This window comes from Anopheles nili, chromosome 3, assembly GCF_943737925.1.
Source record: "Anopheles nili chromosome 3, idAnoNiliSN_F5_01, whole genome shotgun sequence".
Classification (NCBI taxonomy): domain Eukaryota; kingdom Metazoa; phylum Arthropoda; class Insecta; order Diptera; family Culicidae; genus Anopheles; species Anopheles nili.
The window spans coordinates 17,484,199-17,550,906 of record NC_071292.1 but is presented as its reverse complement, the minus strand read 5'-3'; the positions used below and the strand labels follow the sequence as shown (position 1 = coordinate 17,550,906).

At 45.6% G+C, this 66,708-nt stretch overlaps 13 protein-coding genes across 14 annotated transcripts; 9 read left to right on the top strand and 4 right to left on the bottom strand.

Annotated features, from left to right (window-relative positions):
• Positions 1–12,409: 12,409 nt before the first annotated feature.
• On the top strand, positions 12,410–16,286 carry LOC128726335 (dihydrolipoyllysine-residue acetyltransferase component of pyruvate dehydrogenase complex, mitochondrial). 2 transcript variants are annotated; one of them, XM_053820139.1, is made up of 7 exons: positions 12,410–12,520; positions 12,613–12,805; positions 13,350–13,537; positions 13,813–14,202; positions 14,373–15,006; positions 15,092–15,249; positions 15,333–16,286. In XM_053820139.1, exons 2-6 carry the CDS (start codon positions 12,675–12,677, stop codon positions 15,219–15,221), a joined length of 1,473 nt encoding a protein of 490 aa, XP_053676114.1. In that variant the 5' UTR covers positions 12,410–12,520; positions 12,613–12,674; the 3' UTR covers positions 15,222–15,249; positions 15,333–16,286. The 2 variants fall into 2 exon arrangements, with proteins under 2 accessions (XP_053676114.1, XP_053676113.1); XM_053820138.1 differs by having other exon boundaries at positions 14,325–15,006.
• A 591-nt stretch (positions 16,287–16,877) lies between these two features.
• Positions 16,878–17,639, bottom strand: LOC128723806 (uncharacterized). The gene is made up of 3 exons (XM_053817571.1): positions 17,568–17,639; positions 17,137–17,475; positions 16,878–17,048 (listed from the first exon to the last, which is right to left on the bottom strand). The coding sequence occupies exons 1-3, from the start codon at positions 17,637–17,639 to the stop codon at positions 16,878–16,880; spliced, it is 582 nt and encodes a 193-aa protein (XP_053673546.1).
• Positions 17,640–19,348: 1,709 nt separating this feature from the next.
• On the top strand, positions 19,349–22,266 carry LOC128723220 (FAS-associated factor 2). Its single transcript, XM_053816938.1, has 3 exons — positions 19,349–19,788; positions 19,856–21,203; positions 21,267–22,266. Exons 2-3 carry the CDS (start codon positions 20,055–20,057, stop codon positions 21,435–21,437), a joined length of 1,320 nt encoding a protein of 439 aa, XP_053672913.1. The 5' UTR covers positions 19,349–19,788; positions 19,856–20,054; the 3' UTR covers positions 21,438–22,266.
• A 412-nt stretch (positions 22,267–22,678) lies between these two features.
• LOC128726483 (protein C10) lies at positions 22,679–23,029 on the bottom strand. The gene has a single exon (XM_053820295.1). The coding sequence runs from the start codon at positions 23,027–23,029 to the stop codon at positions 22,679–22,681; it is 351 nt and encodes a 116-aa protein (XP_053676270.1).
• A 453-nt stretch (positions 23,030–23,482) lies between these two features.
• On the top strand, positions 23,483–24,751 carry LOC128722938 (MTRF1L release factor glutamine methyltransferase). Its single transcript, XM_053816632.1, has 2 exons — positions 23,483–24,031; positions 24,093–24,751. The coding sequence occupies exons 1-2, from the start codon at positions 23,483–23,485 to the stop codon at positions 24,552–24,554; spliced, it is 1,011 nt and encodes a 336-aa protein (XP_053672607.1). The 3' UTR covers positions 24,555–24,751.
• A 125-nt stretch (positions 24,752–24,876) lies between these two features.
• Positions 24,877–26,939, bottom strand: LOC128723805 (histone-lysine N-methyltransferase eggless-like). Its single transcript, XM_053817570.1, has 2 exons — positions 25,316–26,939; positions 24,877–25,230 (listed from the first exon to the last, which is right to left on the bottom strand). Exons 1-2 carry the CDS (start codon positions 26,937–26,939, stop codon positions 25,031–25,033), a joined length of 1,824 nt encoding a protein of 607 aa, XP_053673545.1. The 3' UTR covers positions 24,877–25,030.
• A 4,362-nt stretch (positions 26,940–31,301) lies between these two features.
• LOC128726069 (glucose-6-phosphatase catalytic subunit 1) lies at positions 31,302–32,736 on the top strand. Its single transcript, XM_053819850.1, has 6 exons — positions 31,302–31,363; positions 31,452–31,616; positions 31,679–31,864; positions 31,934–32,228; positions 32,314–32,429; positions 32,505–32,736. The coding sequence occupies exons 1-6, from the start codon at positions 31,302–31,304 to the stop codon at positions 32,734–32,736; spliced, it is 1,056 nt and encodes a 351-aa protein (XP_053675825.1).
• A 4,650-nt stretch (positions 32,737–37,386) lies between these two features.
• On the top strand, positions 37,387–38,407 carry LOC128723804 (uncharacterized). Its single transcript, XM_053817568.1, has 3 exons — positions 37,387–37,848; positions 37,970–38,118; positions 38,179–38,407. The coding sequence occupies exons 1-3, from the start codon at positions 37,387–37,389 to the stop codon at positions 38,405–38,407; spliced, it is 840 nt and encodes a 279-aa protein (XP_053673543.1).
• Positions 38,408–44,703: 6,296 nt separating this feature from the next.
• Positions 44,704–46,200, top strand: LOC128723445 (cuticle protein 1). Its single transcript, XM_053817188.1, has 3 exons — positions 44,704–44,840; positions 45,007–45,332; positions 45,419–46,200. Exons 1-3 carry the CDS (start codon positions 44,826–44,828, stop codon positions 45,579–45,581), a joined length of 504 nt encoding a protein of 167 aa, XP_053673163.1. The 5' UTR covers positions 44,704–44,825; the 3' UTR covers positions 45,582–46,200.
• Positions 46,201–49,029: 2,829 nt separating this feature from the next.
• On the top strand, positions 49,030–52,771 carry LOC128723803 (17-beta-hydroxysteroid dehydrogenase 13-like). Its single transcript, XM_053817567.1, has 4 exons — positions 49,030–49,623; positions 51,889–52,145; positions 52,229–52,342; positions 52,423–52,771. Exons 1-4 carry the CDS (start codon positions 49,030–49,032, stop codon positions 52,502–52,504), a joined length of 1,047 nt encoding a protein of 348 aa, XP_053673542.1. The 3' UTR covers positions 52,505–52,771.
• Positions 52,772–55,743: 2,972 nt separating this feature from the next.
• On the top strand, positions 55,744–58,380 carry LOC128726650 (angiotensin-converting enzyme-like). The gene is made up of 5 exons (XM_053820470.1): positions 55,744–55,821; positions 56,177–57,565; positions 57,649–57,932; positions 58,001–58,151; positions 58,225–58,380. The coding sequence occupies exons 1-5, from the start codon at positions 55,744–55,746 to the stop codon at positions 58,378–58,380; spliced, it is 2,058 nt and encodes a 685-aa protein (XP_053676445.1).
• Positions 58,381–59,317: 937 nt separating this feature from the next.
• On the bottom strand, positions 59,318–61,697 carry LOC128723802 (endoplasmic reticulum junction formation protein lunapark-B). Its single transcript, XM_053817566.1, has 5 exons — positions 61,591–61,697; positions 60,578–60,807; positions 59,939–60,510; positions 59,623–59,868; positions 59,318–59,541 (listed from the first exon to the last, which is right to left on the bottom strand). The coding sequence occupies exons 1-5, from the start codon at positions 61,615–61,617 to the stop codon at positions 59,318–59,320; spliced, it is 1,299 nt and encodes a 432-aa protein (XP_053673541.1). The 5' UTR covers positions 61,618–61,697.
• A 1,434-nt stretch (positions 61,698–63,131) lies between these two features.
• Positions 63,132–66,158, top strand: LOC128726304 (GATOR complex protein MIOS). The gene is made up of 5 exons (XM_053820107.1): positions 63,132–63,258; positions 63,341–63,523; positions 63,592–63,732; positions 63,795–63,914; positions 63,985–66,158. The coding sequence occupies exons 1-5, from the start codon at positions 63,132–63,134 to the stop codon at positions 65,979–65,981; spliced, it is 2,568 nt and encodes an 855-aa protein (XP_053676082.1). The 3' UTR covers positions 65,982–66,158.
• Positions 66,159–66,708: the final 550 nt, after the last annotated feature.

Here is a 66,708-nt window from a genome sequence, read left to right as displayed (position 1 = left end):
ACACACGCCCGTGCTACGGAAGGGGAAGCTGGCAGCGGTGCTGATGGTGGTGGTGGTGGTGGTGGTGCTACCAAAAACGGCCGTCACTGTTGTGCGCTGTTGTGCGTGTGTATGTGAGCGGCTTAGTGTGCGCTGGAACGGGGAGCGAGTGTGTGCGCCCGCCGCTAGTAGCAGAAGTCAAAAGACGCGCCGAGCAATAGTAGCCGGAGCTGAGCTGTGCGGCGAACTATGCACACAGCAACACCGGGGGCCATTGTGTGAGCGAGATAGAGGATCGTCCGGGCGGGACGAGTGTGATCGTACATAAGGCGTCTCGGTTGCTGGCAGGTCGAAGCAGGACGAAAACGAGCCTCGGGAAATGCTGACCAGAGTGTGTGTGAGAGAGAGAGAGCGAGAGAGAGCGAGCGAGTGCACGAGTGAGAGAGAGTGCGAGGTTGAAGGAGCGAAAGAGAGCGAGAGCGACACCGGAGATCGGCTCTTGCTGAGCAGGAGGGCTCCCTTTGTGGCCCGATTGATGTATATCGGCGGCACCGTGGGTATTTACAAGCCATCGGGTCAGGGGATGGAAGTGCGAGATCATCTGAGGGAGGTGGACGAGAGTGAGAGAACGACAGAGAGAGAGAGAGAGAGAGAGAAAGAGAGAGCAGATTTAAGATGCTAAAGAAGCAGCGCAAAGGGGCAATAAAGACCAACTGAGGCGTACGAGCGAGGCCACCGCGCACACCGGCCGCTTGTAGGACAAGGGCACAGAAGGTGACCACGGAGGGCAGGGGAACATGCACGGATGGGTGTGTGTGTGTGCGTGTCCGAGAGAGCGAGCGAGAGAGTGAAACCCTTCCCAGCAGCTGCAGGGGGTTTGTGGAAGGAAGCAAAACAAAAATCCCACCAAAAAACCCCTTGAAACTCCCCTTGTGGGGTGGAGGGGTGCGGTCGGGAAAGCGGCAGGGTGAACAAGATAAGGAGCGGAACGGACGAGGTGTGAGAAAGGGGCTACTCGAGGCTGGCGCGTAGGACGGAAGAAGATTGAATTCAAAATAAATGGCTTCGAGCGACGGTGGTCTTCGAGGAGGCTGGGGGTGTTGATTGGGTAGGGGGTGCGTGTGAGCGAGATAGCAAGCGTGCGAGGAGCATCTAGACACTAGTAGCTGTTTCATTGATGCTCTCTGCCAGGTCTGCTGCCCTCGACCGGTCGTTTAGCGCAAACGCAGGAGCCGTTCAAGGCACCTCCTGTCTCCTTCACCACCCACCCCAAAACCCCTGGGGGGTGGTTGGGGTAGGGGTGAGGGTGGAAGCAAAGGGATGCGAAGTGAGGGCGGTGGTCTTTATGTATGTTAAAACATACGCTCCCAAGCCCAAGCCCGCACAAAGGGGTTCTGACGCTAGGGGTTGATCGTTTCGAGCAGTTTCAAGTCGGCAATCGAATCGAAACTGCTCGAAAACGCGATCTCGTGCCATATTGCGAAATGGACCTTATGTGAATGTGTCTCGTGGAGATGCGATCTGATCTCGAGCACCCATTGCTGCTACCGATCGCAGTGGATCCATCCGATCACGCCCGCGGGAGCCTACAGCTACTGCTCGAATGGGCGCTGATGCGCTCGTGTTAGTGCACTAGCCCACCATTGGCCACCGCTCGATGGCACCGCCCTCTTTTTGCTCGACACAGCTCACGGGGGTGATTTGCGTCCGCATTTGCGTGCGCATTGACGCGTCGCCCTTTGCCATGCAGGGCACTTGCGCGTGTAGCCTTTTTTACGCACACCAACCTGTGTCCGTGCGCAATTAACCACCGTCAGGAGGGGTTGATCGGCTCGAGAGAGAGAGAGAGAGAGAGCACACTTGAAAAGGCTCCCAAATACACGCACACGCCCGGTTCGCCCGTCTTTATGATGTTATTAATGCTAATTCCATTCGCAGGCCGTTTCATTCAACATTCCACCGAGACCGAGCTCTCCCCAGGGGCGGTTTTTTTATATTTTATGTTTATCGCATAAACTCCACCAGTCAGCCACCGGCATTACGCGCCCCGGACGCTACTGCCGTCTCGCTCGCACTCCAAGTTGCTCAATCATCCTCCCCACCCGGGACGAAGCCACCCCATCGTGGGCCATCTCGCTCGCTCCTGGCAGGCTGCACCCGGGAAAAGCGGTTAACTGCGAGCTGCCTGTCTTTGGTTTTTTGGTCTCCCAATCGAGCGAGTGAGTCGCCCAATCCGCTTTACATGGGCACGCTTACATAGCCGCCGGTACATAGCGATGGTAGCGTGGAGTCGGATAAATAAGCCAAGGGAATTCTTTCCCAAGCCGTTCAGCGTCGTGCATGCTTTGGAGTTGAGCAGCAAGCCTTTCGGGATGCTTCGAGGATGGTCTCTTTCGTGTCCACGCGGCCACGGCCAGGAGAGCTGGGAAAACCATAACTGTCGCTACCGTGCGACGCTAAATCCCCTGATGGGTTGCTTGTGTGTGTGTGTGTGCGTTTGCTTTCGCTCCTTACGATCCTTAACCGGGATGGAACGCAGGGTGCGATAAATTCTATCAACTCTCCTCTTCGACTTGGCTGGTGAAACCCGGTAGCAGCGGAAAAAGGCCAATCGGGGGTGACTTGAAACGGGTGACCAAACGGCGTCCATCGCGAACTAGCCACCGGTGAGTGGCCTTTATCCTGTTTGTCGTAGATGTCGTCCAACCGCTAGAGCTAATGCGCGATTAGCTGGTGACGAATTAATTCACCCACTGGTTGAAATCCATGAAGCGAACTGTTTTCAAGTGAGCTCGAGTTCGAGGATTACTGGTCTGACTCGGGTCTGATCGCCAGACACTGCAAGTTTAGGTTTATTACTTAACAGAAACATTGCATTGGAGTTAATTTTAACCTACTCAATCGCATATAGCATGTTATAAAATTATTCAACACATCGGAAAGCTTGGTGGATCTCCTGGAAAATCAATCTTCTGTTCCATACGGTCCGCAAAATGTCAGTTAATCTCATCTAGTAGGCCAAGGATGAGCCGAGGAATACCCATGATCCTTTGATCAACATGGAATAAAGCTTGAAATAGTCCTTTCACTTCATAGCCTACTTGACATGATGAAATTGCGTACATCAATTGTTTAGTTGCTGTTGTTCTAAAAATCATGTAGTGCTTTGGATCTAAGGTAATTCAAATGCTTCATTTATCTCTGAATCTAGTTGAGAGATATCATGCTCTAATAACATAATTTAAAAAAAAATCAATGTACTATTGCAGTGTACCTATTCTAGGAATATTAAGTTCCTTAACTTTAATTGTACAAATATCCAGTCATGAGTGCCCACAATTGGAAGCAGTGCCATTTCTCTCAAGCCAACACCGCCCCAAAAGAAACAGGTTGACCTCGAAGCGTCCAATTCCGCAAAGCCCACGACATGTTTTGCGGCACGTCGCAATTTAATGCACGCATTCCGCGCGCAACCCAAAGGCCCATAAAAGTTCTACCGCTCCCACCCAAATGCTTATCTCCCACCCCATCTGCTGATACTGGAAGCATCCCGACGGTTGCAATTAGATAAGAAAGCCCTCTGCCGCTGCACCGAGCAATTGCTGATTGAATAAGCGCCCCTAACCACGGCACGCCTGCGTGACACTAAGTGCCGCCTGATGAAATTATTATTATCATTTCCCATGGCCGCCGCCGTGCCGGATGATGTGGCTCGGTGGAATCGATTAGGCCACCGCATTCGAGCCGCATTTAATGGAGCCCACTCTCCAGGACGGTTGGGTTGCGATCGTGCCTTCAGCTACCGAGGGCTTGTGGGAAATGGGAGTCAATCCGCTTTAACGCCACCGCGCGGTTTGTGTGAGCGAAAAAGCCGTGCAAAAACCGTGGGGCAAATGGCCACGGAATCCTTCCCCCAGGGGTATCATCATTATAAACGAATGAATATTCCGGGGTCCGTTTTTCGCCCGCTTATGATTGACATCGACGTGACTTACTGCGGGAGCACTGGGACGATCGGTCCTGCTGGAGTGATTCCGCGGCTCGCCAAGTGTCTGGGAATTGGCCGCGATGATGGCTCGCGATGATGCGGTACGGTGTAATGGGCTCGTGTAACTGCCTTCTCAGGCCGGTTGCACTCGCATCGTGGAGCTTGGAGAGAACTTAATTCGAGACTAACGCCCCATGGACGCGTCCTTACGGGCCCTTCTTAGCTTGCCTCTTTTTTTCTCTCTTCCCGGGACGTGTGATTGAGTTGCTTTAAACGCGTTCTCATCACCATCTTTTCGAGCGTTCCGAGTAGGTTGTATGAGTGGTGGAAAAAAAGCCACAGGGTGAAATGGATTCAGCGCTAAAACCTACGGGGTGTAATAAAAGTGCAGCAAAATTTGTGAACATTTTCGACCTTTGCCCGAATATCATCGATCTGCGCAACGCGCATTCATTCCCAGAAGGAAGGATGACGCTTCTTAAGTGCGCAATAATCGCGACATGTACGACACACAAACCAATCGAAAATACGTGGCGCTGTAAAAACCGCGCTTACATCGCCGTTTTGTGTGAGCCGCGTGACCGTTAACGGTTTCACCTTTGCGTCTAATGAGCGGTACAAAAAAAAAAGGTTCGAATTCTGAGCCACGAACAAAACAAAAAATTAACACGACCAACGACTGGGTCGCGTTTTTATTACCTCGCATGTTTGTACGCACCACATCCGGCCACCCCAGAGGACCCTCCTCCTCATCCGCCCCCAACAAGGGGTGGGTTTTGCACACACCGACGAGGATTTCGACCCCCCATTATCGACGAGCCAGAAGTTGTTCGCCGGTACGCTCGTAAATCCTTCCCCAATCATAAATATCAATCAACATTCGGTCGGACGGGGCCCCCCTTCTCCTTTCCCCTTTTCCCTCCCACCTCCAACCCCCCCCCCCCCCCTTCACAAGGAGTGAAGGACAGGGGGATGAAAATTTTCAACCCCAAAGTGACGCCACACGCGGCGGCCATAACGATGTTAATGTTTTACGGCCGCGCACTGACGAGGTCTCGAACCACCGAACAGCTTTACAGCCAATATGTCACCGCGCTTCTTCACTCTCTGGTGTGGCCCTCCCCTCTATCAGCCTTCCCCCCCCCCTCCCTCTTCCACCCCTCTAAGAGACCTTTTTGGCCTGGCAACTCGGACGCGAGGTTGGACCCCAAAATCGGCCATCGTGGGCATTAAACACAGCCGACATGCTTCGACCGAGGGGTCGAGAACCCATGGGTGGGTGAAGGAAAAAAAACTTTAATTATCAATTAACGGTCGCGAACGGTGGAGGATGCTCGGTTCCCCCTCATCGCTTATTGCCACAATTCACATCGGACCCACAGCGCCAAGACGTGCTTTCGAAGGGAAGCCCACGGTCGGGCGGCCAGATTCCGACAAACGGTCAGGCGGCGCATAAAAATCGATGTTATTATTAATGGGACGGTTCCGCGGGCATTAGCTTCGATTTGTCCTGGCAGGAAGTGAGTCAGCGGCCGGTCCCGATGGGTCCGTGGGTCGCAAAGCAAATGGCGCCTCGTCGGGTCGAGTTAGAGCTCCTGATACCGCCCTTCTGCGGGTCGTTTGGTTGGGAAACACAATCATTAGCGTGTCTCGTAACTCAATCGGGACCTCGGGACACCGGTGCTGAAGAGCGGTTGGCAAAAAAACATCGGAGGGGTGCTTTTGGGGGGGGGGCGAAGGAGGCTGCCACACAATTGAATCCAATTTGCGCCATTTTGATTCTTTTTTCGTTCTCGTTTTAACTAGGCCTCGTGTTCGGCATTTTAAAGAATAAGAAGAGGAAAAATCCCACTAACCACTTTGCATGCGGAATTATTAAACACACATACACAAACACACACACAACATGCGGGCGTAGGATGGGATGCGACCAATACGCCTCCCACTCGCGCCACCCTAATCGGCTTGTTTTAACCGCTGAAGCTCGTTTTTAATTGCTGCCAAAAAAACGTTTGCTCCCCATTCATTTCGAGCTTCACCCGTGGACCCGTGGTCTCCCGTGGGCTCATTTGCCGCAACCGTGGGGCATAAATTATTGCTTTATATGTTAATGCGATCATTACTATTTATAGAAGCATCAAAATATTCACCTTCGTCCGGTTAATTATGCTGCGCGCGTTTTGCGCGGGCCGGTGTGGCGATAAACCCGCGGTGCGTTTCCCGCTGAGGGCACGGCGCAGATGCCCGATGCAGCAGATAAGGCTCACGCGTTTGCTGAAGGTTGGAAAGGATGCCCCAGGGCGGGTGTCATTCGATCGGCAGCAGGAAATTCAGTCGGTTACAGGGTGGCTCGTTGGGGCGCTACCGGTCGATCGAGTTTCGAGCAGTGTCCTTTGAGTGGAGGTGTTAAAACTATGTGATTGTTTTATAATCATTTTATCGATGCATCAAATTGATTTATCTTCTTTTAAAGGTGGTGAAAGTAGAATAGAGAGGGGCCGATTGATCAGTCGTTTTACAGAAGCCGTATCCTTTGCATAAAAATACATAGAAACAAATGCAAAGCCGAAATATAGTTCTATACTCAACTAGGGAAACTAAAAACCCAAAAAGAATGTCGCTTTCATTACTTATGAAATTCAAACATGTTGTGACCAAGTGCCCGAAAAAGGCCATTCGCATATAGAAGGTTAGATCACCCTGTTCACGATCCTTCGAGGAGAGCCTCACGCGGCTTTCATGCGACAATTTTGCCAAAGGAAAGCTACGGCAAACTCTGCTCGTCCGTTTGAGGCATTCCACCGGCACCGTAGAAGTCACGCTGGCCCTGTGGGATGCAAACTTTGGCTTGTCGTTCTTTGCTGGTTTTTTTTCTCTTTTCCTTCTACCAGCACACACGCTTTTGCCCCGACCGAGCGCACCCGGTGAGAATCGTTTTCGGGTTTTGGAAAAAATTAAATATTATTTACGAGCGTTTCGTTTGATTTTAATGTATCAATTAGTTTGATATTTTTATTTTTACGACCCACCGATTCGGTTTCCGTTGGGTCCACGTCGAATGCAGCCTGCACCGAATGGTTGCATCCAATTTTGTTTATTTGCAACCAATGCCGAATGTGCCGAGTGTGTGCCGTATGCATTGGCATTGGTGCGTGTTTTTATTCGCCTCTTTTGTTTCTACCCCCAAATTCATTGAGCATATTATTTGGGTCACAGTTTTGGTTAATCTTCTGCCGCCCCGATGGGCGAACCGCATCCTGCCCGACGTTTCGGATCCTTATTAGCCGCGACCACCTAATGATCGGTGTCCATCGGTTCCGATACGCCTTCGCACCGTTGGGATGCGGCGAATTTTTCAATTATGCCGACCAGATGATCGTCAATTTATCGTCTGCCTGCGAATGCTCCGTGCCGCTGATGAGTGTTGCCATTGGAAAAAGGATGCCCCTGGTGAACTGGATGCAATTTGTGTGTTGCTTTTGGCGCTCAAGTTGATGCTTCCAAATAAAAGCCAGCTAATGGTAGATCCCGTTTAGCCAAAATCGCACAAATGGAGATGGACAATTACTTTTAGCGCTTCTTGGTACACATTTTTAAATTAAAACACCGATCCTTATACACTGCTAAATGGTTGAAGATCCGTCATTAGATGCGCTGCAGGAACGTTCCGATTTGCAAATCAGATTAGAAAAACGAATCGAGGCGAATCGTTTATCGAAATTAACCCTTCCAATAAATCGCATAATGAGACGCTAGCACCTAAAGCCAATTTTCACCTATATCACCCCAAAATGGCTACTTGAAACCGCCTTGAATGGCTATGATTAAACCCGTGCCTGGGTCCTATTGCACCGTGTAAATTGCTCCCCACGCGATGAGATGAGTGTCCCACTAAACGGCCTCCACTAAGGATCTATCATTTGACCCGTATAATTAAACGCCGAGCCCAAAACGGAACGGTTCCCACCGCCAGGAACCGCACACGGTGTGGCCAAATTGTGGGCTACATCGTTTAGCATCGTTTGGCCTTTGTTTTTCCTTCTTGCTCCCATTTGTCCACCGTGAGATTGGCACGGCCCGAGCTGTTTTGTTTGGGTCTTGAGATGGAACTAGGTCTTGAGTCAATCCAAACCACTGCCAAAGCCTCCCCCAAAATGAAGTCCTGACGAACTCGCACGGTGAATCCCGTAGGCTCATCAATCAACCGCGGGGAAACCAAACTCGATCACATAATCTCAAGAAGCTGGGCAATAAACTAAACACCACTGCGTCGTACAATTGACCCAAGAAGCTGCAGATGGATGGAAAGCAAAGGTGGATGGATGAACCGGTGGTGCTAGGCTAGGCGCAGGTTGACGATCGTTGCACCCAACTCTAGACACTAGGGCACACGAAAATCACGACCGGCACCGGAGGGCGATCGACTGGAGCTAGAAAAAGGGATGATTTATGGCGAAAGAAAATTAGTCTCCCGTTTGTTTTGCTGCCCCGTGTGTTATTTGTGTTCTGTCGTGGGGAGCTTTTTTTTTCGCCCCCTTTGCAGACCAAATAACCTCGACAGCCCTTGGTTGGGGTGCGAACGGGCGCCTTCGGGTCCTGTAATCACAAGGAAGAGTGACCCCCGAGGGGGCTGCCAAAAGGCCAGTGGTTTCATTTCGCATTAACGATACCCGCGGTCACATTCATCTTATTCCCGTTCAGTCGTCATCTGCGAGAAAGCGAACAAAAACAGCTCCGTTGCTCATCACTTTTAGGGGGGTTTCTAACGCTCCCCCGCGTGGTGGGAGTTTTGTTTGAGGATCGATGGAGGAAAAATCTCTCTAAAAATCATCCTCCGATGCCGCTTTGATGACGCTTCACGGCGGTAAGTAATCTAGCCGTCGCTAGACGTGAGGGCGGAGCTGGAAATGATTAAAAATTACTCACCTTATAATGGGCGCAATACCACACACAATTAGGGTGCTGCAAATTGGTGAGCATTACAACATAATTGACCCGTTATTAAATATCGCTTACAGGCTCGTGTGTTATTCCAATCGGTGTTTAAGGTGGTACGTGCGAGTTGGCGCACTGGAGAGTGGGAAAAATAGACGATATTGGAAAGCAATATTAATTATCATGCGTGATCCTTGCAGCTTATGATCGCGTGAGCGAAGGATTAATTTTCATGCTTAGATAGAAATTGAAATTTAAAGAAAATTGCTTGCTTAAAACAGTACAAAGCTACCCATAAATGGTCGCAGTTGGGATAAATGATTGTTGAAAATTTAGACCCGATCGTTGCAGTGCCTTCATTCGCCCTTCATCGCACCCCTCCCAAGAAAGGTTTTCAGGCATGTCACCGAACATGTTAGTGTGCGATTTTTCTCTTCCCGCTGGCGGCCTCGATCGCGATGAATCACGCTGCGGCCCGCCGAAAAAGGGCACGCTATGTAAACGTTTTGTCAGCGTTATCTCGCCGCAGCCACACGCAACCGTGAGATCGCACATTTTAATTTAACGCTCCACCGGCCATATACGGTAAGGCATTCGTTGGAATTTCGTTTCGCGATGTACACGCGCTGTACACGGCGCAACAATCGACGCCACTGCCGGGTACGAGCGAACCACGAGTGGGTACCTGAGAAAGGGTCACGGGCCCTGCCCCAGCTCCCAGCAAACGGAGTCCAACCGATTTGCGTCGGCGAGGGCTCAACTGAGCCTCCACCACATGCACAACCAGCCCCAGGACGCAGGATCCTTCCCAGGGGCGATCGCGACTTGCAGTGGCGCAGATTCGAGTCGCGTTTGATTTCCGTCCGTGGATCCGCGAAATGGCACCATCGCGAAACGCACACGGCGGTTATTTTCCACTCAGAAAATGAGAAGAAGCGAGACAGAGAGAGATAGAGAGCCCTCCCACGGCAGTAATCGACCGTTTATTTCGCGCTGGAAAGACGCAACACCGACCTGGAGGCGAAATTCTGCGACGTTCTGGTCCGCCGTTTTGCATAAGCACCGATCGACCGAACGAACGGCGAAATGTGCGGCCAAAGGAGGCCAACCCCAACCCCCTTCTGGGCACATGGGATCCTGCCGGGCGGGCTGGTCCGTGTGGTGGGTGGAACCCGCAAGGGGTGGGCGAACGTAGCAAAAAAAGGGAAACAAAAATTTATATAAAACCCGCCCGGGAACACCGTGGGAAATGCACGGTAGTGTCTCTAACGTCTCTGCGTTGGGGCTCTGGCGTGTGTGCGAGCGAGCGAGGGGATACGCCCCAAGAAAACGCTTCCCTCGAAAGGGGAGCGACCGACAGAGAGAGAGAGAGAGAGAGAGAGAGCTTTAGAGTGAACGAGAGATAAAGTTCAGTGCGGGGTGTTGGAATTCGGGAAGGCAGAGCCCTTGCCTGTGGCTGGAGATGCCAGCGGTCCGAGAGCGAGATGGCACGATTGGGAAAAAGGGGTGAAAAAAGGGCGCAATGGGGTGGAAGCCGCCGAACAAGATAAGGACGGCCAGTGAGCGCTTCCTTTCGAGGGAGCTTCTCGGGCATTTCGGAGCCTGGGAGCGGTTCAAGCGCCGAATTTGGGGTGGGCCGTTCTGTTGCGTGTACGTGTGCACGGACCCAACCCCGGGGGTTTGGCGGCTTTTGAGGATCCCGCAGCAGCTTCGAACGCTTTAACGTTCGTTTTTCCTGCTTTTCCGCATGTAAGGTAAGTCGCCAGTTTTCGAGGGTTAAATTAACCCATCGAGTACTAGTGGTTTGAGCGGGCACAAGAGCAATTTCCACGCGACTAATTCAGCGCAATAGAGACCCACTCCATTCGCCAATGACCGCAATCGGCCACGTACGAAGGGACGCACACATAAATGGCAGTAAATAACGAATTGCTGGTATTTTGATCGAACCGAAGCGCAAAACCGCCACCCGGGCACACAAAACCGATCCGCGTTCCCGGGGGAAACCGATTGATAAATCAAACATCGTGACCGTGGCTGGGTGCGGCGAGAGAAAAGCTTCGGAAAGCTGCGAACGCTATAATCAAGGAAGCAAAGAAGCTGAAAGCGCAAGAGCATTAAAGTCCCCACCCGCGAGTCCCGCGGCCTGGGTGGACGTTGTTGGGGCGGTGAGCGCGCGAAAGGATGTCTGGGATAATGGCAATAACAATAAGTTAGGGACCCTTGGGGGCCCACTAATATAGAGGCGGAGTAATTTGGTGTCCCGGCTCCACCTCACGGCGGTCGGCAACGTGTTCGATTGGCTTAAGTGCGCGGTCCGCGTGACGCAGGAATGTGCCCGAATTGGATTCGGCTAAAACCGTCCAGATTTCGTGGTTAATGTTGGCGGCCGTTTTTTGGGAGGCTCTTTTCCTGGTTCGTTGCACCTTTCTTGTGCATTTTTGAGCTGGTATAAAGGATGAGTTGTATTAACAACTTAATCAGGAAAATCGAAAAAAAGGATTTGTCCGTTACACCCTTTGTACGGATCCACGGGATTTCAAAATGGTGCTCTGTTGCGCTTGCACACGTATGGTTTCATGATTCTATAGAGGATTTCCATCATAACTGCAAACACATAATTCATAAAGCATCGAGAAATTTAATATGAAAGTGTATGTATATTGCAACATTGAACATTGAGTTGGCTAGTTCAATAACATTTGTTCACGATTTTCCAAAGCCAGCGTCAAATAAACGATCTGCCGGTTAATAAAACGAACTAATTTTGCAATTTTTTCATGTGCCAATCTTTAAACATAATTTAAGCTATTTATTTATAAAAAAATCTGAAAAGTGGAAATCTGAAAAGGAAAAGTGCTTGAAAGTATTTGCAGCATTTTCTAGTGGGACGCCATAAACTCACATATTTCTTATAACTATTTTAAGACAAATCTTGAGCATTCTTTATGCATGAAAATGTAGTAATATTCGGCATATTCCATAAAGGATATTTACTCGAATATGATTGATAGGCAAATCGCGTGTACATATAAATCCTTGCTGGATCTGATAGGAGCAAAAAATTCCTGCACATCCCCACAAAACACCAGTTTTATAGCAAAAAGGTTGCTGCCATGGCTTTTCGTCTTTTTGAATGTTTAGTGAAATCTATTGAAAAATCTAATAAGCAAACATTATTGTAAAAACTTGAATACCAATAAGCGTTCAATCATCTACAATTTACAAATTATATTTCTATTCGTTTTGATCGGCTTGAGATACTCTAACACAGGATTTTCCGTGTATTTTTCAGAATTTTATATTCCACACCACATTTCTTAGCCTTAATCGATTATGTTTGAGTCAAAGCCTTTTGTGAATAACTTAAAGCAAGGAAATATAATATAAATTAATGAATTGCTTATGAATTAAGTATGAATTAAAGCACGTTCAAAACATAAGGTTGGGCCAGCGTATTTTGCTCGCGTACTTGTTTGGCTGCATTCTGACAGATTCGATTGACATTTCTGAACGACGGACGAGTTAAGGTCGCGGTCGGTCGAAAAGTGAAAAGTTGACCGAAAATCTCGAATTGAATCCCTTCCAGCAGCATCCAGTGCCGCATCAACAATAGCCGTACGTTTCTCGTAAACCACCGGTCCGGAAAAGGGCCCAGGGTTCGCATTTCGGGCGTCCATTAACCAGCCTGTTTCGTTTGTATTCAACAGAGAGAGCCGCACTCCGTCTTGTCAGCAGTGTGCAGCAAGAAGCGATTGGGATACTGCATAAAATGTTACGAACAATCATCGTACGAAACGAGAATTTCCTGCTTCAGGGCTCGGTCCGCAAGGCACTGAAGGGCACGGCCGTGCGTGCTTTCAGCAGTGAGTGTGCCAAACGAACTGCCTCCGGCCACCGCAGGTACGTGTCCCGAATTTCGTCCAGATTACATAACCCGAAAGATATCGCCGAAATTGTTTTGCACGGCTTTAAGCGGATGCCGGCGAGGGGTTCCAGCAGGGAAATGCCCCACTCGAGTCACCCCAACCCGGTACAGAATGGAATGGAACGTAAAGACTGTTTTGGTTATGAATGGAGCGTGACCTTGGCTAGATATTCGATATGTTGTGTAATCTCAGCAGCCTTGCTATCGGCGCCAACGTGCGCCCCCAGGGGATGAAAGGGGGTGGATTTATAAGGGTTGCTAAACGTCATCGTGCAGCAGGGGGAGTGATTGTGTACGTACGATGACGAGTGAATGTTTGCCGGAAGATCGTTTCGATTAAGTGCATGCAATTGGCGTACGTAAGTGCTCGCGATGTTGTTACACGTGAAGATGATCGAGCGCATCTGATGCAACCCCGTAGAAAGTGGCAGTTGCGCATTCCCATCCCGGGTGTCCGGGCAAAACAGCGCCATGAATCGGTGGTTCTAAATGTGTGCGGTTCTCCCGTTTGCTCCACAGAAACTCGCACAATTTGTCCAACGGAAGCAACAACTTCAAGCAGACAGCATGGAGAACGAATTTCGTCCGAGGATATTGCAGCGGCTTCCCGGCACACTCGAAAGTGCTGCTGCCGGCACTATCGCCCACCATGGAGCTGGGAACCATCGTCAGCTGGGAGAAAAAGGAAGGCGACAAGCTGAATGAAGGTCTGTTGATGTTTACGTTTCCCGGCACTGGTTCCCTGCGCAAGTTCGCAGCATTACGAATGACCTAACTGACTTTCATCTCTTGACGGCATGGATGGGGCTGTGGGCCCCTCGCGAATGCCCTTATCTATCGCATGATCCGTGCGATCCACTTCATGTGCCTTTTTTTTTATTCCACTATCAGCAAACAGGAAACCTGGCTTTTGTTTGATGAGCTTATGTGTATTTTTTCCCTTTTTCTCTTTCTCTCGGTTCCAACATAATACTCGTTGTAGGCGATTTACTGGCTGAAATCGAAACCGATAAAGCGACCATGGGTTTCGAGACACCCGAAGAGGGTTATCTGGCGAAGATTTTGGTAGCCGCCGGTCAAAAGGACGTCCCGATCGGTAAACTCGTCTGCATCATCGTGGAAAACGAGGCGGACGTAGCAGCGTTCAAGGATTACAAGGACACAGGAGCGGCGCCAGCCAAACCGGCCGCTGCACCAGCTCCACCACCACCGGCTGCTGCACCGCCAGCACCAACTCCACCGCCAGTGGCTGCTCCTCCGCCGGTTGCTGCTGCTCCTCAGCCCATGACAGCAGTGGAACAGCGAGGTCCTCGCGTCTATGCCAGCCCGATGGCTAAAAAACTGGCCGAGCAGCAGCGCTTGCGCCTAGAGGGTACGTTCAGGACACGAAGAAGAAACCCCCCAAACATGCCATAATGCCACAGACAAAGCTTTGGTTTCATGACTAACGCGCGCATGCATTTCGTTCGTTCTCCATTTTCCTCTATCCAAAAGGTAAAGGATCCGGCCTGTTCGGTTCACTAACGTCTAAGGATCTTGCAGGTATGCAAGCGGCTGGTGCTCCGGCAGCTGCTGCCGTCGGTGCGGCTCCCACCATCCCTGCCGGTGCGGCTTACGTGGACATCCCGGTGTCGAACATTCGTGGTGTGATCGCGAAGCGACTGCTCGAATCGAAGACCACCATTCCGCACTACTACCTCACGGTGGACGTCAATATGGATCAGGTGGCGAAGTTGCGAGCTCGCTTCAACAAACAGCTGGAGAAGGAAGGCGTGAAGGTGTCGATTAACGATTTCGTCATCAAAGCGGCTGCCATGGCGTGCAGAAAAGTGCCGGAAGCCAACTCGGCCTGGATGGACACCGTCATCCGGCAGTTCGATGCCGTCGACGTATCGGTCGCCGTATCGACGGACCGTGGGCTGATCACGCCGATCGTGTTTTCGGCCGATCGCAAAGGCATCGCCGACATCAGCAAGGACGTGAAGAATCTGGCAGCAAAGGCGCGCGATGGCAAGCTGCAGCCGCAAGAGTTCCAGGGTGGTACTTTCAGCGTGTCAAACCTTGGCATGTTCGGTGTGACCCATTTCTGTGCCATCATCAATCCACCGCAGTCGTGTATCCTAGCCGTCGGTGGCACTCAGAAGCGTCTCGTACCTGACAAGGACTCGGAAGCGGGGTAATTTCAGCTTTTTGTTAGCGCATTAGCTGCTTGCGGAATAATGATCTGTTTCTTTTTTCGTTCTCCCTGCTCCCACCGACAGCTTCAAGGAAAGTGACTACGTCTCGGTAACACTCAGCTGTGACCATCGCACCGTAGATGGTGCAGTTGGTGCTCGCTGGTTGCAGTACTTCCGTCAATTCTTGGAAGACCCCAACTCCATGTTGCTGTAAAGCGTTTGTAAAAACTTCCTACACGATGGTAAATGCGCCAGAACAGACACACACGCGAAATACAAGCGCATCTGTCGCTCGGGAACAGCTTACGATCCTCTTTTCTTTTAGGCCCTCCACGCCTTACCGCCAAGTTACGAAACGAAATGTACATCTAAGGGGCGCTGACGGAACATGCTGAAAGATGAATGAAAGAGTAGAAACATGATGATATAGTAGCCTAAAGACCTTCGTACGGTCAGTATGGATAAAGTATTGACGCTTCAGTTGCAAAAGTACTGCACACCCCGTGCGCTCGCGTACGCCGTCTCACACATCCTTAGGATATTCAGTGCTAAATTGGTAAAGCGGGGGAGGTCGACCAGCGCTCCGGACTGATTTCCATCTCGTTTTTGAAGGATCTGGCCCCCACACCTGTACCAAATAGTGTAATAGTTCCATACCGAGATTGACGAACACAACATATAACGCAGGTCACTTTTAGCTGATATCGCTGCCGGAAGTAACCGATTACCTGTTCATAGTGTAGGCAATAGGGAAATGTTAAACAGTTGTACAATAGGAATGCGTTCCGCTCATAACGATCGCAATGGTCGATCCTGGGGGTTCGAGGGGAAACGATACACACAAGCTAGAGAGCGAGAGAAGCCGTACAATAGCATCACAAAACTACAAACTGCTCGTTGGAGCGTCCTTGCGGGAAGCCAAACAAAAAAAGAAGAATAGATTTCGGACAAACTCGTCACAACACAACTTGCTCTGCTCTACTCTTTCGTCCATTCGGCGCGCACAATCGCCCCGAGGTGCCCGAGCAGGCATTTTTCGAATTGGAAATCTTCCTATATAAGAACATTAAAAATGTCGGTCTTTGCGACGAACCGGATGATGCACGGGGGAAGAAAAAAAGACACCGAAAGCTATGGATGGAAATTTTAAACTAAACTGGTTGAATTGATCGACGATCGCTTGTTGAACAAGATCTTATTGTATAGTTTCTTTTACGCGCTATTATTATTTTAATCATCAAGGAATAAATCAAATTTATTTATTGGTTACCGTGGCTCAGCTAGGCAATTTGTCTAAATCTGCAGGTATGCTAGATGTGTTCGTCCTTACAGTTTCTACGTACGCGTGTGCGCATGTGTGTCGCCGCTGAGAAACCGTCAAAATTCGTCATTAAAAGACAATAAGCTAAATGTGGTCACACGATGTGCAACGCGCAATGCCTGATGTTTCCGTAGTAAACGCACCACCTTGTTTGTTTGTCTATCTGTCTGTCTGTCGCAAGAAGGCCATAAGTCCTCGGAATGTATTTGAATCTTCAAAAATTGAATTGTGATCCGATGCATTCGGAAACGGAACCTTAGTCACAACGAGTACCATACTCTACGAAGCAGCGTATAAAATGTACTATAAACTATCCTGAATATATAGAATCAAATACATGGTTGGAAATGGAGCTTAGCAAATCTCGCGGTGATATTCAATTCAAATATTCGGTTCGGCACGGGAAAACCCCTTTCGCGGAGTTTATTTCACATAACAGTGTTTGTTTAACCTTTACCAATAAATTATACTCGAATGTTTTATTTGCTGTGGTTACGTGTACAGTTTCAGCCACTAAGCTACGCAGTTCGATAGGACGGATACCAGAGCTCAATCGATCACGTCGAAATCCATCTCGCAACATCCTCGCACATTCAGCGTATCCATGTTGGTGCCGGGAATGTGGAAAAGCATCCGAATTCGATAGGTTCCCTTGCCCTGCGCTATGTACTGCTCCAAGTACTTCATCTTCAACACGGCAGCGTCCAGGTTGAAGCGACCCTGTTAAGAAACCATGAGCGTGTGTGTGTTTGTAGAAGGATGATCATGCTTGGGATGTGAAAGTATGTTTTTTGTCCTGGCCACTTACAGTGCGTCTTCCACAGCGATCCCCATTAGTCATTGAGTTTGAAATGAAATGCCACGGTCCGGTTTCATCGGAATGGAACCGATCGCAGTGCATTTGCTCGATGTACTCCTTGGGATTATCCAGACAAACGATCGCGTTTTGCAGCTCACACTGGTAGGTCGTAAGGATGAGCTCCCACTCGACGGTGTCGGATGTTTCGCGGACATCGTACTCAGCGTGAAGCGTATCGCACACTCCTTCACTGTCGCGATCGTACTTCACCGTTCCCAGCGATATCGGCATCTCATCGTACGGGAGTTTCACATCTTGGCAGTTGGAAAACATCGTAAAGTTGACTCGCTAAGGAAAGGTGAGATTCCGCGCAAAAAATTGCTCTTCGTAAGTGACGAATTCACAAGAACAAACTGGCCTCTTTTGCTGGCGATCCTTACCAAGCCTTCCGAGAGTTTTAATAAGGCACATGTTGCAAGTAAAAATAACACGCTGCGCTTGCAGGCAATCATGTTTCCTTCCACAAATAAATACTTCTTGCCGCCCGAAATTGAAGCTGGAAATGAATCTTGAAAATGAGGAAGCGCGCTGTTTTATACAAACTTGATGGTTTCCTTGCAAGGCGTATGCTCGATCGGTTTTGCTAGGTTTGCTCAAAACGAATACAGTCATTTAATGACTATGCATGAGCTCCCCAGAGCGTATGTCTGGCATCGGCGTTTGGGTTAACGATGACGCTACCATAGATAAGGGACTGTAATTTGCGTATGATTCGTTCTATCTAATTTGCTCACACGTGGTACGACTGGGGAAATGATGTTTAGGGGCTCGATCAAGATCAATGAAGTTATTAATGCAAGTGTGCCTTCTTTGGGACGTGATTATGTTCCAAAAGACTATCCGTGTGCATACTGAGTCAAAACAAGCATACTGTAATCATGTTTTAAAGCTATACTTTATTGTTTTCATTACCCATTGTGTCTCGTTCTGTTTTGAATGTTATTTTAAGCTGTTCAAGAGCTTTAAGTATCATTGCGTTACTTATTTTACGAACTGTTTAATGTAACAAATGAGAGCCATCAATAAAGCATAGTTACAACTTATGCCTTGAAGGATCCAATGTATTTCAGTAAAACACGTTTCAAAAGTAGTTTCAGCACGTGCTTCACGAACACGTGTCACGAAAAAGTTGTCAACAATTCATTAAATAATTGCGAATTATTCAATCAATAGCTGTACTCGAGATTTAGGCGAATTCAACATGATCAAAATGTTCAACGAAATGCGCAGTGAAAGAAATAAATTAAACAAGAAATTAATCTGAGTGAACTTTTTCCGGCAAAACAGCCAACTTTTACACAATAGTAATAGGAGCGCAGGTCGACGAGGTGATAATGTCAGGCTTAGACTGTACTACAGAAAATACACTCCGTATAACAGATATTGAGTGCCTCTGTACAAAGTTTTCAAAACTAGCCCATAAATGACGCTGTAAAAAACGCTTGAAACACTTAGCGAAAATTGGAACGCTTGAATTTAATGTTTCATGAGTTTGAAATGTTTCATTACTCGAAGCGTTTGAGCAGCGCCATTTATTGACTGGTTTATACAACAGTGTACAGCGGCACTCAGTTTGCGTTATACGTCCATTTTTTTTTAAAACAGTTCGCGCTTGTTGTTATCTCTTCGCTGACGTGCTCTCTTGTTACTTTTGTGTAAAATTTTGATATATTTTGCCCGTAAAGTGCTCGTCCAAGTTCTTATTTTTTTATTCAGTTTGCACGACGTTGTGGTTATCAACCGCGCATTGATGTTTCGAACACATGTGCTCAACGAATCGTGTGTACATCTATTGCTTGAAGAAGTTTATACCGAATGTATAGTATATTTTCTTATACTATTCGCTGTACATTGTAACATAATTTGTTAAATTATGTAAACAGAATTGTAAATAATTTGTATACTGATTGCTTGTTTGATGCTTTTATGATTCCTCAAGCAGATTCGAAAAATAGCTACCACCTAAATTCTATTGCACTTAAATGACCATATGCTCGCAATCATGTGCACGTATTGCGATAAAACGAAATGCTTTGCATACGAATGAAGACAAAAGAAATAAAGCATATTTTAAATTTCTTTAGCTCATTTCAGCTCAATCACCAAATAGTGCGAATGGTCCAACCCTGTTCAAAGTAGGCATTAGGTTGACAGCAATCATGGGAGAAGGGGAGGCACGCAATTTCTAAATCGCTTCTGTAATTTTCCAAAAAAGAAAGAAAGAAAAGTGGTTTAGCTCGCGCCGTACGTTGTTGCATTACGCTTGTTTTGTTTATCGCGAAAAATTTGAAACCCTCTTCGAACGCGGCAATAAATAGCGATCACGGTATTTGCATTCTGCCTGTGTACGTACACCTGTCAGTCGGGAGTTGCACTTTTGGAAGGTAAACGTACGAGCTAATCGGGCCCGAGAATAGGAATCGCCTAAAACGAAGGAACATTGCAACACTTTGCGAGCTCTCGGATGCTCGGTGGCTTCATTGTCCTCGAGTTGCGAACAAGCGACAACGGAGTCCTTGCGTGGGCATTACGTAAGGGGAAACTGATCTGGCGTCGAGTCTCGGGGCAACGGTGAAGCAGCGGATCCGTAGTTGATAACACGTAGGTGGTCGTATCGTGAACTCGTTTTTAGCAATCGTTTCATCAGCTTATTCGTTTCATCGTACAGCAAACCAACCGCACAAAACGGCGCTGGACGGCGAGTGAAACGACAAGCGGGGGCTCCGGTGTTAAGGCGGCTTTGTTAGCACAGGTGATATCTCCAGGCAACGGGCAGGACGATTGCTCTGGAACAGGTGGAACAGCAGTGGCAAGACCACGCGAAGCCCAGAGAATACTAGCCAGTTGCACCTGCGGGCGGCACCGTCATGGATAACGATGGTTTATCGAACGAGCAGACGGAAAAGGTGCTACAGTTTCAGGATATCACGGGGCTGGACGATATGAACGTTTGCCGCGACATACTGATACGGCACCAGTGGGACCTGGAGGTGGCGTTTCAGGAGCATTTAAACATTAGAGAAGGCCGCCCGTCGGCGTACGCGACGGAATCCCGCGCACCTGCCGTCATAAACGATCGCTTTTTGCAGCATGTTTTCTCGAGCACCCGAGCTAGTCCCCCACGTGAACCGAGCGGTGTCGCGGGTGTGATAAGGTACATGTTCAACTACATGGTCAACTTCTGGTATAGTGCATTTTCGTCGCTGCTGTCTTCGATTCTGGGCATGTTCCGGGATCAGGAAAGCATTCCGGCCGATCCGCTGGGAGACGTGCTAAGGTTCATCGATACGTACAACGAGAAGTACTCGGAGCATCCCGTTTTCTACCAAGGTACCTACTCGCAGGCGTTGAACGACGCGAAGAACGAGCTGCGCTTTCTGCTAGTCTATCTGCATTCCGAGGCGACACCGGAGGCGGTCGCCTTCTGCCGCGGGACCATGTCCGATCCGCAGGTGATCGAGTACGTCAACCGGCGGATGTTGTTCTGGGCGTGCGATATGGCCTCGCACGAGGGCAAACGCGTGGCCACATCGATCAGTGTGCGCACGCACCCGACCCTCATCATCATTGGGATGCGGGCGAACAAGATGATCATCATGGGGCGCCTCGAGGGTGACTGTTCGCCCGAGGAGGTGATCCGGCTGATGGACATCGTGGTGAACGACAACGAGGTGTGGCTAAACCAGGCCCGCCAGGATCGGTTGGAGCGGGATCTCACGCAAACGCTGCGTCAACAGCAGGACGAAGCGTACCAGCGTTCGCTGCAGGCAGACCAGGAGAAGCAGCGCCGGAAGCAACAGGAACGGGAGGAAGCGATGCGCATCCAGGCTGCGATCGAGGCCGAACAGCAGGCCGAGAAGCAGCGCAAGGAGGACATCGAACAGTTAAAGCTTGATCTGGCCGAACAAGTGCCTTCGGAACCGGACGCTGGTGTGCCGGATGCGATCAGCATAGTTTTCAAGCTTCCCAGCGGGTTGCGGTTAGAGAGACGATTTCACAACACCAACACTATGCGGGTGGGTGGCTCCTGGCAGCTAGCACCAGCTTTCGAACTGATTTTCGTTTCTCTCTTTTGGCAGGATATTTACAACTTCATTTTTTGTCACCCGGAGGCGCCCGATTCCTTTGAAGTGACGACAAATTTCCCCAAACGTGTGCTGGATTGTTCGGGACACGAGCCGGGCCCGACGCTGTTGCTGTCCGGGCTTAAAAATCGCGAAGTACTCTTTGTTGCCGACCTGGAGGCGTAGTATGTGATCACGCTGAGGCGCGGATTACGAGCACCTTAACATTTGCCACGACTATCGTAAGCTAAAGTTGCGTGCTTTTCGAGTGGCGTCGGTCGGGAACGATGGTGGTGCATTGTGGACCTTTGAATAACTGTCGGCTTTTCGTGTGTTTTCCCTGAGGTTGTTGAACTCTTGAAAGTTTCTCACGCAAAGCAAGTGGAAGTCATTGAACCATTAACTACAAAAAATATATGTTGTAGCTTGAGCGTGAGTGCACATCGTTTTGTTTCTCTGCAAGCTGAACGGTGCACGCCAGTCGCCAGACATGTGATAAGCCGGAGTCGATTTGTTAGCTTAAGAATGATTTCGGTTGGCTTGATTTGTCGTACATGCGGGTACTGCGTACGCAAACATTGTTCTTGGAACTAGCACTAACATCAGCAGTCACCTATAGTATAATTGTATGGCAGTGCAGTTTCGGCAGAACGCGTATCAATATTCGAGAATAATTACGAGGGTGGTATTGAATGCAAACGACAAATCCAAAAGTGTAAAAAAAGATAGGAATTCCAAAGCGTGTCGTCGATGCGCAAGCTATATGAACCGTAACGGCTAAGTACAGCGAGCCATTCGATCTATGCCCGTCGTAGAAGCATCATGCGGCGAATGTGTAATACCAAATGGAAGAAATTGTGAATACTTAATCTTTGCTTCAACGGATCTAAAATTTGTATATTCAGTTCGAATACAAAATCAAACATTTTGGTCAATAATTCAATTGGGTGCTCGTATTCCCTTTTGTTTAGTTTCAATTTTTTGTGACGCAAAATGTCGTAGAAGAGTCAATCCTCATTTTTTTTCATACGGATGTAAAAAAGAAACATATGAATAAAACCGATTTATTTCTATTTTAACTTATAATATCTGCAATATAATTTGGCCGCTATGTAAAAGCGCAATTCATTTATCGTATGTATATATTATAAATGTAAATAAGTTTACTTACAATAGCAAAGCTGTCTAAGATCGATACAATGTGTTATAATAAAAAAGAACACGTCAATAATATTTAATCAGCTATCAATACTTCGTGGCTGGTCATGTGTACTGTAAATTAGACCGTACTAAATTTCCCAATAACCCTGGCAGTTACATGTTTCATTAGATGCCGCTCTCGACGGGGTTCAGCTAAAATTCAGTCTTACATGCAGCACTACATAAATGCAGCATAAGCTATACGCACTTCAATGCTGATGCTCTTTCTAAATCAAAACATCATTCGTGCTGTTGATGTTGATAGGAGGTAGATAGATTGATCTTATCTGGGCACGTAAACGAGCGATGTCAACATCCTCGCGTTCGAACTCGCGGATGATTTGTTCAAACTGTACGAGACCTTCGCGGCTTCCGGGAAATCCGTAGTCCTTGATAACTTCGATCTGAATCTGCATCACCAGAGGGAAGACATACTGCATCATTTTGATCATCTCCTTCCCCGAGTTGGCTTTTGCTTCAGCAAGTTTTTTCGAGTTTTCCGTTTGGTTCACCGTCTTCAGAATGTCCACGAGTATGGTTTTGCCCGTTTCGGAGTTGAAATTTGATAGATATGCCATTGTTTTTTGAAAACACAAGACTGCTAGTTGCTTGAACAGGGCGTATAAAAAGATTTGTTTGTTTTCATCTACGCTTTGAAAATATGATTGCCTGCGATTTGTTTTGAATGTTGAGCTGTCAACGTAACTAAGCTAAGCAAGAAGAAATCATGTTTTATAGATATCCTTAGCAATGTTTCTACATAAATTCTCATTAATTTCGCTCAATATTTGCTGAATTTGAACGTTCCAAGTCAATCTTGCAGGATCAATAATAAAATTAGTTTTCTTTGACGAACACAATCCACATCATCCTCATCGGCTACCGCTGACAACATATTTTCTGACAAAGCTGATGTCAAAACATAAACATTACGAATTTCAATCGATTGCGTGAAGATGATGTTCGTCTCCAACGAACTAGTGAATCTGTTTTTCTTTTAGGCCAGCTCAACTAACCCTAAGAAGCTAAAAATGTTGCTTTCATCATCGTCTTCGCGAGCAGCTGCAAAGCTGGGAGTAGCGCTTCTCTCAAGAGTGGCTCAGCCACGCTCCTTTGATTTATCAAACATGTGCTACACCGGTTCGATCGCAACTCAAACTATATTTCCTGCAACAGTCCGTGGTACTCAGGAGAAATGGATGAAACGGTTCGAGTCGGCAAACATTCCTGAACCGGAAACCTCCATTACCAACATTATAGCCCACGTGCTTGAGCTTTCGGGACCAGCCGACGTGGGGCATCATCAGAATTCCTCGCTGAACGAAATTCAGATGGCAAAAATCGAGGAGCTTTGTGAATGTCGCTTGGCACGCATGCCAATACAGTACATCATCCGCGAGTGGGATTTTCGGGATTTGACGTTGAAAATGATACCCCCGGTATTTATTCCCCGACCCGAGACGGAGGAATTGGTCGAGCTGATACTGCAACAAATGGATACTCAAAAAGAAACACTCTTCCTCGAGATAGGCTGCGGGACTGGTGCAATCAGCCTGTCGCTTCTAAAGCATGCCCCAAAGGTAAAACAAATCTACATGCTATTTACTGTTAATTTAATCATGTTTATTTCTGAACGACTAGGCCTCCGCTATTGCCGTTGATCAGAGTCGATTAGCTTGTGAACTGACGCGAGAGAACGCCGTTTCGGTCGGCTTGATGGAACGGTTGCGCATATTTAAGCATAAAATAGTGGATAATATTCCAACGGAACTAAGCGCTCACGTGTTCGATATGATCGTCAGCAATCCTCCGTACGTCCCTTCCATGCTTATTCCTACGCTCGATCCGGAGATCAAAATCTACGAGGACCTACGAGCGTTGGACGGTGGTAATGATGGCTTAACTGTGATAAAAGCTATTCTTCGGATAGCAAGCAAGCATCTCTCAAAGGATGGTGTCCTTTGGCTGGAAGTCGATAGCACTCATCCACCGGTGATTGAGGAGTTTCTCTCGAAACACGGTAATTTAATGGGATTACGATTTTTGTCATCTTATAAAGATCTATTTCAGAAGGACCGGTTTGTTGAGATTGTGAAGCTGTAATTCATGTATCTCTATTTTGTAACAGAAACATTGTAGAAACGAATATTTATGTATAAAGTGTTTTGACTAAGAAATAAGCCAAGCTTTAGTAATTCTTACAAATTAAAAACTCATCCCTATTGGTAGAAATTCATTCTTATTGGTCGTTAATGGCGTTACGGAAAACAACTTTAACTGTCTGTTACAACAGTGCTTTCGTTTGAAGGAACTTAAAGCAATCGTCCTTTGCAACGTTTGTCTCCACAGTGGCAAACTAGAACTTTCCCCTTCACGGACCCCACATCATAGTTATAGTGCCATGTTAGTTCTGTGCCAGCTTCAATATTTCTATCTGAGAAGAACGCCACCCAAGGAAAACGAAGATCGTGGGTATCAACGAACACGTTCTGGACGAACAGATTTGGCCCGCACGAATGCTACGTTCAAATTCGCATGAAAAAAAGAGAAAAAAAGTTAAATTGTTGTAAATTTGCGACTTAACTGTTGAAGGAATAATAAACAGATGTACTCACGTTAAAATATCGACCAAGATTGCCAGATTTTTTGGCATCCAACACGCACATTTGTTCATTTTTGCCGAAAAGCGAACGAAGCTTCACAATCTTTCCATCTTCAGGACCTAAGGCATCATTATTGTCCATCTGAGAATTTGGTATCAAGCCAACGCATTCTCTTTCTGAAGACATAGTCATATTAAATTAGTTTAGAAATTTTAAATCACTTACTGATTGAAAAATAAATAAAATAGTGATATTGCTTACCATCGTTTTCATCTTCGACAGATGGGGTGTAATGCTGTGTAGTGCTATTCTTTTTAAGTTGAGAGCGTGTCTTGACGGCCATGTTAGTAGGTTTGATTTTGGAGGTATACTCTTCATCCGAATCTTGCGTCGAAGTGATTGTCATGTTCTCTGTCGATTCTTCCGATACATCTGATTCGTATGTATTCGATGGCTCATCGTACTCTTCTTCACTACGATATGCTTCAGTCTCGTAACCTTCTTTAAGGTTTTCCATCGTTTCAATAAAATCCAAATCAGCAAAGTACTCATCCCCTGTTTTGTCGTTGATGCAAATACGATTGCTAGCTTCCTCGGTAAGTAGTTGACCGGCATAAATGCAGATGAAACTTCCTTTTGGTACGTCGTTTAGACAGCGGATGCCCCATCCTTTGTTTTTGGTATTAAATACCTGCAGCTTTGTCTGAAGCGGATGCTGTACGACACGGTTGAGGCATTTATTCTTGTTACATTTGCATTGTACGTTGCATTCGTAGATACCCGTTATTACCGGTTCCATTAGGCGCTTATATACATATCCAACCTCGTCGATGTTAGCCTTTGGATTTTGAGATTTTACGCCTTTCATTGTCAGTTGAAAGCATTGACATTTCCTTTTATCGAAGCAATCATCTTCGCAATCACATCCACACAAAAACTCTTTGTCCAAGTTCAGATTTACACCTTCAGTAGGAATTCGCTCCGCAGAATAGTCGCACGGCGGGGGAGTCTTGTCATCGTAGTTATTCACACATTGTATCGGCATGATTTCCTTGCCGAATGATATGTCCGGAGTTTCAAAAATACAATTTTCAGATTTGTAAGTTGCCAGTACCCTTATTACTGGATCGAAATCAAAATGTTCCACACTGAGACTGCAGTTTGTCTGGCGTAAGAATCGGTGAACCTCGTACATAGAACGCAATCGCCGGCCACAAGGTGCACGGTAAACAACAACTTCCTTCTTTTGATTTTGAGCAGAGCATAGGTGGCGCTCCCAGCCTACGATGAGTGGTCGCGATAGCAAATTGTAGGATCGTAGAACCTTTGTATTGTTATAGAGGCATTCGGTGCTACACTCGTGTTTCACGAATTTTAGCGGACCCCGATAGTTTTTAGTCGTAAATTTGACCGTAGTCCCGAAGGATCGATCCACGTCACAATCGATATAGATGGTGGAACGGTTCAACGAAATGGCACCCACAGTGTTGTGGTTTGTGCGGTTGGCAGTACTCTTTCTGGCGGTGGCACGATGTTGCGTGCCCTGAGGATCTTGTTTCAAATTGGCAAAATGCGTTGTATCAGGCTTTACATATGCTGCATAAACATTACTATCTTCATTCTCGTCATCTTCGATAGTAATATACTCGATCGAGGGCACGTTTCGTTTCTGAAACTTTGAAAACTTATTTGTCGGCACAGCGGAGGTATTTACTCCAAGGTACAAAGGACCGAGTCGTGTTGATCCTCGATAAATCCACTCATATCGGTTGAGAACCGGAAAGTATAGCTGTACCATACTACAGTCTACTCCGACTACGGTGCTGTGATACCATTTCTCATCAATCTCCACTGTTAAACGTTGTCCACGTTTTACCTGCACCATCGGTCTCAATGTTCCGCTAGTTTGCATGTAGGATTTAATGAATCTTTTCGAATGCGGATGGACGTCCTCCCAAACATGCTTTGATTGATTGCATACTACTCTAACCTCCGTGAAGGGCACATAGAATGTATGACCGGAATCGAAGAGAATGAGATACCGATGGTTGTTGTAGTTGCTCAACGACTCAATTACGGTGCCCACATAAAAAGCATGGGAAGCTTTATCACCGTCAATATTATCGACACTATTCTTGGGATTTATCTTAGCAATGACACGTGTACCGAGCTTAAGTTTTACATTGGGCATTTCTTTATAAGCAAGATGCCGCGCCGATAATATGTGCAACCCGGGGTTCACGTTATTCAAATAGCGCACATTGTAAGACGAATACTGGAATTAGGTTGTAATCTCAAATTAATGTTCACTAAATTATATCTTATGTTATCAACTTACGGACGTATGTCGAAAAATTTCTTCAATAACCGTGCATTCAATCCAGCTGGCAAGTATCGCTTGTTTTGCACCGTAATATATTTCATTTATTTTAATCTTTGGTCTCTCCAAAGATTTGACTCCTTTCATCAGCTCCAGAACTTGATTGTTGATGTTCTCTTTCCTGTTTTCATCCATGATGATAAGCTCCGGAATCTGAACATTGGTCGGCTTAATACTGTAGATCTCTTTACACATTCCATCTAACGTTCTAGTGAGGGAGTTAATTTGTTCGTTTATTTCCTCGGACATTTCTGTACGTGGTATAAATTAGGAAAAATAAACAATAACAATAATAATTCCATTGATTTACGCAATTTCAAAACTTTACTTAGATTATGTTGTGCTTTTTGTCCCAGTATCGAAAATGTCCATTGCATTTGTTGATCAATGTTAATTTGTTCCAACATGCTTTTTGTAACGTTATTTAACTCCGATTCAACTAATGCAATTACATCTGAATTCAACGGTGGCGCTAGAATAAAAACAAAATATAGAATAAGAAATATATAGAGAAGATTGCCTTTAGAATATATAGTTCCTTTTAATACCGGATTTGAGTGCAACTTTTTCGTCTTCTTCGTCACTGCTGTCTAATATCAATTCAACACTTTCGTTAACAACTGGCAGATCCGTTAACAGCAATGGCTGGTGATTTTCTAGCAGTGAAGAACACAGCTACAATGCAATTTTAAGAACATAATTATTAAAATATTTAAACATAACTATTAGGGTATTATTCATCCAATCGTTAGGTTTAAGCAATCTAAAACCTTACCTCATACTGTTGAACAGCGAATTCAAAACACTCCATACAAAGATTCTGCGTTTGTCTGGTTGATGGAATTTCGTACAAGTTCAACGCAAATTGCGGTGCTTCACAAAATTCCTTACTTGTTTTCTTACATTCCAGATAGCAGCACTGTGTCCGACGACGTCTTGCATTTTCACTTAGTGTCGGGCAGTTTTTTTCATCAATTTCCTCACCAGATTTGATAGGATGAGATTCTATTTTACATTTATCGCTTTCTTCGTCCATGGAATCGTTGTCTTCAATGTGTACTACTGCACACTGCTCCTGTTCTTCTAGGCTATTTTGTGGGTGCAATTTTGGGCAATCTAATTACAGTACAACAAAATCATTGTCAAATTTTAGTTTACCATTTGGTGTTATATTCGGTTCTCTAGAAATTTAATAATGTGCTGTCATACCTTCTTCCATGTTTTCTGCGAGAGATTCGTCTTTATCCAAATCAATATTTTGCAATGTTGCGGTTGGCAATGTGTTAGTTTCCATGCTATCTTCTTGTAAATTATTGGAATTTGAAAATGCCTTAACATTATCTGAAGAAAAATTCTCATCCAGCGAAACAGCTTTCGCATTTTTGCTTTCAGGAATTTCATCTGGATATTTGTCTTCATCATCTAGGCATATTATTTCTGTGTCCTTCGATTCAAGGCTTACCAATTCCATGTGCGCGATTTCTGAAAGCTCCTCTGATTTTCCTAGATTTGTTGATCATATGATGTAGTAACCATTATTTTATGTTTCGTATGAATAAATGATAAATAGTTGAAGTAGTTGTTAATGGTCGTCCTCACCACACATTTTGTTATGTAGTAATACTCAATATAAGAAATTTTATAATACCTTCTTTAGATGCATTTTCCAGAGGCTGGCTTTTTTCAGATTCCGATTCGTTTGAACTGCTGGGCTTGTTTCCATCCGTTGTATTTGATATTGTTCCACATTCTACTTCGTCATCAGATTCAAGCGATATTGTAAGCAGAGAATCGTTTGAAATGTTCGTGTCCATATTGAGGTTATGATGTTGATGCACTTGAAAATGATTTATGCAAAACCAACATATAATAAATGTTGTTATGCACAAAGGAAAGAAATTATTATTGTTATTTATTTAAAAACGGCCTGGCCGTATTTAGAAAGGCATTCCCTCCCAATAGAAGGAAAGAAATAGATTACATAAAAAAATTATGTAGTATTGGGACTTAACGCTTAATCGATAAGGTTTTACGACAGAATAGTAAGAAAATAAGAACCTTACAATCTGATACACTACATCTTTTTCTACATTTAATTGAATCAGCTAATAAGCTTTTCCTATTTTCAACAGTTTGTGATCTTAGCTGAAGTTATTAGTATTTCAATAAACAATACGACAAGGAGCAGCCTTACCAAACACGGCTTTACTAAATACTGGTGGGAAGTAATTCAGAACTAAGTTACTATCGAAATTATCTTCCTTTGACTGAGTGTGTTCCGCCGTCAAATGTGTACATAAAATACATTCAATGAAACAGACTATTATTTTAATTGCGAACCATAATACGTTGTACATGAGAGGAATAATCTCAATAATTAACTGTAGTATACAAATTATTTTTAGATGTTTTCTTGAGCATGTTCGAACAATCTTAAAGAGCTATTTCAATGCTGACAACCGTTCGTACTGCGAAGCGGGATGTGGTACATATTGGACAATAGTATCGTACCGTCTTATTGCCAAAGTAGAGAGTATAACGTAAAAAACCAAAGTAGAGAGTAGAGAGTTTCGAAATAACTAATGTTTCTAGTTGTATATTATAAGTGTGGTGTGTAGTAATACTTACAATTATGTCCAGCAAAAGTAAAATATGTCTTTACGATAGAGAATTCGTACGAATTTTAATACTGGTGGCGTCGCATACAGTTTATATTTTCACTTTAACAAAACAAGACGTCAAACCGAAAGTCAATTGTTAATCGATTTTGTAGTTTCGTCGAAGTCGATCAAACTATTTGTTATTTAAAATTATACATGGTTCAAAATGGTGATAATATAAGAAATATGTTTAACAAATATCTACCGTTAAATAGAGCTTAGTATTTTTTTATGTAACATAACTCATTTCATGTTTATACATTTTTGAATTAAATATTTAACGTGAATGGGACGCAAAAATCGACTTCTTATGCACATATTAATCTGCTAATTTATGAACTTAGTTCGTAAGGTAATTTCCAAGAAAAGTAAAATATGATAGCCCAAATCAATATCGTACTCGTTAGCAAAATATTTAGTAAATAATTGGTCATACTTTTTTATAGAACAAGTAATTACTTTTTAAAATAGATTAAATAATGGTTTCAAAGAAAATATTCAAACAAATGAGCAAGAGGCAATTATGACTTACTTTGTGTATATGATATGACCACAAAGAAATACAAAATGAGCTAACTTACTAAGTTTAAGCAATATGTAAACATATAAAAATTAAAAGAGCATAAAAAAAGTAATATCAACACTATTAATTACTATTTTAGCTAGAACTTGGTATATAAACTTTAAAATACTAATTTTGAAACGTTAAACATGATGTAATATTATACTAAGTACAATATTATTTAGGGCGAAATGGTGTTTACTTACTTATTTACCAAACATTACTCACTAAGCGGTTTTCGATTCGGCAAACGAGTGGCACAGATAAAATCATTTTTCGGTCATATTTGTTAGCACGTGCTAGATCGAAGTCATGCGCATAACTGCTTACACGAAGGTATATTGATTTTTTGACGTCAAATTATCCTTTCGTTTATCTCAGCAACCACTGATTTAGCAAATAGTAGTCTTCCTAATAATAAGGACACTAAACACTGTTTCCCGATTTTATTTTCTTGTAATTCATCCCGTAACCCATTTTATTTTCCGCCTCGTCAAACTAGAATCAAAAAATTACTGCAGCTGTTATTTGATTTATTAAAATTATTGCATTTTCTATCCGATTGCTCTAGTGTCGCATTAGGCGTGTTAATGATTGCGCGAAAATAAATTGGCAGCAAATTTTAACAACTTGCTAATGCTAGTTATGAAACTGTTCGGCTATCTTTTAAAGAGTGAGATCTATCAAATTATTTATGTCCAGGATGTGTAAGTAAGAATCGACCCTTGTAATTGTGGTGTAGCAAGAAAAGCCGGTTGTAAACAAAAAAGGACGTTTTCGTAATTTATTTTCAAGTTTCTCGCGCTATGAAGAGTTTTTAGCAGCCGTTACTAAGGTGTTTGACCCGAAAATACTGTTCCTTACCGTTATTCCGCTTGTGGCTGGTCTTAATACTACCCTTTACTCAAAGCTGCTACTTAGCGTCCTGTTAACCGAGTACGCCAACACTATTGTTAAATGGTACTATTGTAACTATTTACTTGTTTTAGATGCAAATGCTTTAAAGTGTTTGTTTCTTTCAGGATATTAGCAGAAGATCGTCCTTTCTGGTGGTTGAACGAGACTAACGAATTTTCTTCCTTGAACCGTCCTAAAATATATCAAAATGAGCTGACATGTGAACCAAGCCCGGGAAATCCGTCCGGCCATCTAATGACCTCCACGACCTATCTTTTTGTGATATTCTCGGTGCTAGAGGAATACTTGAGGTTGGTAGTTGCTTTCCGTGGTTTGCGTTCCTACGTGTCGCTATTTATTTTTCTAAATTTTGCTTTTAGAAAATATGGAAAATTTCCAATTGTTGCACTACGCTCCGTTTACTACGGTACACTTTTCTTCATATCTATCTCGCGGATGTATTTCGGCTGCCACTTTCTGCATCAGTGCATTATTGGCATTATTCTGGGAATCGGTATGAGCAAAGTGTGTCTGTCCCATCGTTTTGAAAAATATATTGCTAAACAAACGGGCAAGCGAAGAGTAGGATGCGTCGTGCTTATATGCACGATTTTGATGGTTCTATATGGGACTCAAAAACTGCTTGGCATCGATCCACAGTGGGCAGTAAAAATGGTAAATATCACCAAACTGAGTTTCTTTTTTTTGTGTTACATGGTATGCACTCTTTTCCACAAATTACTATGTTTATCTTACGTAGGCTTTCAAATGGTGTGAAGATCCTTTCTATTTGAAACCGACCACAACGCTTGTATTTAGCGTTATTCGCCTTACAGGGTCTTTATTAGCGTTTGCCTTGGTAGGACCTGTACAGAAGTATGTAATACCAAATATCGTTTTAAACAGCATCAAACATGCATAACATTTTGGTTATTGTTTATTTCTTTGTAGAGCAAAGCCGCTTAATTATAAGCTAAGTATACCGATGGTGATTATCATGATGGTGTTCGAATGGTTTGCACTGCACTTTACGCCGCGCAACTACGGGGTTGTGATTTACTTCTTATACAGCTTTTTGCTTTATTTTATATTCACTTACGCATATCTGCGCTGGGTACCTGCTCTAGCTGGACAGGACATCCGTTTATCTCGACATGATAGAAGCAAATCTAAATCTAACTAGTCACTAACACTTGCAGAAACAACGAATAAAATTTCTAACTAAGTTCGAATATTTTTCCAGCTTTTGTGGGATACACGACAACTTTTTTTGTTTTATCAATTTTGAGCCAATGCAATAAGTTGTATTTTTTCTTCATCATATATGATGCCTGCTCACACAAAAAAGATTCCACACGTCTTGTTCGATGATAGCTGATATAGTTCGTAATAACGCGCAAAATGCCACTACTAGTTATGGATGAAAATTTAAAATTGCCTCGCATACATAAAACGCCTGCACAAATTTCTTATAAAATACTACGCGTTTGAAATATGTAGGCCATGCAAAAAAGAAAAAATGGTTTTATACTGTTTTTAAATAAATTTTGAGATAATGCTTGTTGAAACGTATGAATAGATCAAATGTATATCACACCGCAGTGTTTATTTGAATAATTTATTTATGCCCAATCAGCATAGTTGAGGCGTTGATAAATTACTATAAAAAGAACAATACAGAAAGGAATAAACAAAAAACCTACAAGTGAAGTAAAAAAACACTTAAAATAAAAAAAAACGATGCAATACTCTTGTCTTCCCTGTAGTTAAAGTCAATCAATTTGTCAACAAATTCCAACTTCCAGCTTCCGCGTTGTAATGACTTTTTCATGTTCCAACATATCCGATGCCTACCTAGATTATCGGTTCAATGAAACAGGCTAAAATCTGGTTTTGAAAAGGGTAAAATGAGAAGTACAACGATTAAAAAAAAGTAGGAAAACCTTGAACATGACATGATTGCAATCCTTCAAACAAGTTTTATACCGTGCTAAAAGTTACCCAAACGGTTACCTCCCGTCAGTTTGAGGACATTTCGTCTATCTGTTGTGTATACCCGGTTGTCAGGAACGTGAATGTTTCCCTTCTTAGAATTACCTAACCGCTGCGCAACCATCTAACAGAACTGCAAGCCAGCATTGCAGAACGCTGCAGTCAGTTTCCTGTTGCCAGATAGCACCGGGTCGGACCCGTGTCTAAATTATGCATTCGAGCCCGTCCCCGGGCTTGGTCAGGTGCCGGCTCATAATGTGACCATATGGTGGTTCTCATGCGGTCCCGCTTTTGACGGTTATGGTACGTACAGTGAGGGACGACTAGCATGACGCGATTCCAGCGCTCTTCAATGGACCGATCGCCAACCTATGAACTGGATCCAGCTCTACCGTGGCGGTATCGCGGCAGAAACCCGATACAACAGGTAGGCTAGCGCCAGAACCGGTCCCGGGGCGAAGTTGCCCAGCAATCCTAACGATAGGGTGGTATGCTGCGGGCGCGTAATCCGACGACTGCAATGCACTGACCGCTTGCGATAGTTACCAAACGACCATAAATAAAATCAATGCCAATGTCTCTCCCACTCGATTAACACCGAGCACGGTACCAGCGGATTGTGTGTTTGTGTGTTTTCTTTCACTCGTGATGCAATTTATCTTCCGTAATAAAGACTATATGGTGTCTACAACACAATTGTCCTAGAAAGCGCCCGTTTGTTAGTTAGAACACGTCGAACGTGAAGTGGACATTTTTTCTATATACAATTTTTTTATCCAAAACACAAAGCATGTTATCCTTTCAACCGCCACCGTACCCGTACTGCAACTGGGCCCCTCCCTGTGGGCGAGGTCATCAGGAAATCGGAAGAAACGAATAAATACCGGCGACAGCGCAACACGGCGCTTGGTCGGCCAGCAGAAGTTTCTAATGCATGCGACCGCAGTTAATTATAAGCTATAAAGATAAATCTAATCAGCACTGCGTACGTTACCTTTCGACCCAGGCTGGTCTCTGTTCGACTTTCTGCTCCTTTTGCTGCTATACAGCCAATTTCCTACCAACGAACAGTGTTCGTGATCGCCTTGTACGGAGACTGGACATGAGAAGTCAACGGGCAGGATTTCTTTTGTTAACCTTGCTGCGTTTTAAGGCGCTTTCGGTCAGACGTTGGCATTGGAGAAGCTTGGGAGCAAACGCATACTTTAAGTTTTCGCCACCGTTTCCCAGCAACGGTAGGGAGATTATCACAATGTTCTTTCTGATTATTGGTTATCCGATCGTTGTATGGTTTTATATCTCAATTATAGATACTGCAGCTGGATTATCCACGCAGCTATTTATGACGGGTAATAAAATTATTCGTATGTCACCTCACAAAGATTATGAAATCGGCCTGGTAGCGCGAGAACTGAGTAAGCGATCTTGCTTGTGTGGTGGATATGATCGGTTCTAACCCGCACGCAATGTTTAAGTGAATGTTTGATCGTACCAAAATTCATTTTTACAATTGAGAGGCAGTCAAATATGATTCTTCTTCTTTACTAGGCTTTACTGGCACGGTAAGATGCAGGGGTCCAGCTTTCTGGGCCCAGTCAAATATGAAACTTGACGAGATCGTCATTACACTGCAGAGTGAATTGTACAATTGCACAGGCAAATGGTGTGCTAGATCTAGCGTACGGTGTCGTTGATAGTGCCATTGCCCCATCAGATCGTTAGCCGCACTTGCGTTGACAGTAGATTGACCGCGGTTGTTTCGTGATTTAAATCTCCCCCAGTAGGCTTTGATATTGTGAGACGTAATCTGACAACCGTGTGTCAGCCGATGGGCTCAAGCACACACACGTGAGGCTGCCGGTGCGACGAGATTGATGCCGACCGTTGAATCAACAGCTAGAAATAGTATCGGCGCACGTGGTTTATTTCGACCGTAATATATCCTGCCGCGCGCTGTCAGGCCACTACAAAGTGCTGAGGTAAGAAAAGAACGCGATCATGTGCAGCTTTTTCTTGTCCAAACGATTTCAACAAATTAGCAAGCAATCCCTGCGGCACGTTGTTCCTGGTTCAGCACAGCATGGGTGAGAAACAAAGAGAGAGACAGAGAGAGTGTGCAGAGTGTTTGGCAAACATTACAACTTATTTATAACACTCATTATGTCACTTAGTGGAGTGAAATATTTTAGCGGGCATGAATGATTGCGCTAATCGGCAAATATTTATGATCCTTGGCAAGCGTGCAAGCGCCCGACCACAGTAGGCATCGTGGTAGTAGGGTTTCTTGATGCCGTAGGGTCAGCGGGAGAACATTTAAACCTCCTTCCTGCGTGGTATGCTGACGTCGGATCGATGCAAAAGGGAATGGAGCCTTCATCCAGGCGGTGTCCGTGCTGCTGGTGTCGGGTGAAGGTGGCACCAAGAGGCCGGTGTTGGGAAAAAGTAACGCCTTAGTTTAAACTGCACCAATAATGACGGCGGTTTTTGTTCTCTCTCTCTGTCGCTCTGTCTGAACTATCTAATCAGGTAGGTCTAACGGTAGGGCTCGCCGTGATTAAATGAACGTGGTATGCAAATCCTGACTGCCGTGCATTATCATATTAGTAGTTGTATAATGCGAAAGCCTAATTGATATTTGAGCGTAAGTGGAGCCGAAGTTTCGCTGCTCCCCTTTTTGTGGCCGATGTTAAAGGTGCGCTTAACGGTGGCAAGAAAATGCTCCCGAAGGCAAAAACAATAACTATAAATTACGGAAATGGAAGCAACACTTCCTCGGTTACTCTTTTGAAGGACTTAAAAGTTGCTTCCAGTTTCGCAAAAAAAACTATAAGGAGGTAAGTGGGTGTTTATTGATTTTGAAATTTATTATTTACCATTGAGAATTTGTAAGTTGCAAACTGCTCGAATGGATTATGCAATGTTGGTAGTTTTTTTTACAAAATAAAATAAGGAAACAGGTTTCCTTGAATCCAGCAATGTAAATGTTCGTATAAATGAATACACATAAATTTAATTCTCAACAATGGCATCTCGTAAATTGTGTCACAAACTTTACACGTTTGAATGAACGTTGCATGTTTAGGGGTAACAATAATCTTAACGCCATATGAACTGTGCCCCGTAGATTCTTCCAAGCCTAACACAATATAATATCATTTATCACCAGCATCGTATAGCTGCCGTGAACACGATTTTTGCATCAGGATATGATAAACCCACCCCAACCCACCGTAACACGAGCTTCGCTCCCTTCCACCGAGTAGCTCCTTGTGAATGACGTAAGGGCTGGGCCATGCACCGAGAACAGTGACGCAGAAAATAACTTAATGTCGTTAATGCAGGGAAAAAGGGTCTAGCCCTATTGCAGGGCAATATATCTTGCTCCACTCTGCGGGGGTGTGAGGCGTTCGGATTGTTCGTAACCGAGTCAAGGGTTTAAATGTCACAGGAACCATAGGCGGGGAGCCTATGGGATCGCTGTTGGAATGGTCCGATGGAGGGTGGCTGATAATGTTTGAGCGAAATCGGAGTTGCGCCAATTGGTAAATAATTAAAATGTCACAAAGCCACCATTTTGACTCTAATGGGTCGTTAACCCGGTTAAGCTCGGTCCTTGTAACAATGCAAATGTCGTGCATGAAATGTACACCGTTATTAGTAGACTGCTAGGGTTGCAATATTACTCATCAAAATACATTGACAAAGAAAATGAGAAAATTTAACATAACCTAGCAAAATATTTCCGTAAAATATTTGAAATAAATTGCGCAAAAGCATATAAGTTTGATATTTTAGCATGCATAATTATATTTTGCTGAATGTTTTCTCAGCCCTTGCGAGCATGAACGAGGACGCTCTCATCTTGAGCAACGATTCCGGCTTCCACAGCGACTGGAAAAGCATTTACCATCGGGATGCGTTATTCTGGGCATCGCACGAGTATCATACTGATCCCATAATGAAGACCATCGTCCGTACCGTTTTTTCCCTGGCAAAACAGTTCAATCTCTCACCCGCGATCGAGTTTACGGTGATCGACACACTGGAGCTGCTGCTGGTGCGTGTGTTTCAGAGCTGGATGCAACTGAAGGCGACTTCCTTGCAGCTGCTGCATCGCAAAAAAGAAGCCTTTCTACGGCAGCTGCCCTTGTACACGGTCGCGGTGGTCGATATCGTGGCCAAGTACATCGATGCCTCCGTCAAGCTCAACCTGGTCGCTCTTAAGCGAGCCGCAAAGGCAAGCGTCAGTTGCCAAAACATGCTTACGATCGAGTTCGAAGTGATTAAGATTTTGGACAGTGAGGTACGTATCGGTAAGCGGCATTAAAAGCCACCGAATCGGTTCGTTATTATCTTGGCGAGTCGACCTTCTAGCTGGACCATTGAATTTCATTAATTCAATCTCCTTATCGTCGTACCCGCAGCTTCAGTCTTCGTTGCTGCTAGGAGCGGTGGAGCGATTTTCCAAGGAGTACTTGCTGCCGTTAAACATCACCAGCAAGGAGAACATTGCAGTTATCGGGTTGAAATTGTTGCGGCTTGCTACGTCGGAACGGTTGCGCATCTACGACAGGTAATAAACTGAAGGCTAAAGTTGATTTCGATTCCCAAACCCTTTGATTGTACATTCCAGCCTGAAAGCTTCCATCAGAGATCGGGACAGTTTTCACCGCTTCAAATCCAGCAAGCTGATCCTTGCGGGTTCGATTGTCATCACGATACTGCACCTTCTCCCAACGGCGCGCCGCAGCAAGGCAGTGCTGAACCAGATCCTTGAACCGCTCGCCGATGATTGCTGCGTGCAGGCGACGAACCTGATCTATCTCCGCGACGCAATGTTGCGCGTTATTTCCAACCGTTGAGTGGGTCGTCGTCATCGCTCTGGAAGCCAGAGTCGATGCCCGCTCGGAGGGCATGAGCATGAGTCGTTTGCATTCGATGTAAATTAAATTCAAGCAGAACACGCTGCACTCATTACATATTCCTAGCGTTGGGCTTTTTTTCCTGCTTCGTTTGGCTGCCGATCGTTGCATCCGCATCGAACGAGCGAAAGGTGCGCTCGCCTGGGTTTGGAGTGATGGCCAATTCGAGCGTACCCGCAACGAACGCCATAAACGATTGAATTGTCAATGGAAAGATCGAGGAAAAATGTTTTTGTCCGTTCGGCTGCACGCCAATTGCAGTACGACTGGGGCACGTTTCCGTGCTTTTGACACCTGACGGATCAACCTGGCTCGTAGACTCGTTGTTAATGTGGTGCGGTAATAATTAGGGCACCAGCTAATGATATCCGGTAGGGCAGAATGACATTCTCTAGGCGCATTTTAGTTAAGTCCAATTCCAGTTGATCTTCCATATTGATCTTTCAACCCAGGCCTATAACCCTTACCGATCGCATTGGCTTTTTCACAGCCATTCAGGAAGAGGACGAGCGTTTCCGCGCCCTATTTGCTTCACGTGCCCCCGTGCTCTAGGTTCTAGTTCTGCAGAACTTGCTCAACGACTTTCCACAACCCAAGGAGAGCCGCGAGCTAAGCGATCAGTTTGGAATTCAATTTGTAGCATTTGTTCCACCATCACCACGCCAGCCTCGGGCTCACCGGTCACGGTGGAGCGCGCGATCAATCATCTATCGAATTCATTCGCGTCAAAGACAATTGCGGTAATTTTCCTGACTGTGCGCCTGAAACCCCCTCTCGCTGGGAGTGGGCCAGTTTCCAGCCTGCCCAGGGCACCGTTGTGTGCGGTCCGTCCCTTACGGTTGCCCTGGGAAGTTCCGCTGGCCGTGGCTTACTTTCGATTTTATTTCGCCCTACCCGGGTGCCTCCGACATGTCCCGACGATCGGGTTAAGGGATATTTTGCGGAGTTTCGTTGGCCAGCATCAGCTGGCAGCGTTTGGCAACACGCTGCACACGTCACACATTCCGCGATCGGCTGTTCACGCAAACGGATCCGCCCCGTTGAGTGGATGGACGAAAGTGAGCGGACGATGAAGTTATTACGGTGGTTCGCCTTTTCGGTGCCTTACGCCTCCGTAGCGTGGGTGGCTCCGCGGCCACGGTTGAGTGGGACCTGGGGGTGTGAAGGCCGGCACAGCACAAGGGAAGGAAGTATCATTGAACGATGATTGTCACGCTTGCAGTGGACGCATTAGCCGGGTGTAAGCCTCCTCCACGATAATGATTATTAATAGGTGTGCGGATAATGTGTGCGGATATTGGAAACCGTTCTAATTCTGAAGCCTTTGCGCGGGCGCTAATGTGTGGCATGCTAGAGCTATGCGCACCTGGCTCGCAAATTATCCGTCCCCGAGTTGCGGGCTGATCCCTGCGAGCCGGAATGTTCTTGGACGTTCTATTTTAATGTGACACTACAACAGCACAAATGTGCGACAGGTAAAGGTGTTGATTCGTGTCTGCGGTCACGAAATTCCACGGTCCACGATCGATAATGTGCCAATAGCAAAGCGATCACTAGATGAGATCGCTTCCTTTAGCACGGTTGCGTTACAGCTCAATCAACACCAACCGGCAAGCATGTCGGTGTTGAAAGCTTTTAGCAGCTGATCAAGCATCAAATCGTGCGGTTAGTGACCAGCGGCACGGTAAATTAGATTTTTGAGTGTGAACTGCCGGAATTGAGTTAAAACTTAAGGGTCGCATCCTTGTTGATGTCCCTTCGTTAGTCGAATTATTACCCTTTTTAATGCGTGTGCCAAGCGCCGTAGTGGCTTGATGGCGTTGCAACAGCACTATTTAAACACCAATGGCGATCGTAACGATCGATCGAGACCTCCTCCTTTTTTCCGGCCCATTATTAAGAGCCCCCTTCGGGTCAGTGGAAGGTCAAATTAGTCCGTTCCCTTTCGCGGTGCGTCCTGCTGCAGCTGGCCCGGTACGCCGACACGGCTCAATTTTCCGGCTCCCCTATCGGTGTGGAACGATCTGCCCTGAGGGGTAGATTTGCCGTTTTGCAGTAAAGCACCGGCCCACCGATGGCGCAATGGCAGGAACCGCAAGCAGGCCCACGATGGTGGCCATTCTTGCACTCCGGTGCACTTGCCGCACTGTCCACGACCGGTTGCCTCATGCACTGTGCCGTGGGGTGGAAAACTGCCCCTTTTTTTCCGCCTCCAGCAAGCACTCTCTCCCTTTCGATCGATCGATCGAGCGCTAATGTTCGCGCGTGCGCATTACGACGGCACACACTCCTCGCCAGGATGCCAGGTTGGGAAAATCACCGTTAACCGGCTACCGCAATGCGAGCGGTTCTGGTTCGCTTGATCGATCACGCCGTTGGGCTGCTGCACGCACGAAATCGGTCGACTTCTAGCGATCGTCACCGTGAAGGTGTGGCCGTGAGCACCACACTGTTCGCGATCGATTTGCAAGTGACTTGGCTCTATGGCTCTTTGTCCGCACGGGTGACAATGTTTTATTATATGTACGGATTTTTTTGCGCTCTTCCACGGTCCGAGATGGACGTGCCAAGCCACGGAGCCCCAATCCTAAAGAACACCCGAGTGACACCGGCACCAACGCAAGTCACACATTAGCGAGCCCAACCGACCGCTACTAAGTGGACACTTTGTATGGCGCCGTGTCCGATCCGATCGCAGCTTCCTTCTTGGCCGCATCGAACCACCCCCAGGGCAGGAGAAGCAGGAGGATTGATTTTGTTTTTTTTTGTTGCCGTTTTTTTTTGCCTCATTCAATTTGCAGAACTCGCCGACCCTTGCGGCTCATCGGCAAGAGGCAACCAATTGCCGCGCATTACCGCCAAGGTCCGACGGTTTGAGGTCCGATTTGGGCCGTCGGTTGGGCGAGCGGCTTTTTATCAGCCGGCGCAGATCTTGCTGACCCCGTCACAAATACCAACCGTACGGAAGGAGACCGCGAGCCGGTCACCGTAGGTGTTACCGTGGTTGGGCTTTTCCGCGGGCTCGCACGATGCACTGAAGCAGGAAGGTGTCGGCGGAACCGTGCCTGCCGATCGTCACCCCATATATATATGTATTTGATTTCACTTCTTTTTTTTTTCGTTCAACTTGCCGCACCATCGCACCTTAACGGGGTGCGAGTTTCAGGCCGCAGGGCGTACCGGCGCGAAGTTCAGGGACACGTTGAGTAGGAATTTGCCCTGTCTGATCGGTAGTATCGATTTTAAGGAAATGAGCTCGCCAATGCGGACGAACGGGTCGCTTTAGATCGCACGCAGGTCCATTCGATTTGAACCGCTGAAGGTGCGGCACAGCTTATTCGCTCGATTGTTACGGGCTCTGTGGATGGGCTCGCTGTTTGAAACGGGCGTTGAAATCCCTTTCAAATCCCCTTTTTTGGTTGTCTATTTTGCGTATGCTGTAGATTGAATAAGCCTGCTTTTTTTTTGCTAATCATCCCATAGGTTAGCCAAGAACACGTTCCGTTAGTGAAGGTGTGAATCAATAAAAGAATTTTAATTTGTTTTTTACTATCGCTACCGAGCGATCGTCTATCTTGGCCATTCAGAAGGCAATTATTTTAATGGCGCTGATATCATGCAGCAAAAAAAAACTTTTAACGTGTTTTACTAGCAGTAAAACGCCATCCACCGTTTCATGACCAATTTGGGCTCCCAGATAAAGTGCCAAATTTTGCCCGCAACGGAGATTCAACTCCTTTTTTTATTTCGAAACAACATTGTATGGAGGCGCTAATGAAGCATGATCATTCTCGTTAGCCGCACTAGTGTTCTAAGCACATTTTCCAATTATTCATTCCCTCTTGGGTTGCTGCTCTCGCCGAACAAAATGGCATGTTACGATTGTGAAATAGCTTGCGCATGCGTTTCCACCTTCCAAAAGTCCACCATGCGTTGCTGATTAGTTTTTTTTCCTTCTCTGCAATGGCACATACGAATAGAACTAACCCCCAAAAGAAAGCGAAAGCGAACGTTCGATGGAAGGCACACCGAAAAATGACTCATCACGCAATTGATTTCGCATCCCCACCGGACCGGCGCTAATGAGCGCACCATTAGAGTGATAGTTTGGTGCGGGCGTTCGTCATTATACTGGATTTTTCTTCACGTTTTTTTTTTTGGGAGCATTCCGTGCTAACGATCGTCTGCAACACGGCTCCTTTTTGGCCACAATCAACGCAGCGATCGACCAACAGACCAAACGGCGAACCGCGTGAATCGCGTTTTGCGAGTGTGAAGCGGTGGCACGCGATCATAACCACCGAACCGTACCGCGACTAGGAAATGACGGCCGTGGGAAAGAATGCAACACCTACCATTCGCTGGCCTCGCTATCTGCAGAACGTCCAGTGTCCAGTGCATTCGCACCAGAACCGGCAGCTTCCAGCTCCTTCGACCATGCTCTGCACCGGCCTGGCACGGAATGGATCGGATCGCGTTTGTGATCGCGAGGAGCCGCCAATCCGTGAGCTAGAACAAAAAACAAGAAAAAAAAGAAGTTAAATAAATAAAGGCTCCCCTCGGACGGCAACGGCGTGTGCAAGATCTTGTTTGCATCGCCGCCACACCGATCGCCCAGTGGCTGAGTTTGTTCAGGTCGCTGGCAGCCTTTCCCTTCCGTTTCCATTTCGGTCTTCGGTGGCGCTCACTTTCGCTGTTTGGCGCGAAGGCGAACTGGACCGTGGGCACTGGGCGGGTGGGATAGATGGAGGGGCGCCACAAGACTAAAACTAAAATATAATAAAGAAAACCGTAGCACACCCGGTGCGGCCGGGCGGACAAGGGGCGGACGCAGAATCATACTTTTCCGGACCGGCAATCAAGGGCAACTTGTTGTTATTATTTGCACCGTTCCGTGCGCGTCGGTGGAGAGCGGTGGTGTGGCAAGGGGGGAGGGGGTGATCGCTTCGGGGGACATCGGTGGAGCCGGCAAATGTGGCGTGGAAGGTGTAAAGTGCCCTGAGCGGCCACAGTACATGACAAGATGAAAGATATAGCTTACAGCGGGCAGAGTACATGGAATTTGGGGAATGTTTGATTTCTGGTGGTGTTTTTTTGCTGTTGTTGAGGTGGTAGGATACTCGTTTGTACTAATTTGTACCTTCGGTTTCCGCGACGCCAATCACAGCTTTAAATCACCCGCTTGAATATTGTTGAGGCCCTTTCAATTGGCGTCGTCCTGATATAAGATAGCCATGTTTCTAGTGTGTTTTTTTTTTGTTGCTTTACATTGCTCGATTACTGAGTTTAAATGTGGTGTGTAAGGATCTAAAAAAACACACCCTTTGAGCACTCAAATGATCGCTTAAGTCACATGAAAGTATCGCACCGAAATAAAATAAAATCACCTCACACGCTGCTGCAGGTTCGTCGCTTACTGTATCGTTTAAGTCTTTTTCTTTTGCCTCACATGTTTTGGGATGTTCGCGGGTTATAGGTTCAGCTTATCTTGTTTTCGTGTCTCCCGCTGCACACTTGGAGCGTTAAAAATCTTTTTTTTTCTTCCTCCACACGTTTTACGAGCCTTTTCCGCTTCCGTTCCGCACGCTCAAAGGCGCCGCACACACGCGGCACGGTCTCTGTCGGAGTGCGTCACGTTCGACAGCGTTGGTGGAATTGCGCAGGTCAGAGGTTACCCCTTAGCAAGGGGGTGCGCTGGGTGGGCGCGCGCATATACACCCAATTTCCGTGGTAACTAATAAAAACCGGCCCAACAACGTGGGGCCACCGTAACAGTGGCGTCATCTAGTGGCGAATCGTCTAGTCGCTGGGTGAAAGAGCGCTAGTAAAAACGGTGCTACTAAGAGCGCTCGGATGCTGTCGCGCGATCTCGCGTATGCCGAAGAGCGAGAACGATCGTTCGTGTGTTCGGCTGACCGATCGGCTACTACGGTCGGTTTGCGTGTGGCGAAGGGTAGCATTGGTATTCGATCGATTTCGGTGGAGAAAGAAATCGGTGGCGCTCGTGGGCGCCCCCTTCCCTTCATAATTGCATGGTTGGATGGCCTCCCTGGCCAAGGGGGAGGGGATTGTTGCGGGTGGTGTGCCGGGGGGTTGGAGACCGGCTGCGATCTAGAACGGCGCTCGGTTGCCGATCGGTTTGCCGAGCCACCCCCAGCTAGCGGACCCGAGCAGCTGGGTGTGGTGCGTTTACTATAAAAGCTTGGCATTGTCCTTTCGGTGATCAGTATTCGGTACTCGGTTTGGAAGTTTTGTGTTAAGCGAACAGCGCATACCCGTGTTTCGGTAACATAAAAGTCCAACGTTGCAGTGTGCATCTTCAGATCGAGCGCATAAGAAAACCGTCGAACCGCTAACAATGTTCTCCAAAGTGGTAAGCAACGCTTCCGGGCTGCATACGCCTGGATTCGCCCGTATAAATCGAGCGTTTTGGTGTGCGAGTGCGTGGACAATAGTGTCTCGGAAGTGCTCGTGGTGAAGCATACCGGTTGTAGCAGATGTTGTAACCTTCTTCCTTCCGTGTTTGTGCTTGTTTGTAGATCGCTGTTTTGGCCTTTGCCGCCGTGGTAGCCGCTAAGCCCCAACATCAGCAAGCCGCCCAATTTCCGGCCGGAGTCGATCCGTCTCGCTGCCCATCGTACCCGAACTGCGACAATGCGGCACTCCACAGCCCGAACCCCTACAACAACCACGCCGCCAACCACTGGAACCCGAACTGGAATGCCCAGCCCAGCTGGAACCCGGCCCCGGCTCCTGCCCCGGCCCCAGCTGCCTACTACCATGGAGCTCCTCATTCGTACCAGGCCCTGACCGGACCTAGCCACAACTACCTCGGAGCTCCGGCCCCGACCGCCGGAGGTGATCGGTAGGTTGAGTCCATCCCCCAACCGGTCTGTCTGTGGAAGGCGCATCTCATCCTGTCCCTCTTTTGTTCTCTCCTCCCACACACAGTTACCCCGCCGGAGTCAACCCGCAGTCCTGCCCGAACTACCCGTACTGTGATAACACCGTCCAGGCTGGAGCCCACCAGGCGGCGCCTCTGCCAGGATTCACCTCCCGCCAGTACCCGGCTGGAGTGTCCCCGCACACCTGCCCGAACTTCCCGTACTGCTAAGCGTCTCGCCCTCTCCTCTCATCTACCGAACGCATCTCGGCCTCTTTCGCCCTTCTACGCAACTTTTCCGCCCTTTTACGCGAATCCGTCCGACCCGTCCACTTTCTCGTCCTCGTTCCTACCGTCCACCTAACGCCCTGGTTGTAAATAGCGGGTGCCGGATTGTTTTCGTTAGTGTTTTTGTGCATGAAATACTGCCTCATTAGTAGACAAGCAACGCGCTTCCTTTGGGAAGATCGGTAGAGCAACTTGAGCTGCACGTGCGCCACAGCGTGACTTCGGGGAGCTTGTTAGAAAGCTTTGTAGTAGCAACAGCAACAAAAATATCGACGGCAGAAGCAAATGTAATACCTTCATCGACCACGTTATCTCAGCGCGCGATCGCACACATCGCAAATTGAAATTGAAATGCAATTGATTTAAGAATCAAACACACACACGTCTTTCACTGTTGCTGAAGCATGAATAATATCACATGGTTAAAAATGAGAAACCACTTCCTGAGCAATGACTTCCGGAATATGTTGGTGGGGAAGTTAGGCAAACTGATTATACAGGGATACAGCGAAGTGTTTTAGAATGCAAACGATTCTTTTTGCGGATGGTTGTAATATGCCCATTACATCGTGATCGCACATCAGACAAAAAACGAATTCGTGTGATGTTCTTCAATCAGAGATTAATTATGACTTATTTTTCCGGATAGAGAGATATTATTCCTTTATGAAAGATTGAATTAAAGCGCTATGCTTCATTATGCTGGTCAAACAATTGTTGCATAAAAATGTGCTTTAGAAGCATTTTATTTAATTCAAACTGTTGAAATTTATTCAATTTTCAGTACTTTGCGAATAATCAAAAAAATATAAGCGCAATATCGCTGTATGCTACTGTATTCTATCGGAAAAACGGCTCAAAATGATGATATTGCATAACGCTGTTATATTTGAAAAATCAAAATCTCCTAGCTGATGCTAGCGCCACCTATATGTGATGTTTTTATCCAGCAACAGATGCATGATCATAACTGGCGTATGAAAAACGATCTCATTTAAATACATGTAAGTTGTTTGACGACATGTAGGAAAGGTCATTTATGTAAAATCAGAAAAAAATTTGAAAGATTCAATTAGTCTTCAATTATATCAGTCCAACAAATCACTACCGTCCTTTCATAAAATGCTGAAAGTTAGTACTTCGACAAAATTGATCAAATTTTAAAGGGCTAGCCTAACTGTAACTGAGATTTTCCCTCGACGAATCATTTATTTATTAAATTTTAACAAATCATTTTTACTCTTTCTATCCGTTTTTAGTGAGTCCAGTACAAAGACTTTCTCTTTCTCTCGTATTAGTTGTCCCTTCATTCCCTTTTCCACGCATGCGTAATCATATGTTAAAATATGCAAGTTTTTGAGTCATCTTGAATTGTAATCCATATTTTTTTATGACAGCTCTGTTACATCGTTTTTATTCATATGGATTATATTCAAGATGTTATACAACGTCCAGTTTCGAAGCTAACGTAATATATCACCATGCAGCGCTTATTTTCTGAATTAATTTTTCAAATTACCAACATGAATGTCTCATCAACGCATCTTTTGTCATGTAAGCAAGTTCATTCGTCTCTTCGGTATATTGATTTATCTTTTCTCAAAATTACTATCTATAACCATCGCCATGTATTAGGAATAATAAACTCCAGCGTATTGAAAGTGTTACACAAGCTTTTCGCTTTGTGACTTTCTCTACAGCAGTGTTGAAAAGTATTGTGTTGTTTAACGTATCGATGATTTTTATATATTATTGTGCACTCCTACCGGTCGTTATGGGTTTCTCTTGCAATAAAACCAATGTTTTGCAATGAGTTAGAAACTCTGCCCAAATTGATCCGATCATATCACCTAACGGGAAAGTTTGTGGTGATTGCCCCTCAACGATCAGCTGAGTCGTCCGTCCGTGACAGTTTGGCTCTCAGAGAGTGACCGCCATGAGTAGCGAGCAAATGTTTGACCAATTAAATTTATTTACTTAATCGTGACGCCAAATATTTCCCGTGCGTTGGCTGGGTAAACAGATCAACAGCACATTTACCCGATCCATGCACGCTGGGGAGTCCGTTTGGCGTAGTAACCTGCCAAAAAGCGCTCATTGTGCGTGATGCTAATTATTTAAGGGTGATGATCGCTTCTGAGCTTTGCAATGAATGGAACAGTGATAAGGACTATATAATAAGTAAACGTTGTACTCAACAAAAAAACCACGAACGAATGAGCACGGACGACGCAGGAGTTCACGTCACAAATAGCATTACCGGAACTTGAGTTTTGGTGTTAGCAAAATGCAAATAATCGAAGAGCACATTCCATGCAGAAGCAACGATGGTTTCGTTTTGAAATTTGGGATATTTTCTTCCCACATGCCACCATGAAGATAAAAAGCTCTGAACAAAATGCATTTTAGATTGTGGGATACAGACCATACGACAATAAAAAAATCATTCGATTATTTGCTGATCGTGCATTTTCACTCACACTGCTAAAACGATCGTAAAACGATCTAAACGAACGAAAAACGCTAGTCCAATGACACAGCGAACCGTAGGCGTGAAGTTCTATTCCGTCTAGTATCGCCGTTCCGTTGAATAGGATTAGACTTGAACGCCGGCAAAGCAACGAACCCGACGAGAAGACACAACAACAGGCTAATGTGGTCAGAGGCTGGAAACTGCCGCAGTGGCTCACACCAAAAAAAATCGTAACCAATAATTCGAGATTCTTATTATTACAGAGGTTAGCGGAGGGGAAAAAAGAAGAAAGACTATACAAAACAAAACCCGCTGCGCTAAGGGGCAGTGGATGTTTGCTCATTTGCCATGCTGTCTCATACAGGAACTGCCGTCCGTACGTCATCGGTACTGATCACTTGACGATGGGTGTCCGATAGAGAAAAAAAACCATCATGACAAATACAAAAATGCGATGCGGTGAAAAGCATGATCGCACAAAAGGAAGCGATTTTGTGGGTAGTTTGTCTCGACGAACTATGGGTCGTCTCGAGAAGTTTTTTTTAGAGTACGACTGACCTCTGGAGTGCTTCTGCTATTGTCTCACTCGTTAGCAGTGGCAAATACAACAAATCAAAGCAAATAAAAAAAGGTTAGAAAAAGTTTAATTAATTATAGTCACCGTCCAATTGAGGATGTGAACGGTAGCTCCGATTTGGCGAATAAGACTCGTCACAGGAAATACTTATCGCGTCACTCGTCCACCAAATCGTCCCATAGTGCGTCTATGCTGCGTGGTCCTCCCCTCGCCCAGCAGCTCGCCACTTCGATCAAACCAACCCAGTCTCTTATCCGCTAACGTGCTTCATCGTCCGGCGAATTCGGCGTTAGGTGACGTTAGTCCAACCCTGCATCTCGTCGCAAGCGCACCGCTGCAAGATGAGCTCGTCCATGGAGGAGCAACCCGCCGTGGCTGTTGCCGAGGGCCTGAAACAACCCATTGATACGGTCGACCCATCTTCACCCTCTCGCAAACACCTGCGGCTTGTGGTCGCCCTGGAACCGCTGCTGACGCTTGTCTCGATCGTGCTGGACCTAGTGAAAGTGATCATGCTCGGTGTGCCCCGGATCTTTCGCGAGATGTACAGCATGATGGTGCCACGCCCGGAGAAGGACGTCCGCGGTCAGGTGGTGCTCATCACGGGCGGTGGAAATGGGCTGGGTCGGGCCATGGCCCATCTGTTTGCTGGACGGGGTAGCAATCTCGTGCTCGTAGACATCGATCTAGCCGCGGCTGAGCGTGTTGCCGAAGAACTAAAGCAGGAATACGGAGTGGCAGCTCGCGCGTACCGGGTTGATGTGTCCCAGTTCGAGCAGTGTAAGGCGCTTGTCGACCAGATTGATCGCGACGGTGCCGGACCGGTGGATATTCTCATCAACAACGCCGGGCTGCTCATGTTTGCGTTCATCAACGACTCGCCTGTCGACCGCGCTAACACGCTGATGGATGTGAACCTGAAATCGCACGTTTGGGTAAGCGGACGCCATCTGGTTCAAGGTCAAGGGCGCCATTCATTCATGGTGTATCCTGCCACATCGGGCGCCGGGCATCATTTGAATATTCACACCCGGTGTATGACGTGCGTGCGTGCGTGCGTGCGTGTGTGTGTACAAACGATGCGGAAGCCACGTGACTCGTTTAAACATTGACCGTTGAGGATGCTCCGATCGGAAGGTGCGTCGCGTACTTCGGTGGCATGCTGGCGTTAAGTCTAACGGGCAATAAGAAACGATACGCAAGCGTGCGTGCGCACCCGTGTGTGTATGTGAGTGTGTTTTGGGGCCGAGTGCAGCTGCATCCACGTTAAACGAAACTAAGCAAACGTGCCAAAAGGTTCAATCTTCGCAACGATCTCCATCCATTCGGTTCGGGCCGGCGTCTGGGCCGGAGAGATCGAAGTGGAAAGGCGTTTGCTAGTTATTTGGCGAACAAGGCTGTCCGGGTGGAACGAACAATCCGATTCGGTGTGGTAGAATTTACAACGCTGACCTTTTGCAGCATTCAAGTTATAATGTTTTTTTTTAATGGTCGGCAACGAAATTAGTGAATTGTGCCTTGAAGCGGTTGAATCTGTGGTTTCAAAATGTTTATATTTAGTTGGGATTTTTTGTCCTGCGTGAGATATTAGAGAGCTGCCGAACGAAATAATGGCCACGGTCACGGAAAAGCTGTGACACGCGAACTGATCGTCATTTTCAAATTTATTTTTCTTGTCAAAGTTTCGTAAAACCCACCCGCGGGAAAGCGAACCTGGTACCATTGATTATTTATCGATTGAGGAAAAGTGTGCCTGTGGATGCAAAAAAAATAAGAAACGAATAATTGTTGTGTAATCTCATCGCCACGAAACACGCGCTTTTCGCCCATGGCGATGTTCGTAAAATTGTGCCCATTCATGATGTTAATCGAGATCGTATTCATAATCATCGTCGCCCGGTGGTTTCTAGTCGACAGAGTTTTTGTTCATTTGTTGGTATTCCCCTGAAATGACCTAAACTTTTGCGAACCAAGAGTTTAATTTGGTGGTCAAGCTATCGATTAAAATGTTGTCTAATCATGTTGGCCGTCCCGTTCTCAAGGATGACTTGAAGTCTAACACTTCCTGAGTATTTTCGCAGGTTCTGGGTGGAGAATCGTTCGGTGAACGAGCGTACTAAGCCTTTCCATTCGAGCTATCATGGTTCTTATGCTAGACATGGCGTCAAATACCGCTCAAGTGCAACCACGGGGACCGTATGTTTACCCTTCACTTATTTCAAGTGCTTCAAAAATATGTACAGAGCAAAAAAAAATGGTACAGCATAACACCGAGATCGCGGATATAGCGGGTCTTTTCGCATCAACCTCATTGTTGTTATGTCATATTCGCTAATAAGTGTTATTCCATCCGATGACTTGAACATCCGTCAATCAAATGGAGTATTTTTATTGGATTTGCAAACTTTATGCCAATGATGCAAACTTCATTCCGCTAACCTCATGTTGAAGCACATATTATTATAATTCACACTGGTCTTTTTTCCCCCTCAGGAAGAACGAAACCCAACAGGCGTTTGTTTTTATAGTTTAAAACAAACATCCTGTTTATGGTGTTTTTATGACTTAACGTTGTAAATACATGTTGTGAAGGCTATTGAACTGATGCAAAATCGATCACCATGTACATAAATTGCGGTTTGTAGCGAAAGATTTTTTTTTATATTATTTACTCTGACGAACAAGCCATATGGGTGAATTCACATGAGCCGCTAGTGTAACGTGCAAAGGGCATTTTCTCCCTTTATTTGCCTTATCCCAGGCCTACTCGGTTAAAGTGAAAGATTTATCTTTTCTGTTTTTATGTAGTGGTTTCCGATATAGCATTTGATCTGTTGAGCAGCAGGTTACCGATCAAATTTAACGAGTTTCTGGTTTTAACCACTCGTCTCCAGGGTATCGGTGAACAGTGAAAGGGACAGGGCAAGAGTTTTGATCGCACGGAATTATGTAAATCAGAAGCGTTTCGTATCCGGTTGAATCCCATTTTGGATGTTTTATAGAACACATCATCTATTCCACCAAAGCTGGTGCTGGTTATAAATAGCATTCTTAAAGAAATAGAAGGAAAAAAAATGCCAAAGGCTTAAAATATCTATGATCAAGATTATATTGCAAGATTGAAAGTCTCCAATAGCTCCAATCGTATTATTTTATTATCACTACCAGTGCTATTAATCAGTGTTCTATCGTTCGTACAGATGACCAAGGTATTCCTTGACGGAATGGTCAAACGCAAACGTGGCCACATCGTGGGAATTTCTTCCATGTCCGGCATGTACGCCTTCCCGTGGGCTGTCGTGTATTCGGCGACAAAGTTTGCCGTGTCCGGTTTCATGGCAGCACTAGCGGAACAACTTCGGATTCAAGGACTCACCAGGAGCATTCGAACTACTTGCGTTAATCCTTACTACGTGACCACGCGGAAGGACGTCGTTGATTTCTTGCAGAAACCACGGTACGCATGTGGGATAGGAGCGACGATGATATCATCCCGTGGGTGGCTACTACTTTAGTGTGTATCTATAATTTTTACTCTAGATTCCCCCCTCTGACGGTGGATGAGGCGGCTCGACCAATCGTAGAAGGAATTCTGCGGGAAGATTTTGTCGTTACGATTCCTAGGCTGTTTGGAGTCTTCACCCGTTTCATGCTGTATGTGTGCGAGTCGTTTGGAGGAATGGTATCGAAGAATATTGTACGTCGAATGATTGTTTTTTTTTTTCTTCCCATAGCCTTTTCCCGGTTCCTGTTCAGCAACTCGTTCGAGATTACCTAATGCGTGAATACGAGCTGAACAACAACGTGCCCACTTAACGAAGAGGAGAGCTGCAAGCTGAAGACTAGGAACATCACTGCTTATAAATGGAACTCAATGCATCGATACTCAGTAAGACGAGTGAGAAAGATGTTGTGCCTGACTAGTATTCGAAAATTCTTAAAGAATAACACTGCGTTTATACCGCAGCCGGATTCTAACGTCCTGTTGTGCTGTACTATGAATGCGTACCAAGTATGAATTACTAAAACGTGTGTGATCGTGTGGAGTAAAATAGGATAAGGTACCGTGAAATTTGTATAATAAATGCACATTATGGCAAATGATGCAAAAAATGTACTACTTATTTTGATAACAAGAGTTGAACTTACTCTCGATTTTAATTTTGAATTTTTCAAGCTACATTTAAAACGGTGTAGTACAAAAAAATGTTTGAATTGCCATCAAATGGCCAGCAAAATTTCATGATCCGATTTGTATTCCATTTTTGAAGGTCATTCGTACTATAAAAGAAAACAGGTTTAGTCGGTAGCTCAGGCTTGAGATTCTACATTTGAATCCAGCATACTCTCTAGAACTTTTCGTCAGCATGAGATAATATAAGAAGAAAATCTTATGAATAAGCAATGGGGTTTCGCCAATATCTATATCATTAAAAGTGAGAGAGAGGAAGGGATAAAAAGCGAAGGAATGACTAAGAAACAGTCATACTTGTTCCATGCCATCCAAGCAATTTTGTTTTCAGTTTTTTTTGTTGCAAATGAGATTATCAACTAAATCAAAACCAGGAGAAGCAAGAATGTGGTTGGAATAAAATTCAACCTAAGTTTGCGCTTCACTGGCTGGCAACCTTGACTTGTGTATTTCATGGCTTTCGTGGTTTGTATATCTAGAGAACTTGGTTCAACATTACCTAGGAACAGCTGACTAAAAACCTCTCTGAATGTTGAGCGGCCGACGGCTGTTAGATAGTTCCGGTGATGAATGGTTGATAGCGACAGACCAGACTAATTTTTATTAGCCTGCAGCATTTCAAAAGGTCACAAATCTAATGCAAATTTTTGCACCACGCAGTGTATTGACCACGCATATGTGCGTAAATGCACCTTCGCTTATGGTGTTTGGTTTGCAGATTTTTCGTAATAATATTTAGTTGACTGTACAGTCGTCAAAGGTGAGTTAGATGTAAAATTTTATTATGATTCTTTTAAGTCACGTGTGAAAACTTTTTCGGCAATTTAATCTCTGAGCTAGCGCCATCTGTATGTGAAAGTATAAAAGCTAAAACAGTGCAGTGCATAATGCACTATGCACTGATGCAAACATATGCAAGCACGTGTTGCACTTGTGGCTTTAAAGAATCTTTCATAAAGTCTCATTTCTCAACAAGTTTCATTCAAATTGGAACATGAATTAGTCTAATTACAAGTGACTGAGTCTCCCTGAATTAATCAATTTGAAATATAGTGCAATAACTAAGTGTTTAAGACGTCCTAGTCATAGTTCTGCGATGTGAATTAATTGACATCCTTATTCATGTGGTAGTTAAAATGATCTACCTGATGTTCAAAATAGTAAGGCTTTTTCGCACCAGGAGTGTTTGTTTCCAACTCCGGAAAACCCTACATCTGTTTCCCTTATATCACAAGCCGAGAAGAAACGAAAAACCCCTTTACACCGGATAACACCAACGCCATTAGTGGCAGACGCGGTGAAGCGTTCCGAATGACACAAAAATCATAACTTATGAGGTCAATAGCGTAAGATGTCACCTGAAGATAGCTGAAAAGGTGGAAGCAAAGCAAAACCAACCCCTAATTGATCCATTGTTCGCGTACGCGCACGTTACACAGATTATCGGCCGGAACGCGGATATACGGAGGAAGTGCGATTAGTCTCCGCGTTGTGCGATGCTAAGTAATTGTGGCAGACAACGGCGAGGACGTTGTACTTGTGCTTTCTTGTTGTGGTTTGCTTCAGCACAATGCAATGCCCATGAATGCCCTTCTGTTCATTTTAAAATAAAAATATGTCCTCACTCTTTTTTACTAACAACAAAATTACAATAGAATTTTTCGCGAACATTTTTACATCTTTTCAAACCTAAGCAAAGCTACGGATTCACTATTCTGCTAGAGTTGCCAGACCCCTAACTGATTCTCAATCATCCTACCCAATTGGATAGACATTTTTTGGTGAACAACATTAACAACAAGCCCTCATTGCCCCTAAGACAAACAAACACTTTTACTAGAGAAAAGGGGAAAGAAGCGAAATGTAAACTGTATGTTAATTCACCTAGCGCCGAACCCATTTGTAAGCCCCTCCCAAGAGCGCATAGAACAGGCACGCTGAGTGTGTTATTTTCAAATCGCTTGTACCGTTTGGTAGGCCAGAATTGCGTTTTCTGGTGTGGAACCACGCGAAAAGCCCTCCCGAGTTGAAGCGAAGCTGGTAGCAGTTGATGACGAAGTTTTGTAGATCAAAGTAAAGTGCCATCCAAGTTGTTACAGTCGGTAATAACGAGTGTTAAAAAATAAACGGCGGAGATAAAATTCATGTTCCTTATGTTCGGAATTTGGAAGTAAAAACTCTGATATGAATTGGTTAAATTTAAATATTGATTGAAGGCGTTTTACCCTGAAGAGTTTAAAGGGCACTTGAAGAATTGTTAACAGTCTCATAAAAAGTAATTCTCACACAAAAACAACAGCCCCTCCATCGCAAAGATCCTTCCTATTGCGAAGTTTCTAACACGATCATCGAAGAGGCACTCTTTGGCCGGTAAACAGTTCTCTAGCCGTGGTTAGGTTGTCAGCAACGTAATCGTACGCATCGTACAAACCGCTACCCTTAGCTCCCGTCACGGCACACCGTCACGATGAGTGATTTCCGAAACAATCATCTACGTTGTAATCAAATGTGCCTCATCGTAAGAAGCTTCACCTCCCAAACCAGGAAAACGCCCTGCGGTTGCGGTGATGGGAGCAATCACGAGAGAATCACTTCTACTGCAGCTTGACTTACCGCTTGACGACGTGGGCTTAGGGCCACCAGTATTGCACCGGAATTGGGCGATCACGGTGCGTTTCCTGAGCATTTGAAGTGAAAAATCTGAGCTGAAGTGTCTTACGATTTTCACAGGCGGTCGTTTCTTCGTTTCTTCTGGGCGAAACAATATTCGGTGCACGGTGACTGAAGGGCATACGCTTTTTCATGACAAAATTCTGGGTTGCCCAGTGATGCGTGGACGTGTATAAGCAGTTCTGTAAAGACTATGGTGCGTGTTTTAATCTGTTGGACTCTGCTCGCTGGGCTCGTTAGATGTCAGATCAGTGATCTTCGATACACCGAGGTAAAGTGTTCCGAAATAGCTCTGCTTTAGGTGATAAGTTGAGTAAAACAAAGTCCTAGATTGGAGCTGTGGGTTGCGATATTTTTGCAGTGAGATTAACACGACGTGAAAATTCTCCCAAAATTCCATCGAAAATTCTAATCATACTATGATCATTCGATCGTGATGTGATTCTTACTAGCGGTTAAAAACATAAAAGATAATCGTGTGATGGACTGGTGTAAATGTGGCTTAAAACACGCGTGCAATAGTGAAATTTGTTTGCATATGTTGTATATTTTCCAACGAAATAATTGTGTCCAAAGCAACTCATAGCTCACTCGGCTGCTGGCCAATTTTCCTCCATCGCTTTCAGACGACCAATGACAACCTGGGTGAGGCGATTCAGTTCTTGCGGGAGTTTGATCGAGAAGCGGCGGAAATGTGTAACCGGGTAGCAAACGCCGAGTGGCGTTTCTCGACAAACGCCACCGATTTCAACAAGCGCCGGATGCGAGAGCAGCAAAATCTGGCCTCCAAGTTCGAGTGCATCAGCTGGCGTCGGGCGGTGTCCTTCGACTCCTCGCGCATAATCGATTCCAGCATCCGTCGACAACTTGGTCGGGTCGTTCAGCAGGGTCGATGTGGATTGGGTGACGATAAATACGCCGAACTGCAGCACGTGCTGGCGCTGCTGAAGGACAACTACAATGGTGCTAAAGTGTGTCCTTTCCGGCGGACCGGCACGGAGACACGTGACTTGGGAACGTTCTCTTCATCGGCCGTTGGCTACCAGAGCTCGAACTACGTAACCGGCTATACGGGTTACTGCGACATGAAGATCAACCCCGATCTTACGAGGATCATGGAAACGAGCCGATCAGAGGCAGAGTTGCGATACTATTGGATGGCGTGGCGCGAAAAAACGGGCCCACCGGTGAAAAACACGTTCATGCGGTACGTGAATCTGGCCAACCAGGCAGCCGAACGGCACGGCTTCCACGATGCTGGTGATCAGATGCGCTCGGTGTACGAGGATGGTGATTTCTTCTTCACCGTGAACGATCTCTGGGGGCAGCTGCAACCTCTGTACAAGCAGTTGTTCACCTTCGTTCGGCGAGGGCTCATACGGCACTACGGTGAGCACGTGATCCGACCAGACGGTCCGTTACCGGCGCATTTGTTGGGTAACATGTGGGCGCAAAATTGGCGCCACATTATCGACATCGTCCGACCTGGCCCTCCTGAAACACCCGACGTGTCCGGTGAGATGGTCCGCCAGGGGTACACACCGTTGAAGATCTTTCAAACGGCTGAGGAGTTCTTCACCTCGATCGGGTTGACACCGATGGCACCGGAGTTTTGGCGCAATTCCGTGCTCCAGCAGGCAACCGACGCATCCGGCCAGTGTAGCGCATCGGCGTGGGATTTCTGCAATAAGGTGGACTTTCGCATCAAACAGTGCACTCAGCTAACGCTGGACGACTTTATCGGGGCGCATCACGAGATGACACACATCCAGTACTACATGCAGTACGCGAACCAACCGTTTCTGTACCGTGAAGGACCAAACCCGGCCTTCCACGAAGCGCTGGCCAATGCGATCACGCTTAGTGTTGGAGGTCCAGCGCATTTGCAAAAAATAGGACTCCTCAATAGCCCGGTGGCTGTGACGAATGGTATCGCGATGATCAACATCGAGTACTTGTTGAACCTTGCGTTAGACAAACTGCCGTTCATGGCGTTCAGTTTGGCGCTGGAAAAGGTACGATGAGCCACTGGAAAAGCTTTGGTTCACTTGTGTCGTATGAAGCTTACCAGGCAAACGTCTATTTTTCCCTCCTATAGTGGCGCTGGTACGTGTTTGAAAAGGGACCGGTGGGAATGAACGTGCGCTGGTGGGAGCTACGGTTGCGATATCAGGGCGTAATACCACCCACCGGACGGGGATTCGAGCACTTCGACGCAGGCGCTAAATACCACGTGATATCCGATCAGGACTATATCAAGTACTTCGTGGCTACCGTGCTGCAGTTTCAGATCTACTCCGAGCTATGCCAGGCGGCTCAACATTATGGGCCACTGCACACGTGCGACATTTACCGATCACGAGAGGCTGGCCGGATTTTGAGGTAAGTAAGCCAACCCTTTCAACGGTGTTAACGACCACAATCGTACTGAGCATCTTACATTTGCGCAGCGATGTAATGCAGCAGGGAGCGTCCCTGTCTTCGGCGCAACTGATCAAGCTGCTGACGCGAGGGAAAACGTCCCGATTATCGGTGGAACCGTTGCTCGAATTTTTTCGGCCACTCACGGCATGGCTAGAAGCTCAAAACCGTGACGAGCAGGTAAGATGTTTCACTCACTGGAAGAGCGCTAATGTCCTAGGATTTGGTAATCAACAATTTTTTATTTTTGCAGATCATTGGCTGGGGCTCCACGATGGAAGATGTCGCACTGTTTCAGCCAGTTATCGGCAGAAATGGACAAGGTGTTAATGCTTCAAACATGCCGTTGGTGCTGCTGCTAGCACTGATGATGCGCGGACTTGTTTTAAAAATGAGCAAGATCACATAAAGCCTGTGTTTGAATGGCAATGTTTCTTTGTTTAGAATAAAGTGTACATAATAATTGATAAATACACATAATTGCTGTACAATAGTTTTCTTTAAATGCTTGAAATGCCGATCGATTACTTACTTATCAGGCGCTCGATTAGCGATCAGGATCGATTACAATTTACGCGAGCGATTTACAATCGAAAACATAAATCGATGTTTTAGAGAAAATTTCAACGTTTTTATTGCAAGGTCTTAAATAAGTACTATAATTACAACAAGAGCGGAGAACCATCAACAAACACGTATGCCTTTCCTATAAATTTAGCTAGCTTCCCAAATACAATCCCAACACATAGCCGATTCCTTTGTAGATTTCGTAACTGCATAGACGCGGTAAACGCTTGCAGAGACAAAAAAAATGCTGTAAATATTAATTACTTCCATGTTACATTGCGTCGCTCTTGCACTCTCTACTTAGGCACGTTCTATAGCGTTGGCAAAATGTTTCACTTACTATACAGAAAAACTACTTTCACTCGACTATGATCACGATTTTTTACAAGGAGCGATTGAAGTTCGACACACCGCACTTGGCTTTCAGACGATGTTGACTAGTGAAACTGTTCCGTGCTGCGTGCGCCGTTTCTAAATGCACAATTTCAAAAAGGTTGCTTCCGAGGGTTTGCATAGTGAAAGGTGTCCTCCTCAGTACCTGGCCTCTACTGTGATACATATCTGTGGGACGATGTGAGTTTCGAGTGCAGACTGTATTAAGCCCCATGAATGGGCAGGCAATCACGGCTGCAACCTGTGTTAGTTAAGGTTCGATTTCGAGGCATTTGAGAGCGGATAGTAACAGTCGTTACGATTAGGGTACACATGGCTAAAACTTCATTATCGGTATTTGAAAAGAGCACGACGAAAAGATCCGCCGTGGCAAGAGTAAAATAAATTCAGTCCACTTTTTTCGACCCTACGGTTTCTGGTCTACTTGGCACTTCGGATACAACGGGCTCGGCGGCGGCGTTTGAAATCGTGCTGTCTATCAAATCGTTTGATTCATTATCACTCATTTCAGGCTTAACTTCGTTGCCCTCGTCGAGTACGGTTTGTTCGTCGGTTGCAGTTTGCTGAAGGTTGCGCATTTCTCCTTGCTGAATTTCCAGCTCCGATTCAACTGTAAGCAAGCAACATAAAAATCCATGGGTAATAAGCACATTTGCCTCGCGTCAAGTCATTCAATTTCCGTAATACTTACATGGCCCTTCTTCGCCAACGCCGGGACTTCGGGGTTCGCTGGATTGCGATGATCCCGAGGAGCGATCTTCCTCTTCCCCTGCTTCCGAGTCAGTGCTTGAATCAGGCTTTTGCGAAAGCTTGTCAAACTGAACTTGCTCGAAGGGAAGCCGTGGTGCTACGGGACGCTGCTTTTTCGCTGCATTTAACGTGCCACAAAAAGCACACCGAAAAGCAGTAAACTCATATTCTTCTTTTAGAGCCATCCCTGTACATCGAACGTAAGAAATATATTTAATGATTAAGGGCTCATGTGAAGAGGCGAATCGGAGCCTTACCGTTGTGCATGCAACATTCGCTGCAAATCATTGCAAACCGATTTGCTGGCCCATCACCCACCAGATAGTCCACCATTTTCTCTAGAACACCCTTTTGGTTGTGATTTATGATGGGGAATGGAGTCCGTCTGTATGGTGCGGTTCTGAACGGAGTTCCTTGATGAGGAACCGGTGGTCTGACCATCAAACCCGGAGCTGTACGTGGAATTTGGATAGGACCAGCAGGTCGCATCTGTGGCGTCATCGGTGTAGCCGTTCGCAGCACCACCGCAGGCGGAGACATTTGTCTTTGAGGCATATTCGGAACCGGCATCCGTTGTGCCGATGGTCCAACAGGCATTACTTTCGGGGCGCGCATAGGCGTAATCGATGCGTTGAATGCAGCCGTCTGGATTCGGTGAGACTTATCGCCAAATTTATCCAAAATTTCTACCGCCACCTTGTACGTTTCCTTCTCCATAACACTCTCGAGTAGTTTTTTCTTCTCCGTACGGAGATCTTTTAGCTTATTCGAGTTCAGGCGCAGTTTCCGCTCATAGTGCCAAGCAAGAACTCGCTTTAAGATGAAGATGCTGCAAACGAATGCGTATTGGCCATGTTAATGCACTTTTGTACCATCGTCTGGCATATTAGACTTACATGATAGGACAGATGAGTAACGGGACGGAATGAACTATTCGTTCGTTCCATGTAGGAGGAAAAAAGACGAAATAGAAGATCAGTGATGCCACCACGTACAGTACGATCGATGTGACGAGAAACCGCCCAACGAAACGTTTCCGTCGCTCTTGTGTGCTGATTGTGTACGCCTCGAGACTTTTTATGTCTTCCTCTAATCCTTCCAATTTTTGAAATGTAGTTTTCTCTTTCTGTAAATTCGAAAAAAAAGTGAAAGGAACATAAAAATGAAAAGTGACTTTTACTGCATACGCCAGTTAGGATGGTTATATCGTTGCATGCTTCGTTGGGTATGATGGAGGTCCCATAGACCTGGACCGTGGACAGGTCTATATTTAGAGTTTTAGTCTTGTTGCACTTTTTGCGTTTTGTATCAATTCAAGTTCACGGGGCAGTTTCGTGTGGAATGTCGATAAGCCTAATTGAATATTTATTAAGTACCTATGCGTGCAGCCGCTTTCAAATCTGCCCCAAACGATTACGTTCACCGAAATGTTCAGACAGGCACGTTTGGCTGTGGCTCGCTACTGCTACCGGGTGCAATCAAATCAAGAGAGTTACCAATTAACTAACTATTACTACTTTATGAGCTAACACTTCTGATTTATAGCAGTTGGATTTATAAAGCATTATGAACTATGGCATTGCATTTACATAACGTTTGTACATTTCATAAAAAAAAAATATACTATATCGGTTTTCTTATTTGTTCCGATGTAAATTCAAAAACTAAAAAAAGGCTACATCAAATACTTCAGAGAACCACATCTGCCACATATTCTATCCAAATTGCCCGTGAGCGTATTTTTATCATAAAATCGTGTAAGTAAATAATACAAAATTCCTTATCGTGCCTTTTTTTTAGATATCGCGACGTCGCTATGTGTCAGCATAATTGCGAAATGCAAAGGAACATTTTTTCTTTGATTTTTGAATCTATCTTGGCGGAATAAAGAGTTAAAGCGGATACTTACCCTAAATCTTGATATAATAATCCCCATCGTGCACTATCAGGGGAAAGTGGGTCGTCAAACGTAATACTAAAAAATTCTTGTTATCAATTCGTTATTTTCCAATCTCTGCAACGATGTAAATATATAAAAAATACGTTTAACGGTGTCCTTGTAAACATCAGTAAAATCTATCTCGCCAAGAGGGGTATATCGAGTATATCGAAGAAGCTAAATTTAAAATCCATGAAACATTCAACACGCGGTCAAATTTTTTCGCTTGTTTTGCGAAAAGAAATCTCCGCCAAAAATAGACAGCTGTGTGACCACTTGAAATTCATGTTAGGCCGTTTTACGTAGCTGGTAAACGTTGGTGGCGTCGAAAGAGCGGAAACACACAGCCACGGCTCATATGCAGGCAAATGATCTCAATTCTACGTCCTTCACCTTCACGATGCTAAATTTTCTTTGTACAAAGGCCTTCAAAGCTTACAAACCCAGTTTGATTTTCACTCGCCCAATACGCACTAAAATCGAACTAACTTGCTTAGGGAATTCAACCAAGAGAACACTTTGGACGATGTTACTACTGCCCTGAGGTATTTGAACTGATTTAACCCGAGTTTCAGGCCACGAAGACGCTGCAACTTTCCAACGGTGCAGTGTTTTGGTTTCGTGGAACAGCCGCGTCTTCTTCTTGGTTTTACTCTATCCTTTGCGTGATAGGAAGTAATCTTATATGCCGTAGAAACAAATGGTTTGATGTTGTACTAAGTGAAAATGTAACACTTCTGCGATTGTGGCTTACGTGGTTCATAAAGGGTTGATAAGCTTCTTAAAATATAAATAATATTAACCTTCGCTTACGACGCCGACCAAAACAACCTCACACACGCACTTTGACGCTCTATTTGACAATGCTTACACCAGGCGATGTCAGTTGATTTGAAATATATTTGCAAGGATATGCGCAGCAGTTATAAATGTTTCAAAATAAATGATTCGTTATTTTATGATTTCAAAGTGTATATTCAGCACACAATCAAAATATATGCGGTTGATTTTACGCAATAAAACCATCTCAAATACGAATACTTCATTCCTGGGCAAACTATGGTATGATGAATTTGTTTCCATTTCGATTACATGGCGTCACTAAAATTTTATTGTACAATAAGAGCAAAAAAGGACGAAGAAATCTTTCGTCTGTTCAACAAACATAAAAGGGGCCATATTCACAAAGAAAAATTAATTTATTGGGCATGGAATGACTACCAGCCCTGTAAAAGGACTGTCTGTCATATCTGTTTTCCAGTGAGCAGCACGTTGTGCAGCTGTCAACACAAAACCCAAACAAACAACCATGCGCGTTCGCACTGCCGTACAATACAGAAAATAACACCAGCATAATAACAAAAATCTATAATTAAAACGTCTACACAAGCCATAAACGAGCTTTGTTATCAGTACGTATTATTCTACCGTGATAAAGCTTTTCCATCCTCTCGATCGGTGTTGTATTCTGGCGCTGTCTTTTTGTGCAATGCTCTAAATAACTAGGTGCAATGTCGCAAACGGTCGTCGAATTGCATTGGTTTCCGAAGTATTCGGATCGGTTTTTGACCGCCGCCAGTTCTGAAATTAATCTGTACCAAGTGAAACACGATATCGTCGATAATGGGGAAAAATCGAGTAAGCATGATCAATATATAGTATTGCAAACGGTAGCTTGACTCAATAATGAATACAATTGTATTTATCGTAATCGTTGCAGATATCAATTTAGACATTTCCAAGTCAACCACTGCCACCCTGATCGCCTTTGAGACTCGCTATCAATTCGTGCGTACCGTAGCACCATCTTACCATGGCGGAGGCGATATTAATTTCGCAGCCGGTTTGCCGAATGGAAAGGTTGCATTATGTAACTTTGTAGCCGAAAACAATGTAGAATTCAGTAAGGAGCTCTGTTCAGGTGCTTCCAAAAGCAATTTGTCTTAATTCATCATTTTTTCTGTACTACAGCGCCAAGAATATCAAGAGCATGCACATGCATTGCCTGGAGCGAGCTGGAACCAAATTTGCTTGCGATGGGGCACGATCGGAACCGGTCGGATAATTGTATTACCATTTGGGACACGGAACGCGGAGTTCCGAATCAATCCTGTAAGATTGGTACCTTCAAAGCTTCGTATCATACAATGTGTAACCATTGCGCTTCTTTTCAGCGATCGTTAGCATGGTAGGTCTATCAGAAACGGCCCATTCCGTTTGCTGGGACAAAACATTCCCTCAGGTGCTGATAGCGGGCATGAGCCACAAGTACATTAAAATGATGGATTTTAGGCGTAAGTAGCAATGCACCGCCATGTGCCGGCTGCATAGTATGCTCAGCGTTTGCTCGTTCTATGCTTGCAGAGAATCCACCCATTACGACCATGGCAAACACACGTACCGTGAACGGTGTCTGCGTCGCTCCCAATGGTCGATACCTGGCAAGCTACGTGGAAAACATCATCAACTTATGGGATCTGCGATCACTGGAAAAACCGATCAGTCAAATCCAGATGCAGAAGAGCATCAGCCAACTATCCTGGTGTCCTACGCGCTCGTCGGTTCTGTCTACCTTGCAGCGAGATTCACCTCTCATCAATCTGATCGATCTGCATTGGCCAGGTTCGGAGATGGATGGTGGAGAGCCTCACTCAGTGAAGCGCTTCGTTTCGCCTTTTCAAACCACTGCAAACACGCTGACGACGAGTCGTGTTCCGTCGATGGCGTACCTGTCGTGGCATCCGTATGAACTCGAACGGATGCTGGCCCTGTCGAGTGTGGGAAACATTTGCGATTACCGAATACCACAACGGGTGGCCGTTTCTTGGGACAACAATAACAATCTGTTCGGCAATAACGGAAACGAACTGCGGCAGTTTGCCACACCGACACGTTCTTCTACCCCGACTGATTCCTTAAACCAGTGGAACATTGACAACAGCGAGGAAGACATTGCCGAAACGATGCAAAATCGTGCCCTAAAGAACTATGGGCTTATGGCCGATCTACAGCGGAACGGAGATCTTGTAGAGAAGAACGACGGTCTGCAGTCCGTGTGGCGTATGCTCGGCCACATGGTCAAAGAGGACAACAAGCAAGGGTTGAAGGAGATTCTTGGAGTAAACAGCGCATTGGAAGGACCCCCAATGTCCCCATCGGAGCCGGTCAACACAAAGTGGATCGACTTCAGCATGTGCAGCGGGCTGGTGGTTTACCGTAGTGAACAGCGTGACACGGCCCAGCTGTTGTGCGGTTGGACATTCGAGCGCGAGAAAGAAGCCTCTTTCACTGCATTTTTGGAGGAACTTTGCACCAAGCGAGAGTACACTCGGGCGGCCCTGTTGGCATGTTTTCACTTTCGCGTACGCTTAGCAATCGACATTCTGGGTAGAGGAGCCGATCAAGCTTCCGATCCCAGTTCTCTGTTGCGCGTAGCGGCCATTGCACTATCCGGGTTTTCCGCAGAACGATCGGAGCTGTGGCGCAAGCAATGCGGAGCTGCACGGACGCAGATCGACGATCCTCACCTGCGGTGTATGTTTTCTTTTTTAGCACACGAAAAGGAGGGCTTCGAAACGGTAACGAACGAAACGCAAATCTCCCTCAGCGATCGAATGGCGTTCGCTTGCAACTTCCTGTCCGATGTAAAGCTGGCCGAGTACACGAAGGGCATGCTGGCGAATTGCATCGAGACGGGAGACCTGAACGGGCTGCTGTTAACGGGTGCCACCAACGATGGTATCAGCCTATTGCAAAGCCATCTCGATCGCACCGAGGACGTGCAAACGGTGGCCCTTATTGCGGCTCGATTCCTCACGTCGGAGCTGTTGGCGAACTTCCGGGTCCAATACTGGATCGCCACCTACCGGGACATGCTAGACGTGTGGGGTTTGTGGGAACAACGATCCCAGCTGGACATCACGCTTGGCAGCATTCGATCACCACCACGTAGCTCCCGGTCCGTGTTTCTGTTGTGCAATTTTTGTGGCAAGAACGTATCGATAGCTTTGCAGGAGGACGCACGGATGCGTGGGAACGCCACCACCATGCACAAGCTGTCGTCCTGTCCGCACTGTCGTAAGCCACTGCCACGCTGTGCCCTGTGTCTGTTGCACATGGGCACGACGATGGGTGCCATATCGCAGAGTCAAGCCATCCAGGGCCAGATCGGCTGGCAATCGAAACCGTTCTCGAAGTGGTTTAGCTGGTGCCAGACCTGTCGCCACGGTGGCCACACCGAGCATTTAACGGAGTGGTTCAATCAGAACACCGAATGCCCGGTGACATCGTGCAATTGCAAGTGCTTTGCCAAAGATCTGCCGATGCCGCAGTTCCCGCGCGATAAAGACAGCGTCTCCTGACACCAGCTATCGACGCTGTTTTAAGCTCTGAAGAGTCCTGCCACACGTTGGTGTTCCTTGTTCCTTGTTACTGTACGCGAGAGTGTGCTGCGCCTGAGGTTTAACCTGGCGCGGGTGAATGTATTTTAAGGCGAACCGTATCATTCGGGATAATTTGTTATACGTTTTATGTCTGTCTTTATTATCATTGTACCGGGAAATGTATCTTGTTTTATAACTATTTCATTTTAAAAGACAAATTTTACAATTTGTACAATATAAAAGCTACCCGATAGCTAATAAAATGATTTATAAAATAATATTGTGCATAAAACTGGAATAGTGCTAACGAAAGAATACAGCTATATTTGTTGACTAGTACGGAATTAAGTTGGAAATGATAATGATTACCCGCCATATTGTAAATTAAATAAATGGTGAGAAAATATATGAGATTTGATAACTTTCAATAATGTATTCTTTATTTAAGGTTTATTATGTAAATCAACTCACAAGTTTTCTTTCTATTTCTATTAATTTTTCCTCAATTAGTTTTTAATTTGTTTGGGTACAAAAATGCAGTGCAATAGGAGCTTTGTTTTTAGTAATTTGCATAAACACTCTCCGTTTTAGCAGTTGTTTCACTTCGTACAGTACATGACATCTCGAGGCGGTGCCTTGGCTTCTCTTTTGTACATAAGAAACGGACAATAAAGCGTGAAAACCCCTTTATGCTGCGCAGGGGAAG

Excerpts from the sequence above, each read along its gene's own strand:
- LOC128726335 (XM_053820138.1), top strand. The coding sequence starts at position 12,675 with ATGTTACGAACAATCATCGTACGAAACGAGAATTTCCTGCTTCAGGGC. Across the intron at positions 14,203-14,324 it reads GCAGCGCTTGCGCCTAGAGG|GTAAAGGATCCGGCCTGTTC; the intron begins GTACGTTCAGGA and ends TCTATCCAAAAG. Across the intron at positions 15,007-15,091 it reads GACAAGGACTCGGAAGCGGG|CTTCAAGGAAAGTGACTACG; the intron begins GTAATTTCAGCT and ends TCCCACCGACAG.
- LOC128723806 (XM_053817571.1), bottom strand. The coding sequence starts at position 17,639 with ATGATTGCCTGCAAGCGCAGCGTGTTATTTTTACTTGCAACATGTGCC. Across the intron at positions 17,476-17,567 it reads TAAAACTCTCGGAAGGCTTG|CGAGTCAACTTTACGATGTT; the intron begins GTAAGGATCGCC and ends ACCTTTCCTTAG. Across the intron at positions 17,049-17,136 it reads ATCGCTGTGGAAGACGCACT|GGTCGCTTCAACCTGGACGC; the intron begins GTAAGTGGCCAG and ends GTTTCTTAACAG.
- LOC128723220 (XM_053816938.1), top strand. The coding sequence starts at position 20,055 with ATGGATAACGATGGTTTATCGAACGAGCAGACGGAAAAGGTGCTACAG. Across the intron at positions 21,204-21,266 it reads ACAACACCAACACTATGCGG|GATATTTACAACTTCATTTT; the intron begins GTGGGTGGCTCC and ends CTCTTTTGGCAG.
- LOC128726483 (XM_053820295.1), bottom strand. The coding sequence starts at position 23,029 with ATGGCATATCTATCAAATTTCAACTCCGAAACGGGCAAAACCATACTC.
- LOC128722938 (XM_053816632.1), top strand. The coding sequence starts at position 23,483 with ATGTTGCTTTCATCATCGTCTTCGCGAGCAGCTGCAAAGCTGGGAGTA. Across the intron at positions 24,032-24,092 it reads TTCTAAAGCATGCCCCAAAG|GCCTCCGCTATTGCCGTTGA; the intron begins GTAAAACAAATC and ends CTGAACGACTAG.
- LOC128723805 (XM_053817570.1), bottom strand. The coding sequence starts at position 26,939 with ATGGTGCAGGTAAAACGTGGACAACGTTTAACAGTGGAGATTGATGAG. Across the intron at positions 25,231-25,315 it reads TGTCGAAGATGAAAACGATG|AAAGAGAATGCGTTGGCTTG; the intron begins GTAAGCAATATC and ends CTATGTCTTCAG.
- LOC128726069 (XM_053819850.1), top strand. The coding sequence starts at position 31,302 with ATGAAACTGTTCGGCTATCTTTTAAAGAGTGAGATCTATCAAATTATT. Across the intron at positions 32,229-32,313 it reads CACAGTGGGCAGTAAAAATG|GCTTTCAAATGGTGTGAAGA; the intron begins GTAAATATCACC and ends TATCTTACGTAG. Across the intron at positions 32,430-32,504 it reads TTGGTAGGACCTGTACAGAA|AGCAAAGCCGCTTAATTATA; the intron begins GTATGTAATACC and ends ATTTCTTTGTAG.
- LOC128723804 (XM_053817568.1), top strand. The coding sequence starts at position 37,387 with ATGAACGAGGACGCTCTCATCTTGAGCAACGATTCCGGCTTCCACAGC. Across the intron at positions 37,849-37,969 it reads TTAAGATTTTGGACAGTGAG|CTTCAGTCTTCGTTGCTGCT; the intron begins GTACGTATCGGT and ends TCGTACCCGCAG. Across the intron at positions 38,119-38,178 it reads CGGTTGCGCATCTACGACAG|CCTGAAAGCTTCCATCAGAG; the intron begins GTAATAAACTGA and ends TGTACATTCCAG.
- LOC128723445 (XM_053817188.1), top strand. Across the intron at positions 45,333-45,418 it reads CCGACCGCCGGAGGTGATCG|TTACCCCGCCGGAGTCAACC; the intron begins GTAGGTTGAGTC and ends TCCCACACACAG.
- LOC128723803 (XM_053817567.1), top strand. The coding sequence starts at position 49,030 with ATGAGCTCGTCCATGGAGGAGCAACCCGCCGTGGCTGTTGCCGAGGGC. Across the intron at positions 49,624-51,888 it reads ACCTGAAATCGCACGTTTGG|ATGACCAAGGTATTCCTTGA; the intron begins GTAAGCGGACGC and ends TCGTTCGTACAG. Across the intron at positions 52,146-52,228 it reads GATTTCTTGCAGAAACCACG|ATTCCCCCCTCTGACGGTGG; the intron begins GTACGCATGTGG and ends TTTTTACTCTAG.
- LOC128726650 (XM_053820470.1), top strand. The coding sequence starts at position 55,744 with ATGGTGCGTGTTTTAATCTGTTGGACTCTGCTCGCTGGGCTCGTTAGA. Across the intron at positions 57,566-57,648 it reads TCAGTTTGGCGCTGGAAAAG|TGGCGCTGGTACGTGTTTGA; the intron begins GTACGATGAGCC and ends TCCCTCCTATAG. Across the intron at positions 58,152-58,224 it reads CTCAAAACCGTGACGAGCAG|ATCATTGGCTGGGGCTCCAC; the intron begins GTAAGATGTTTC and ends TTATTTTTGCAG.
- LOC128723802 (XM_053817566.1), bottom strand. The coding sequence starts at position 61,617 with ATGGGGATTATTATATCAAGATTTAGG. Across the intron at positions 60,808-61,590 it reads TTATTATATCAAGATTTAGG|AAAGAGAAAACTACATTTCA; the intron begins GTAAGTATCCGC and ends TCGAATTTACAG. Across the intron at positions 59,869-59,938 it reads CGAATGTTGCATGCACAACG|GGATGGCTCTAAAAGAAGAA; the intron begins GTAAGGCTCCGA and ends TTCGATGTACAG.
- LOC128726304 (XM_053820107.1), top strand. The coding sequence starts at position 63,132 with ATGTCGCAAACGGTCGTCGAATTGCATTGGTTTCCGAAGTATTCGGAT. Across the intron at positions 63,524-63,591 it reads CGAAAACAATGTAGAATTCA|CGCCAAGAATATCAAGAGCA; the intron begins GTAAGGAGCTCT and ends TCTGTACTACAG. Across the intron at positions 63,733-63,794 it reads CGGAGTTCCGAATCAATCCT|CGATCGTTAGCATGGTAGGT; the intron begins GTAAGATTGGTA and ends GCTTCTTTTCAG.